Raw genomic sequence first — 72089 nt, 5'->3', positions numbered from 1 at the left:
TATTCTCCAGAATGGCTGGAGCAGTTCATAACTCTACCAATAATGTATTAGGGCCCCAGTTTTCCCACATTCCCTCCAAAATTTATTGTTATTTCTTTCTGTCATCTTAGCCAATCTAATAGGTGTGAGGTGGTACCTCAGAGTTCTTTTAATTTGACAGCAATTTTTAAAAATTGATTAAAAACCTTTAGGTTTTAATGGCTTGTGAATTCAACATGAGTACATAGGATGAGAAAAGAAAGTCACTGGGATATTCTGAAAGATATGGTGTGTCCATTTGATACCTAGAGTTATAGGAGTGACATTGCTGATTTACTCTCTCTAAGACAGTCCATATCTAGACTATTGTGCTAAGCTCTGCAATTACATTTTAGGAAGGACATTGATAATTATACAAAAGAGATATGGTGAACAAGTTCATGACTATGTGAATTAATTGAAAGAATTAGGAATCTTAAGCTTATAGAAAAAAAATACAAGAGCTATTCCTTACTATTTGAAAAGTTATGACAGGGGAAAAAAAGATTAAAATTTCTTTGACCTCACAGGGCCATTATCTGTCTACAATACTTTGAGCTAAGTCCCTACTAGACTAGGAAGAGATGCCAAATTCTGGTTCTCCAACTGTGCTTTGTAGATCATTAATGAAGCTATAGATTTCTTAGGATATAAATGTTCAAAATCAAAAAATATAAATGTTCATATCATTATATTTACTTTTGTTTTTAACATGAACTAATACTTGTAACATGCAATAAATATTAGACTTCATTTAATTAAACTGTCAAGAAAAATGCCACTTCTTCCAAGAATGCAAAGATCAGAAAGAAAGGTCCCAAATATATCCAAACTATTCATAGCAGCAATTTTTTTAATGCTGGCTAAAAACAGGAAACAAAATAATGCCCATCAATTGGGAATGACTAGCCAGGTTGCAGTATATGAAAGTAATAGAATATTATTGTGCAGTAAGAAAAGATAAAAATAAGGAACTTGAAGAAACATGGGAAGATATTTATGAATTGATAGACTAAAATCATTTGAACAAAACAGATAATGACTAGAATAATATAAATTAAAATATTGAAAATAAGGAAGCTAAGTTTTGAATAATTAATTTTGGTCCCTGAAAACAGATAAATAATTGTTTTTTCCTCCTCTCTGCAGTGTCAGAGAGCTATATAGGTTCAAATGTTGACAAGCATTTTGGTTGTTTTTTGTTTTGTTTTGTCTATTCTACCATCATTACAAAGGAAGATTCAATTCTAAGAAGATGGAGGGGGTAAAAATAAAAGGCATCACACAATCTTTTTAGTGCTTTTCTCTCCATTATTTCTAATTTTTCTTCTTCAGTAATTTTGGTGGCTTGTTATTTTACACAATGGCAAATAAGATATGTGGTAAATAGAACATTTATCTTCGCTGATCTAAAAGAACTCTTACTTTCCAAATTTGGAGTTCAATAATGTTTTTGGGAAATGATCAGTCAAAATTAGAACAAAACTCTTGGAATTTTTTCTGTAAATTCTGGTTATTAGGAATAGGAAGTTAGTAGGCAAGTCATTGCTACTGAAACTTGCTTTGACTTCTACATAAAATTTTCCATTACCTACCTTGATAAGAGAAGAATAGGCACAATTGAACCAATCATGATTTTTTCCATTTGATACCCAAAAGAAGTGGCTCAATGAAACAGCATAATAAGCACTGAATAAAACAAAATGACATATGATAGCATTTCTCAAATAATATAATGAAGAATCAACTGTCCAGTACCTGACTCCTGCACATAATAAGTGAAGATTTGGAGATCTGGAAAGAATTCTAAGCTTAATATCCTTAGTAGAACTCAGGTCTCCAAAAAACTCAGCCTCCTATTTAAGCTCTGTCTCCTGGCTCTGGGCACCTCAAATCATCTTTCATATTCTTGCCACATTCATGTCCCTTTTCATAGATATGATCCAACCATTCCTTCACTTTAAATGTATATAAATGTGATGCAATACTGATATCCCATAAGAAATGATCAATATAAAGAGTTTGGAGAAACAAAATAAGATTTATATGAAAGGATACAGAGTAAAAAAAAGCAAAATCAAAAAAGCCAATATCCATATCTACTACAATATAATGTGAAACAAATGCCTGAAAGTAAACTCTGAGTGATTAAAATAAACAAGATTGATTCTAAAGAAGACATGAGAAAATATACTTCTTCCTCTTCCTTGCAGAATTGTGACTGAGGGCACTGTTGTGTGGATCATTACAAATATTGTTAGACTTTGTAGATGTGTTTAGTTAATTTTCCCCAAATGGTTCTTTTTTCCCTTACTTCTCTTTCTTGTTTTTATTGTTATTGTTATAGAATGGCTCACTGGTTAGGGGAGGAATAGTTTCAGAAATGAAGAAAATATAAAAGATAGCAATCTTAGTACTCAGATAGGTATGTGATCTCATCACACTTGAAGTTCCCTCCAACAAGGCAAATGACATAAAAGTAAAACACATAGTTCCTACTTCTCCATCCTAGTTGGGGAAAAGAATACACATGAAAAAAACTACATAGCAATAAAAGACAGTACATAATTTTTTATTAAATTATAGAGAGCAAATTACAGGGATTAATAAGCACCATAGGAATTAAAGAATGAGATCAATGTCAGCTGAAGTGGAGCATATGAGACTGATGAGGTCCTAGGTCACTAGATGAAAGGAAATACATCATGAGGTAGAAGTACATTATTGACTGGCAAGCTAACGCCAAAGGGGAATTTAGCACCCTAAAAGGGTTAGCTAGTTATTACCAGGAGAAAGACAAGATGAGGGGAGATGAGAAAAAAGACACTATCCAAACATAACCCAAAAGGGATTCAGCAAAGATGGCATGGGTCATGGATAGACTTATGGGGGAAATTTAATCCCTGGGATTTGACACATAACTTGGCTTTCTGATTGGATACAATAAGGTAGGGTTGCCCAAGAACTCCATAGGGGATGATCCTGTAAGGTTGAGCTGATCCTCATCACTTCCCTATCCTGCTTGCCTCAGGCATCAGTCTTATCAGAAATCAGGCTTTCTGTGACAATTCCACCAGAATTGAGGACATCTGAGATTTGAGCTAACCTCTAAAAGATGAACTAGATTTAGAAAGACAAGAGAGAGAGAGAGAGAGAGAGAGAGAGAGAGAGAGAGAGAGAGAGAGAGAGAGAGAGAGAGAGAGAGAGAGAGAGAGAGAGAATATATTCCAGATGGATAAGATCAAGATAATCAAAGTCCCTAATGACTAGCACATTCAAGATATACCCACCATACCATTTTATCTGGAACTGAAGTTTTGTATCTGTGAAGAGTGGAAACAAAACCCTAGGAGACTTTGATGAACTTTGATGAAATTTAAGGAACCTTGATAACTGAATGATAACTGAAAACTGGAGCTGCAAATTGGATGAAACAAATTGAAACAAGGAGAAAGAGCTAGGATACCAGTCAGAGAAAATATTACTAAACTCTAACTGCCAAAAGAATACTATTATTTTGTCTCGGTAATCTTGATCTATTGCAGAAATTGATTTTACTTTGAAGCTTTATATGAGAGCAGTTGTGTTCAAGTGTTGTCTGGAAGTTTCCATTCTACCCTACATATTAAGAGATTTTTCAAACCACTTTTGCTGTTTAAAACCATCTCTCCCATTTCTCCAACATACTAGCTTGGAGCTTTTTTTGTAATGTAGTTTTTACTGCATGGTCAAGAATAGCCACAACTTTAACCTCTGTGGCTCGTTGTTTAGGTTTAGAAGCCTTAGAATGAGTATAAATAGCAATTGTTTTCTATTCTGGCCAAAAACTGACCATCTTCTCCAAGATATTTTTGTAATGGTAAATTGGGTCACCTTTTGTCTCAATTCTTACCCAGTCTTTAGTCGTTGAATGGGTATGGCCTCAGACAAAGTGAGACCTGGGAAAATCTTTAATTTAGAAAGGTCAAGGTCACCCACTGCATCCTGAGATTGCCACTTGTCTTGACCTTTGTCTTGCCACTGAATTTCAATGACTTTGGAGGAAAGAATAAGATTGATTGCTTGGTGCAGCTCTGCCCCATTCATGATTATTTCAGGATCAACTCAAGAAGATATTACCCTTATGATGTCATTTTTCCCTTCTTGATCAACAGAAGATAGTTTCCTAGATTCCCTTCAATAATGATAACCAAGTACAGACATACACTAATCCCTGATGATTACATACTAAATGTCATTTTCCCTCTTTATTTATTTATTTATTTATTTTTTTTGCTGAAGCAATTGGGATTAAGTGACTAGCCCAAGGTTACACAGCCAGGAAGTATTAAGTGTCTGAGGATGGATTTGAACTCAGATCCTCCTCACTTCAGGGCTGGTGCTCTATCCACTGTACTATGTAGCTGCCCCTCATTTCCCCTTCTTTATCAATAGTAGAGACTCCTTCCTCGATTCCCTTCAATAATGATAACCAACTACAGGCATACACTAATCCCTGGTGATTATATGCTCCATCCAATACTGAACTTTCTATGGCCTTCAGCAAGCCGACCACATCTATATTCCCTAGATCTGCCCCTCTTGCAGGTAACAGTATTCTATTCCATGTTTTAAGGTCTTGGTACACGTGGCTTCCTTCAGAAAGATTCTTGGTTGAGTCCCAGCTCCAGAAAATAGTCTCCTGTTCTTCATGAATTTCAATGGAATTCAATCACACAATCAATGGTATAACTATATATAATTCCTTACTCATAACCATCCAAGAATAAGAATAAAACTAAAAAAGTAACCAGTGTGGGTTGGAAACACACAGACCCTTCCCAAGAATACAGCATAAGTATTCATATTGGAAACTTCTCAATTTTTCCTCTACTCTCCATTTGTAGGAAGAAGAGAAAGATCAGCCATTCATAGAGATTAACCTAAACTTAATTCTGGAATTCTCAGCTGGATTCCACCCAGAAGCAGTTCCCTTTTGTTCTTTGGTAATTTCTCTAACTAAAGGTATTCTGGCTTCCTTATAATCAAAAAATTTAGAAATGTTTTCTATGTTTTCCTTTACAGAAAGTATGAAGGGAAGGATTTTTATGATCTGCTCAGATCTCTCAGTACTGATTGTCAGACCACTTGAAGAAAGGAAACAAAGATATCCCTTGCCTAATGCTATTCATCACCTCATTTCTTTTCTTTCATTGTTTTTTTTTCCCTTAAAATGCCCTACCTTTCCACTGCTCTGTCTCCTGTATTACTTCTCTAAATCATGACCCGCCATCCTACTCACTTCTATTTCTTTTTCTTCTCTTGGACAGTTCACAGAAAGAAGGAAAACAGCCCAACAAGGAAACATTCCTGATCCCTTCTCCTCTGTTGTCCTAATGGAGCAAAGAAGGATAGGGTTTAAACATACTATGGGTTTATATGTACAAGGGCTTATATGTACAGACTTATATGGAGCCAATTGATCCCAGAGCTAAATGCAATCTTGCATCCATTTTATGCCATACTGAGTTATCAGAGACCACAATCTGTTTCCCAATTCCCATTCCTTTCTGTGGTCTGTGACCTAGGGTCATTCAACCATGTTCATTAAATTTCTTCTTAGGGCTCCATTTATAGTCAACTGGGCCCTGTGTTCTGAAGGTTATTCAGAAAAGAACTTCTCAGAAAAAATCTTTTTTCTTTCAAAACACCCAACTCTTTTTTGTGCCTTACTAGGTCATAATGACCGAGGGATTGCTAGAAGTGATAGTATTTGATGTCCTATGTCTAAATCCTTCTTCTAGATGAGCCTCTCCAAAAATAGTAGACCCATCAGTGATGGGGGGAAACAACCTAATATAGTCTTGGGGACAATAATTCTTTTTTCTAAGAACAAAGTCTTGAATAATGAGAAATTGTAAATTATCCAATTCATCTTCAATTGAGAGAAATTTCTTCATGCTTTTTTTTACATTTGTCCTGGATCAATAGTATTAAAAGAAATATCACTTTGCCTTCAGTTCACAGTACTTTGAAGATATTAAGTTGCTTTATTTTTTAGATAAACTTTGTTTCTGTTTGCCATTTCACAAAATAATAATAATAATATTTTAGGTTTACCTTGGAGCTCAACAAATTAAGATGGATTGTTCCAGTTTTTGATTCACAATTTGATTTGATTCAAATGCCTGAGAACTATGTTTTTATTACATCTGTGGTTTATATTTGTAGTAATAATTTTGAAGTTCTTATCAAAGTGGTAATGAAAATTAACTCTTGATATTAGCTAAATGCTTCATTGAGAACACATTTGTTCCCTGAATATTTACTTTGATTGCTACCTTACTTGCCTTTATTACAAAAATAGAACCTCAAAGGAAAAGATCAGGCAATGGCAAGAAATGAGATATAGGGGAAAAAAAGTAGAAAAAGAAATTGTAGTGTCTCAGTGAAAGAAATGCTGGGTTTTGGTCCCAATCAACATCCAAGTAATAGCAGCTCCTATTCCATTGGGTAGCTCTAATATTCTAAGGTTAAGAATTGTTAGGGCACTTGACACTGACCTACAGCAAGGGATGTTCTAGACCAACTCTAATCTCTCACAGAAACTAATGGCTAAATTTTCAGTATGAGCATTTATACCTCAGAAATCTGCAAAAGCTTTAAGTTAGAGTTTACTTTATAGTTTTGCTGATTGTTTAGGCTGAAGGAAGTGATGAAGAAAATATTAATAATGCAAATTGAACTCAAAAATATATGCTAGCACATTTTTTCTAGAAAGGCAATTTTTAAACAATTACCAGCAGACTGAGATAACCCTTCTTAGCTCCAGATATATCATGCACTATCCACTAGTTTCTACTGACATCAATTTTATTCTAAATCCACCAATTTTATTCTAAATCTGCATATTATCAGGAACATTTTAGTGGCACTTGAACCATGTTAGAGAAGGAAAAGATCTTATACTATCAGCCAGATATACAAGACATTGTGGAAATATATAAATCACTGAATTCTCTCAAAATGAGGAGAAACTCACATTCCATTTTACATACAGAAAAGGAACTACTCTTATTGGATGAGGCACCTGTGTCTATCTCTTTAAGTGCTGAAAGTTAGAAAAGTGCTAAAAGCATTTTTAAGCATAAAATAAGCCACTGAACTTAGCACATATTTAACAAATGTAATTAGCATAAATGGAAGCTACCAGATGGTGGTCTTTACCTTTAACCAATTGCCACATTACCTTGTGATGTCATTAGTTTCTTCCAATGGAATATAACGTTACCTCAAAGAAACTGATCACTCCCACATACACCTAACTGTGCTAGCAAGGACTCATCATTTCACAGGATTTCTGTTCCACAAGTGCACATAAACAAGCCCAACTAAATTTTTCTCAAAAACATTGAAGGGTATATTTTGTGAAGCTGCCCCAAGTATATAAAACTAGTTTATTTATTACAGCTCTGATACTGAGTTTTAAATGAGTCATAAAAGTGTTGACAGCATAATGCTTCTACATAAATGCTTGACTAATTTTGTATCTTCTCTTGTGAAAATGATCCCTATAACGAGCATGCTCCACCACTAAAAATTCTCGAGTTCATTTCTACAGCCCAACCTCATGAATTGAATGATATCTAACCAAGTTTGTATACCTAAGTTTACAGAGCAAACTCACAAATACCCCATAAATGTGAGATAATCTATATACCCGTGAGCCCGAGTTCAAAACCTACTTCTGACATTTATACCTGTATGATTAGTCTGGGCTGGGCTTGATTCAGGCCAGTATTCCAGTAATTTGGATGCTCCATTGGAACAAAATGAAACACTCAGAAGTCCTTCAACAGTTAACAAAAAGTAATGGACTTAAGCATAGCTGGAGAAGAATATTCAAGTGGGAGAGACAATGAGAACCCTTTGAGTTGATTCAGCTGAGCAAAGCTCCTGTTACAATCTGCCAGTCAAGATTCTTATATGAGAGCTTCTCCAAAGTACTCCTGGCTGCTTTGTAATTAGGCAATGGAGAAATGAAGTCAACAATCTGTGCATCCTCAATTCCCTGAATAAACCAAATCCCAAGATGTCTTAATACCTTTTTAGGAAAAATTAAGCTAACCTGCATAAGGGGAGAAGTTAGGATAATGCTCCTACCACAGTGATCTTAAGCAAGTCACTTAACTTTTCAGTTTCATTTTATTCATCCATAAAATGAAGAAGTTAAATTTAAAAGCGGCTAAAAGATGACTTTTGAGATCCTTTATGTTCCATATCTATTATCCCATGATGTTTATTTACTAGAAATAGAATTTTGGGGAACATTTGTTTCCATCTCAGTGGTTATTTTCATGCCCCCACTTACCATATAGTCCTTTGTTTTATAACTCTCTAATGTACTTCATCATGCATGTTTATCATAATTATCTGCATTGGATTTCATCCCTATTTGCTGTTGAGTTGTTTTCAGTCAGGTCCACTCTTTGATCCCATTTTGGGGTTCTTAAAGGTATTGGAATGGTTTACCACTTCCTTCTTGGGCTTGTATTCTCAAGCCAGTATTCCAACATTTGGGATTTTACATTGGAACAAAATGAAACACCCATAGGTCATTTTACATTTTACAAAGTAAATCATTTTATAGATGAAGAAACTGAGGCAAATAGAATTAAGTGACTTGCCCAGGGTTACACAACTAGGAAGTGTCTGAGATCAGATATGAACTCAGGAAGATGAGTCTTCATGACTCCACTTCCAGCACTCCATGCATAACACTACCACGTACTTCTTAAGAAGTACCTTACCTACACTTTATCTCTCCTCCAGGGTCTGGTCTAGCAATCTAAACAAAATAGAAGCCTGTTATATATTTGTTGATTTGACTTTATGCATGAAAGAACAAGTTTCCTGAATTATTAAGGTGGTCACATACAACCAAAAGAACCTTTCTATTTGCTGCCTCTTTAAGAATCCCTTTTCTCTTATCATTTCTGGCTTTTACTGAAACCAGATGGCAAAACCAAGACTGGAACAGCCCTTGGTGTCCAGAAGGAGGTGAGTCTGGCCAAAGGATTGTCATTCCTGTCAAGAATGAGAGTAAAAAAGCATTTTTTGTATGGCTAATCATCAGTAGTATTTAGCATCTACATTTGCCATTTATGCAATGTGTCAGAATGAAGAGCCCATCCACACTCCAGATGAAGCCATATTGGCAAGAAATGTGTTTCAACATCCTTCAACTATGAGATGAGCAAATCTTCATGGTTGGTTCCAGAAGCAAATGACATTCCAGGATAAAGTACTTGACCTCAAGTTTTCTATTTATTGATATCTTTATTTATAAAACTGTACATACCTTCCCAGTAAGCTTATCTCAGGACACCAAGGAATTCACTAAAAACAATCCCTGCCCCAAAAAAAGAGAAAAATTAAATTAAGTAAATACTATTAAGGGAAAAAAAAATCAATCTGAAAGGCATCTTGTCTGGAAAGAAATCAATATTTAAAAATGTAAAATATCAGTCTTGAATTGGGTGGGTTCATTACACTGAAAACCCCTTCCATGTTGGAAAAAAAATTCATTCCTCTACTCCTGTAAGTACTCCTTATAGTAAGAAAGGCCAGAGTAGCACTGTGATTAAATTTATAAATAAGGGAAGTTAAATTATGAAACCACAAGGCTTAGAAAGGACAGAATTTATCCACTCTACTCCTATTATTTTGCATACTTAAGAAAGTGAGCTTGGAGAGTGAAGGTACCTACCTGAAATCATACAGCTAGTTAGAAAGACATAAGTTAGAATTGAAAGCCAGGTTTCCTAATTCATTTCACTGTTCTTCCCACCACACAATAGAGTTCTAGAAAAGGAATAGACTTAATACTTTTTTGTAATGTTAAGATTTAACATATCTTATTCAGAGGAATATTAATTTATGGGGAATTAGACAATAAGCAAATCATAAACACAGTATAAGGGTCCTAAAAGAGTTGCATCTCTGAGTCCCTGCCATATATGATCTTGGCCCAGGAACCTGAGTAAATGATATAATAAAACTAGATTTTAAAATATAACAAAAAATATTTTAAATAGAAGACTCCTGTGCTAAATCTTTTATTGTGTCAATTAGATATCACTACATATTACAATCAATCTTTAAGATACTCTGAGTTTAAGCTTAATATAATTGAAAATTTGCAAAAGCTATATCTTTATGACACCAATATTATTTATGATAATAATGAATGATAATATATCAATAAATACTATAATTTACAAATGTACAAAACATATTTAGGCCCAATTTGAGATACTATGCTTAATATTAAATACATGTTTCGGTTAATGTAAAGAAAGATATTTAGAAAATACAGATCTCATCATTTGAATTGGTGAAATTTGAAAAGAATGATGGGAATCCACAAAAAGTTTACTATTATGAATGTGGACTTTTTAATTAATTAGAATTTGTTCTTTGAAGGTATTTGAGATATTTGAACTACTGAGGAAGCAAGATTCATTGATTTTGTATTTCTCTTCCTTTTCATTTTTTAGTTTTCTGTCCTCCCTCTAATATTTTGGGAATCTACTCTCCTAAAGAAGCTCAAGATTTTCACAAATGACTCACACTTTACTTTCCTGATCTTCCATCTCCAAAACATGATAAATGATAGAGAATAGAGAAATGAAAGGAAAGGGATATACTTTTACATGTGAACCATGATTATTTGATGATATAGACTCTGGAAAATATTGTATTTTTTGTTCATTTCTTTGTTATTCTTCCACAGTTGTATTAAACTGGGTTGTCCTAAGACAAAATATAAGAACAATAATGTAGCATTTAAAATGAAAAACAAAAGTCACAAGAATGATCAATAGTGTGGGGGAACTGTTCTGCATACATTTCTTTCTAAGATGGTCTGTGCTATGATAAATGCCTTTTGATTGGTCAATTGTGGTCATCCTAGAAGCCAAACTCATTGGAAAAAGTCCTTTTCCACTCCCCAAATTGTTGTTAAGTCAACCAATCAGATAAAGGACAGCTTTTGAACAGATATAGCAGAAAGCATTCCATATAGTTAAAGGAACATGTGTTTCCTTTTATTATCTTTTGTTAAGTTAAATGAGAGATATTTCATTTTAGTCTGTTTTTCCATATAGGAGAGTAGTTGGTTGGTTTGTTTTCAGACTGTAGCATACTATAAATTATTTTTTATGGGCTTCAGAGATTTTTTAAAAATTAGTATTTGAAATATTTCTATTCATTAATTTAGGAGTCAGCTATCCTATTAAAAAAATGACTTTAGCTTATATGAGGACTCTGGTCTTTCATCTTCCAGATGATGGAAAAATACAGTTTCTTATTCTGAGTCTCTTCAGAAAAGAAAATTTAGAGATTCGTATCATTTTTCCTTCCTTAGTTATATAAAGAAAGTATTACATTATAGCTTTAAAAAACTAAAGATATCTAAAACTATAGTTTATATCATAAAACCATGTTCACAGATTTTCTTACTATTGACTTTAATTTTTATTGCCTCAGATAAAGTCATAGGACAGTGAATGATAGGGTTAAGAAAACTGGTGGGAGGGGGGGAGAGAAATCTATTTGAAAAAACTGTATTTAGAGTTGCTTTTGTCAGGAGTTTGGTGACATCTAGTGGAAATAGTGTGTAGCCAATTGTTCAAAATTTTTTCCAGAACATCCTCTTAAGAATGGAAATTTAGAGAACTGAAAAATATATTTAACAGGAATACAATGGGAAGGCCAACAGAAAGAAAGTATTTGTACTGTTGGAACTTATTTCTGTGAAAAAGAAATCAGACAGGATGAAAAAAGCTGACATCTAAACAAATGATGGTAAGATACTGGAACAAATTTAATTCTATTTATCAAGTATATATAAGGCATCTCCTTTATAAATCCCAAATGATAGATATCCCAATTCAAACTCTGAGGCCTTTAATAGAGAAATAACTTGCTAAAGGTAGAGGTAGTAAGTATCAAGAGTTCACATTTGAACCTAGATTTCACCTCCCCTCCCCTACAATCCCAATCTGGTGCTCTTTTCATTCTATGACGCACTTTCTCAGTCCTGAGAGAAAATTCAGCAGTTTGCTGGCTAGATTGCTGGATTCAGACTTAAGAAGACTGGGTTCAAATCCCTACTTCTAACATTTACCAAATTTGTCAGGATCATAGAGTCACTTAAAATCTCTGCAGGCAACTTCCTAAAACATCTACTGTTATAGATGGGGCCACAATAAGCCTTAGTGGGAAGATTTTCCACACCAACAAAAATTAAAGATCTTTGACAATTGAAATGATGAATTTGAAAATGTAGAATTTGTATGAAAACATAACTTAAATGAGGTTCTTTCCTATTATAATTTGAAAAGAAATCCTAATGTCAGCCCAAGAAATCTTACATTTGTGTTTATATATAGCTCTGTCTATGGAATTGGAAAGATGCCCAATCTTGGCTGTGTTTGGGGATTGTGAGCTCCAAGAGAGCCTAGGATTCAATTTACTTAGCGGAATGTATGGAAGCACCAATGTATAGTCATTTGGTAAACAGTCTCCTAATTCTAATCTACCCAAACAGCTATTTCTCATATTGGTTTTCTTTTAGGATAAAGTTCAAGTAACTACCAGATTCTAATATTAAGATGAATACCTCCACTGGAACAAAGAGAAAATTAACATCTTTAAACAGAATTCCACAGTGAGGCAAACTCAAAATTTAAGGAGAGAAGTGTAAACAGAATTTAAAAAGCAATAATAATCAGGGAATTTCAAATTCAAATTCAAAAGATAAATTTCAACTGATACTGAGGCTTGTCTAAATTGTAGTAATAATAATAATAGCATTTTGTACCCCTTTAAGGTTTGCAGAACATTTATATGACGCTAACATATATTAAGAACTGTCTTCCTTTGTAATTCTGTGTGTTTTATGAATTTACAAATATTATTTTGAGAAGGGATAGATAGGTTTCACCAGACTGCCAAAGGGTCCATGATAAAAAAAGAAAAAAGTTAAGAATTCCTTATCTAGATGATACACTATTAGAAGAAAATGATCTAATGAAAAATTCCTTGATGTAGAAACAAAATACTAAAAATGTTTTGGAAATCAAAGTGTCAATATGAGAATGATGTCATTTAAAAACTGCGCCAAACTTCTCTCCCTTCTTTGCAGAGGTGGAAGTCTATAAGAATGGTATGCTACAACTAATGTCAGACTTTTTTGATATACTATTTTTTTATGAAGAATGGCTTTCTGGACAGAGGGAGACAAGGAAGGATAAATTGGGAAGTATAAGTAATATAAAAACAAAATAGATAATTTATTAAAGGCTATGTCTTTAATTTAATTAATTCTTTGTAACAATCTATAAAATTCAATCTGAAATGGGGGAAAATTAAGAATTTTTTAACATGAATTCTACAACATAGCTGAATTACATTTGTCTTTTTGTTAAATAATAATGGTTTGTCACATTTCCAGAGAAATTTATGACTTACAAAGAGCATTTCTCCCAACAACCCTCTGAAGCAAATATTATTAGTCTCCCCATATATATTATTCTCGCTATTTTTAAAGATGAGAAAACAGAGAAAGTTAAAGTTCTGACCCAATCATCATGACAGGGAAGGAACTTGAATGCAGGTCTTGGATTCTAAGACCAATGCTCCTTCCTACCTAAATAAATTAAATCAACAAATATCTAATGAGACTGAATTATGTGATTTGCACCATAATGTATAATTATCCCACTCTCCCAATGGTTTTACCTGTATAGGCACTATCTAGAAATAACACTGTGAAGATCAAAGGCATTATTATTGCTAAACCAGAAATTATATCAGAAAAACAAATACATTCACAAGTTGTATGTATGTGCGTGTATGTGTGTATATATGTTTAAGTCTGTTGGGTTTTTGGTTTTGGTTTGGTTTTTTTCATTCTAAGAACCCATGGTAGTCCATGACTAATATTCTTAGGACCGACATGCATTTCTTTTATATGCTATAGACTCCTAGTTCAACAACTGACTTTAAGGTACTCTTTTATTTCATTCTGAAGAATATGTCGCTTGTGTGTGAGAGACAGGTGGCTGCAGGGTTGCCATGGCAATTGCCTGTCACTAATGATAGGAGAGTAATTACTGCAGCAAATTTCCACATTGCTGTTCAGCTCACAAGCCTGACTTGCCCCCTCTCCATAGGGGGCTTAACCCTTCCACCTTCCCCCACTCCTAAGATTCCATCATTTTTTATAGGCTCTGACTGGGGAGCCTCTAGCCTTAACTGCAATGAGCAAGGTAAACCTGCCTTCTCTGAGGTTGTGAGGGAAGATGATTCACAGAAAGGGTGAAAGCAACTCCACTGATGAGAGGCACATTTTTCTCTTCACAATAGTCTAAACTTGTTTTTGCCTTAATTAAAGTTTGCAGAAAATAAGCCCCAAGTATAACACATTCATGGATCAAGTTCAACAATTGTTTGTTTGAGTATCCACATGTGGTTAATTACTGGATGCTAAGAATGCAAGATACGGTATTTTTAAACTTATTTAGAAATCTACAAATCCAAGTGTTCAGTATTATTTACAAATCTTTCCAGGTCAGCTAGAGGTGTTCCAATGGCTGGAGCTATGTTTAATATCTAAGGGAAAATATATGCTATTAAAAAAAAACCTTCCTTTGTGTATTAATATTTAGTGTACCTAATGAGTTTAAAGGGGCCGTTAGGGACTTACCTTGGGTTCCTTTTTTAATGTCTTTATTCTTCGTGTTCCAAAGACTATGGCAGGTAAATTTGGTTAAAATACACATAGAGAGAGCTAGTTGCCACACAAGGTGAAAAGTATAAATGCTGAAAATCAACACAACAAACATTTGGGTTTCCATTTCTACTCATCACTAAACCTGGCTCAAAATACTTCTTTTCCTATATTAAGTTCCCTGTTGAAATGCAGCACTTAATTTCTTGGGCTCTGGGATGATTACTCCACAGGAGTTATTCTAATAAACAGGAAGTCTAGTGATGGTACTAGGATTTGTTGCATAATTATCTTTCTTGTCCGGTTTTCTCTTATGTTTACTATATAAGCCTGTAGAGAAGACAGGATTTTGCTTCCTAAAAATGGAACAATCTCCATGAAAACATGTCTCTTATTCCTTGGAGAATAAGATGCCAGGAAGTCTGTCATTATATCCCTAGAGTCTGGGCTGGTGCCTGGTGGCGGGCATTGCTCTGATGGAATTTTCCTCTATGGCAAGAGTAGCTGAGAGGGAAAATAACTCTCACTTCTTTGCTCACCTATATTTTTCAAATAAGTGATTATTAAATACAATAGAGAAACATCTTAATAATTTACTGATAATCCCAAGTAAAAGGAGAGGGGCTGAAATAGGAAATACTTCTCATTCTCTTGAAGGTAGCTATGGGGATTAGGGCAAATGAGGCACCCTAAACCTTCCATTGTAATGATCAGAGCTCTGAACAACCCTCCCAAACACTCAGATTGAGACTTTAACCCAAATCTGCCATTATACACTAAGACAAACAAATCTCTATTTGAGCCTTTTTGTCTTGGGTCTATGGCCTATAGGAAAAAATAAATCAGTTAAGTGAAGATTCACTTGCCTTTTAGAATAAGAATAAATATAATTTAGTTTAATAAATACTATAAAAAGTAAAATGCATAATTTACAGTCTTTTAAAAGTGAGGAAACTTGGAGAAACAAAAATTAGATGGGCAGGAAAGATAAGAACATGAAAGAGGAAAAGAAAAACTCAGTGAAAGGAATACATCCAAGAAAAGAAAACTGATGATGTAAAAAAAGAAAACAAGCACAAGGATCAGTAGCTTTGAAGTGAATAGTAGTTGAATTCAGTGTTTAAAGAGAAACCTACATGAAAACAGAAAATCCAGATTTAAATCCCAAGCTTGATGTATCTATGATCATGCTAGCCTTGTAGTACTCAAGTCTTAATATCCTTAATAATAGCACTGTAAATAATAATAATGATAGTGCAAACTACCCAGTAAGACTTGTTATTAGAAACTTATGTTTGTATTGTATTTTATTTATTTTGTTAAATAATTTCCCAATTAAATTTCCATCCAGTTCAGGCTGCACTGGAAGTTTGGGGGTAGCTTGTGGCCCAGTCAGAAAATTTGACATCTTTGTTCTAAAGTGAATTAAATTTTATTATACTAATTTCTTTCCTCCACGCCCTGCCTTCCCTTAACTTTATTATAAGAAGTAACTCAGTGGATAAGGATCATGGGATCATAGATTTTAATCTGTAAAGGACCTTAGAAATATCAGGTCTGATTTTCTCATTTTACAGAGATTAAATGATTTGCCCATGGTCACATAGCTAAAATATTGGGATTTCAACTTAGGTTTCCCTAACTTCAATTTAACACTTTGTTAAAATAAAAATAAATAATATTGATTAAAAAGTGAAATTTTTAAATGAACCAGAGGAATACCACTAGAGCTTCAGACAGAGATGATTGCCCACCTTGAACTAAAAATCGAACTAAACTGTCTTCCACCATTATTCCCATAGATCTGACTTATTTGGAAACCCTTCAATTAGATCCAATTGCATCTCTCCCAAGCAGAACGGAAGCAAGGAACCCCAACTCAAAGGAACTACTCTTCTCTTTCATCCTAGAGACTCTGATTAAATAAGGGCATCTTTTGTGCCTGTCTTAACTATCCATATGAAAGGCAAGGGGTGTCTAGTTTCAGAGACAGATCTTTCTGGTTCCTAGACTTGCTCTGAGAAATCTCGAATTCACCTCTACCACCCCAAGGTCTTAGGCAAATTGTTTAATCTATATGTCCTTGTTTCCTTGTCCATTTAAGGAAAAAATTGGATTAGCTATAAGAATGTAGATTTAGAGCTGGAAAGGATGCAAGAGGAGGTTATGGACCAACCTTTTCATTTTACCAATGAGGAAAGTGAGCTCCACTTGAGTAACTTACCCTGGATCTCTCAAGAAGGAGCAGAACTATGATCCAAGCCCAGAATCTAGACCCTTGAATCCAGCTATATTACAATGACTTATACAGTCCCTTCCACATCTAAATCTGTGATCCCTAAAATCAACAAGCAATTACTAGTCCCTTTTCTCTCATATGCCCCAGAGCAGAATCTATTAGGAAATATTTTGTTGCTGTTATTCAGTCATTTCAGTAATGTCAGACTCTTCGAGAGCCCCTTTGGCTTTTCTTAGCAAAGATACTGGAGTGTTTTACCATTTTTTGTCCAATTCATTTGACAGATGAGGAAACTGAGGCACATAGTGGCTTACCCAGTGTTATAAAGCTAGTAAGTGCCTGAGGCCAAATTAGAATTTAAGAAAAAGAGTCTTCTTGATTTCAAGCCCAACATTCTACTTTAGCATTTAGTTGCCCCTAAAATCTCTTTTATCCCAAATTTACCTCAAATCAGCACACTGACTTCTCTGTCCATTCATTATCCTCCAAACTACTCTCCCAGGAATTATGCATTAGACTAAGAACACTCCATTAAGAACTTGAAGATTGAAAAAAAAAAAAAACAAAATCTTTGAGTACTTTTAAAAAGTCCAAACTCCATTACATACACTTGATCTGTGTATCTGCTCACAAAAGACTTACCTGATCATGATTCTGGTCCTGGTCCTGGTCCTGCTCAATATGCCATTCCTTTACGGCATCTAGTACTCATACATGGTTAATCTTATTATTATGTATGTTGTGAAGCTTTGTAGATCTTAATAGATCACCAGCACCAGCCTAATATCAAGCTAAACATATTATGGGCTTCACCATTACCCTCATTTACAACTCTGATATTCTCTTCCATTGTTTTCATAAAATTTCCTTGTATTGTACATTCAATTCAAAAATGGTTTTCAAATAATTATTATATTTAGTCTAAATGTACCAAAAAGAATCTAAAAGAAAAACTGTTTGCAAATTAGGATTTGCATAATTTCTTTACTTCTTGCCTAAATTATCTTTACTTTAGCTAAAAGTAAGGTGGTATTTTGAATAAAACAAGTAATGATTTAAAAAAAATAATAAGGTGGTATTTTGTCTACTATTGACCTTCCACTTTAAAAAAAATAATTACCATGACATGGTAGAAACCTAAGCAATTGAATGCTTTAACATTTTTTTCAATAATTATTTTTATTTCCATGCTTATTGGTCTCAGGTGAACTTTCTAACAGCAGAAAGGTTAATTTATGGCTTTTGAAGCATGAGTCAGTAGACCTGGTGAATCACTTATTTTTTCTTCATAGACAGCCTTCACATTATCACAGATTTCATTAGAAACACATTCTACTCTTCTGGCTTTCAAAAAAAGAAGTATGCATATTTTTCTAGTATCCTTTATGTAACTATATATTTACATAAATATATACATTGCTTGTTGCCAATTAGTATGCATTTATGCAAGATGCCCAGTAACCTTGATGATGAGTGAAAGCACCATCAGCAAGTGAAAAGATTCCTGGGAAATGAAAGGAAATCTCAATAAGTATTTAACTTAGGAGTAGGTGGAAGAGACTCATTATTGGCCTGGCTTGTTGCCTTGTTCTGTTTGAAACCTTGATTAAAGAAATAACAAACAGGGAATGCTAATTAAACTGTTTGACCAATTTCAATAAACAAGCAGGTTTAATTTGGGGAGAGGAAAGAAGGATGGGAAGGAAGAAATCTTCCCCCACCTCCTCAATCCCCCACACCGTCCCTCAGCTCTGCTCTTCCTCTCACTGCGTCAGTTCTTTGATTTCCTGCTAGAAGAGATCACGTCCCAGAAGGACTCCGGATCAGCAGGGTAGCTTATTCTAGGGTAAAGAAAGAGAGAAAATGTGTAAACTTGGTGAAGCTCTCCACAAGCTCCAGCTTGAGAGCTTCACGGAGGCTACATGCCTGTGATTGCAGTCTGTCCAGCTCACGGACTGTCACCTAGTGCGACATGTTGTAAGTTGTGAAGAAATGTGTTTAAATATAAATAGTCTTGACTAGCTTGAGCAAGTAAAACTGCTCCTTTAGTTCAATGCACACACAGCTCAGGGGCCAGTGTCCTAAGCTTACCAGCTGTATCTCCACATCAGATGAAAGTCAGCAATAATCGTGTGTGTAATATTGTCTATTAGACGGTACATAAAGGCCTGCATTGTGTGTACATACTGTAGCTATACAGAAAACATTACAGAATGAGCCTGCTTTTAGCCCACTGCCTCATACAGTGGTAATTAAGGAGAACTGCCTTTTGATTTGAGACTATTTGCCAGTTCTGCAGGAAAAACAGAGTTTAGACCATCTTGTACCATTCTTTGTTGCCAAGCTTAATCTTCTGATTCACGAGAAACCATTACCCCCAGCACCTATGGAGAATTTAATTGTTTGGCTCCTACTCCTCCAACCATTGTAATTATGGAGGCGTAAGATATGTAGATTAACATTAAAGAAAAAAAAAACTTCAAGGGAAAAAAAATAAAAGGAGGTGGAGTTGTTTGTAAGACCTAGTATTGAATAACATCCAATATGGGAACAATGCCAGTGCTAAGCTTAAGAAGGAACTTCAGTGCCCAAGGGGAGGTCAAACCAGGGCCAGATAGTTTTAGGGTGTTCCATTCCATCACTGAAATATTTGAGATCTGCATATCATTCCTTAATCCATGATAATTTAGGTCTTATAGATGGGATAAAAATGAGAAATGAAGTGCTGTTGATTAGACCATGAATAGAGATAAAGAAAAGGATCTATCTAGGTGAAAGTGAATTGACAATACATTTATATATACATGTATACATATATACTTATCTACATACCTGGGTACCAAAAGGGTAATATCCATGGTCACAAGACCAGTAAGTGTCAAAGGGCAGTCTGAAAGATCTTTCTGACTAGAAAGCCAATTCTCTATCCATCATTCCATGGCACCACTCAAGGCCTGTGGAATTAAAAGGCAGCATGATGTAGTGAAAAGAGTGAGGAATTTGGTACCAAAGGGCCTGGGTTCATCATTCTGCTACTTACTAGCTATGTGATCTTCAATAAGTTTGAGCTTTGTAAAATGAGAGTTCTGGACTACTTTACCGCTAAGATACTTTTTAGCTCTAAATCTATTATCTATGAATTTGTAAGTTTGAAAATAAGGAAATCTGGAAACCAGTCTTCAGATTTGTTAACTACCCTAATAATATATAATTAGGTCATAGGTGAATGTCAATAGAAAATATCATGTATTTCAGAAAAGAATTTCTGACATAGGCCTCCAAAGTGATCATTGTTTAAGTTAAAACATTAAACATTGTTTATCAAAATACTATTGTGCCTTCATTTCTGAAAGGTAAAGCCACTTCATCACAGTTTTTTAGAAAAAACCTAAATATGCATGAAGAGAAAAAGATAAATTTGACTTTTATTCTGATATATGCCCCTAAGTAAACCTATAGAATATTGGCAGGGCTAGATGTGGGTATAAACCCTTTGAGAGCAGGACAGCCTCAATACATCACTGAAAAGTATTGAAGGGATGCACAAAACACTGATCTTTAAAAAAAAAAACTATAAAAAGTTTTGAGTTCCAAATTCTATCCATTTCTTCTTTCTTCCTCTTTTCCCTCCTCCTTGAGACAACAAGCAGATATAGGTTATACATGTACAATTATATAAAACATTTCTATATTAGTCATTTTGTACAAGATGACTTGAATAAAAGAGAAAAATAGAAGAAAGTGAAAAAACAGCACGCTCCAGTCTACATTTAATCAATATCAATTCTTTCTCTGGATGTGGATAGTAGGTTTCATCATTAGCCTTTTGGGATTGTCTTTGATCATTGTATTGCTGAGAATAGCTAAATTATATATAGTTCTTCATCAAACAATATTGTACTACTATATACAATGTTCTCCTGTTTCTGTTCATTTCACTATGCATCAGTTCATAGATGTCTTTCCAGGTTTTTTTAAAATTATCCTAATTGTACATTACATTCATTTTTTAAAAAACACATTTCTTTATGAATCATGTTGGGAGAGAAAAATCAGGACAAATGGGGAAAATTATGAGGAAAAAAACAAAAGAAAAAGAAAAAAGTGAACATAGTATATGTTGATTTATGTTCAGTCTCCATATTTCCCTTTTTGGATGCAGATGACATTTTCCTCCAGAGTTTATTGGGATTGACTTGGATCATTGAACTACTGAGAAGAATCAAGTCTTTCATTGCTGAGCAACATAAATTCTTTCTGTTACTGTGTACAATGTATTCCTGGTTCTGCTTGTTTCACTCAGCATCAGTTCATGTAAATTCTTCCAGGGCTTTCTAAAATCAGTTTGCTCATCATTTTAACAGAATAATAATATTCTATAACTATACAATAACTTATTCAGCCATTCCCCAACTGATGGCATATACTCATTTTCCAATTCTTTACCACCACAAAAAAAGAGCTGTTACAAACTTTTTTGCACATGTGATTTTTTTTTCCTTTTTTGTGATTTCCTTGGGATACAGAGTAGTGGCACTCCTGGGTCAAAGAGTATGGACTATGCCTTTGGGCAGAGTTCCAAATTGCTCTCCAGACTAGTTGGATCATTTCACAACTCCACCAAGAATGCATTAGTGTCCCAGTTTTCCCACATGCCCTCCAACATAGTGATGATATTATCTTATCCAACATTCCTCTTAGCCAATATGAGAACTGTTTTAATTTGCATTTTTCTAATCAATGGTGATTTAGAACATTTTTCATATGACTATAGATAGTTTTAATTTCTTCATCTGAATATTGTCTGTCCATACCAATATTGTCTATTGGGGAGTGTCTTATATTCATATAAATTTGACACAGTTCTTTATATATTTTAGAAATAAGGTCTTTATCAGAAACACTAGTTGTAAAAAAATTTTCCCACCTTTGTGCTTCCTTTTTAATCTAGGTTATGTTGCTTTTGTTTATGCAAAACCTTTTTAATTTCATGTAATCAAAGTTGACAATTTTGCATTTCATAATGTTTTCTAATTTTTCTTTGGCCATAAATTCCTTTTTTCTCCAAAGATCTGATACATAAACTAACCTTTGCTCTCCTAATTTGCTTATGGTATCACCCTTTATGTACAAATCATGCACCCATTTTGACCTTATTTCAATCTGAGGTGTGACATATAGATTTATGCTGAATTTCTGGTATATTATTTTCCAATTTTTCCAGCAATTTTTGTGAAAAGGTGAGCTCTTATCCCAGAAGCTGGAGTTTTGAAGTTTATCAAATACCAGATTACTACAGCCATTGATTATTGTGTCATATGTGTCTAATCTATTCCACTGATCCACCATTCTATTTCTTAGCCAGTACCTTATGTTTTTGAAGATTGCTGCTTTATTATAGAGTTTTAAGTCTGGTACTGCTAGGCCATCATTTTTGTTTTTTTTTTATTAATTCCCTTGATATTCATGATCTCTTGTTCTTCCAGATGAATTTTATTATTATTTTTTCTTGCTCTATAAAATAATTTTTGGTAGTTTGAATGGTATGCCGCTGAACAAGTGGACCAATTTGATTAGAACTGTCATTTTTATTACATTAGTTTGGCCTACCCATGAGCAACTGATACTTTTCCAATTGTTTAAATCTGATTTTATTTTTTGTGAAAAGTATTTTGTAATTGTGTTCATATAATTCCTGGATTTGTCTTGGCAGGTAGACACCAAATATTTTATTTTGTCTATAGTTATTTTAAATGGAATGTCTCTATCTCTTGCTGCTGGGCTTTGTTACTAATACAAAGAAATGTTTATGATTTATGTGGGTTTATTTTATATCCTTCAACTTTGTTAAAGCTGTTAATTGTTTCAAGTAGGTTTTTAAATGATTCTCTAAGCATACCATCATATCATATACAAAGAGTGAGAATTATCTCCTCATTGTCTCATTCTAATTCCTTTAATTTCTTATTGCTAAAGCCAACATTTTTAGTGTAATACTGAATAAATAGTGGTGATAATGAGCATCCTTGTTTCACTCCTCATCTTATTGGAAGCTTCTCCCCAATACAAATATTGCTTGCTGATGGTTTTAGATAGATACTGCTTATCATTTTAAGGAAAGCTTCCTTTATTCCTATGCCTAGTATTTTTTAATAAGAATGGGTGCTGTACGAGTGCAAGGGATAATGTTGTAAAAAATTACCCTGGCATGGATTCTGTCAATACAAAGTTATTATTAAATAAACTAAAATTAAAATTAAAAAAAAAAGAATGGGTGCTGTATTTTTGTCAAATTGATGACCATTTCTTATAGCACAATAATATTTCATTATATCACAGCTTGTTTACCTATTCCCCAATTGATGGGCATCCCTTTGATTTCAAATTCTTAGCCACCACAAAAAGTGTTACTATAGATATTTTTGTGCAATTAGGTCCTTTCCCCTTTTTTGGATATCTTAGGGAGAGAGACGTAGCAATAGTCATCTTTTTTTAATAGAAGAACATGAAGCATCACTTAGTTAATTACTAAGCAGTCTCTAGAGGCTGCTTACTCACCTTTAGAATCTTTGTCTCTCCCTTTCTAGCAGTTCTCTCCATATAAAAATCTATGAGCCATAGACCCTGTAATGGGAGGAGAGATGGATTGGGGTAGCCCATACCTTCACTATAATTATACAGTACAAGAAAAACATATTGAAGTTAACTACTGGCTTTTTTTTTTTGCAAAACCTATCAAATATCAAACAGTTTAGGCACACCAGAGAAGATATAATGCTATAATTGCATCTGTGAACATGAGTAACATTTAAACAATGTGCTCCAAAGGTCACAGTATATAATCTACAGCGGTTATAGTTCTCTGAATAGCCTAAGGAAGTTAATATGATAGGAAAAGTAACAAGGAAAATAGGCTTTCCTGCAACAGATGTTAACTATCAGTATCTAATGATTTCTTCTGAAAGTAAATTCCTACCTATCTATGGGGAATTGCTGGATAAGTTGGAGTTTGTAGATATACAAAAATATTATTAAGTAGTAAAAAAATCAATCAAGATAAGCAATTCAGAGAAACATGACAAAATTTATATGAATAGATAGACTGAAATAGAACTAAAAAGACATTATTCATAGAGATAATTGTAATGCAAAGGAAAGAATCACTAAAAGAATATGGAAATCTAGGTAATTAAAACTAGTAATGATCCCAAACAACAGACATGATACATGAGTTATCTTCCCTTGGCAAAGGAGTAAAAAACCATTAGTGTAATGTCTTTTGCATGGTTAAATGAAATCCCTTTATCAGGTGTTTTGTTTTGTTTTTACTCCCTGCCCAACAAGGAGCTTACAATCTAATAGGGGAGACAGAATGCAAACAAATATAGACAAGGCAACTACATACAGGATATATAGGAAATAATTAACAGAAGGAAGGGATTAGAATTAATAATAACTAGCACTTTATAGCTCTGGAGTGGCAGAATCAACCCAAATATGAATAAAACATTCTTCTAGTCTGACACAATATAGAAGGTCAAAAAGAAAAATCTATGATTTAGGCAGGTAATTGGCCCAAAGATCACATATATAAAACACCAGTTGTGGGATGAGATAGTGGTAACTGAAGCAGAAGCAGTCTTGAGCTCTTGAGCTTTAGATAGCAAGAACTGGAAGCTAAATCAAAAAGAGATTACAAAGGACCCCTGTAAAGTACTAGAAACAGGACCAGACCCTGTTTCACAATTCCATTGCCAATGTCCACTTCTGAATCATAGTTTAAAAATGGGGAGGAGTACTTTCAGTTATGAGGCAATGAAAGTTCTAATGCACAGTATTACTTCCAATCTTAAGAGATCAGGGAACCCAAATAATATTGTTTCTAGTCCCAAAGGAGTAAAGATCTTGAGGAATAATGTCAATTGTAATCCCAAGGGAACAAGGACCCTTCCTGGTTAAGCAGAAGAGTAGAGACCAGGAGAACAGTGACCATATCTTCCTCTCACTAGTACTATCTTGGAAGTATTGAAAAATTCAAACTCTCCAGAGTTATTTCTAAAAATAGCAATGTGAAAAAGCCTTAAATGCTTAAGATAATGTTCCTCCCAAACTTCTAGGATCCCATTAACATAAAGTTCCAAAGAGTGGGAAAATGAGCAGACAGTGAAAAAGAATTTATGACAACGAAGTGACAAGAAAGATCAAGCTACAAACTCAGACAAAAATAATAAAGTCAAAACTATTTTTAGCAAAGCCTCAAAGCAAAAACAATTTTTAAAAAAAGAATAAAACATGAAATATCTAATTGGAAAAACAACTGATATGGAAAATAGATTCAGGAAAAATAATTTAAGAATTATTGGATTATCTGAAAGCCATGATGAAAAAAAGAGCCTACACATTATCTTTCAAGAAATTGTCAAAGAAAACTGCCCCAACATTTTAGATCCAAAGGTTAAAATAGAAAAGGTAAAATACCAGACACCTTCTGGAAGAGATCTCAAAACAAAAACTCCCAGAAATACTATAGTCAAATTCCAGAGTTCCAGGTCTAAGAGAAAAATACATAAAGGAGCCAAAATGAAGCCATTTAGCAACTGCCACATTAAATGATATTCCAAAAGGGAAAAAAAAAAAAAAAAAAAAAAAAAAGCTAGTATTATTGATGAGGTTTAGGTTTGGGGGGTTCCCTTTAGTAGGGAACCAAATGATAAATCTTGATTTAGGGAACCAAAATGAGATTAGGATTTCTGGTGGTCAGGGAGTTAAATGATAAGGTCTAGAGGCAGGTTTAGGGTTCAGGGAACCAAATGGAGAGGTTTGGCTCCCCTGTATTCCCTTAGGATTTGTCACAAGGGCAGGGAGTTTTGGGGAACCCCCTTCTGGGGGCGCAAGGATTCTCTGTAAAGGAATTTACAAACCCAAAAACCTAGATTGATAAAAGAAGTTTAATTGTAGGGATTGGGAGTAAGGTTAGAAATACTGACAGAGACGCACGAAGTCTCATTAGGGAAATAGGCGAGGGCAAAGAGAGAATAGCACTTGAAAAGAATATTATCCAGTGGGCAGAGGCCTCCTTGGCATAGCCTAGCATGTTTAGAACCTCTGCAAAGAGAGGATTTTAGTTTGGCTCTCTTATCATAGGAGCTTTAGCTACAAGCTGAAGGGGGCTAGTGGGTGGAATCCCAAGTTGGCTCATCTACTAGCTGGGTTTCAGCTTGAGCTGGAATTTGAATAGATTTCAATGAGTTTCTTCAATTCAATAAGATTGGAATTCTTTTGCTCAGGAGATAACAGAATGAAACTGTCTTGTTTTCCTTGGGTGGGGTCCCTCACTGAGGCAGAACTGAAGGAGATTTTCTCCTTCAAGGAGTTTGGGGGTCCCTTCTTCATTACAACCAAGAAGAACCTAATCAGCAAAACTGGGTATAATGGATATTCAATGAAATAGAAGACTTTCAGGCATTCCTTATGAAAAGACCAGAGATGAACAGAAAATTTTGACTTTCAAATATAAGATTGAACAGAAGCATATAAAGATAAGCATGAAAGAAAAAAAAATCATAAGGGACTAAATAAGGCTAAACTACTTATCTTTCTATATTGAAAGGTTAGGCATATATCCTCTAAGAACTTTATGATTATGAAGGGAATAAAAAAGATTCTACATAGAAAAAGGGTGTGGGAATGAGTCAATTGTGTTGGGATATCAAAAAAAAAAAAAAAAAACCTCTGTTAGGTGAGAAGGAGAGAGAGCCTGAGAGAAGAGAGAGGAAGAAGGGGGTAAATAATCTCATATAAAAGAGATCATGAAAGGCATATAAAAGAGGTGCAAAGAAGCACCTTTTAACATTTAGGCAAAAAAAGAGAAAGAATAGATCAGTGAATTGGTCATGCAACTAGGGAAAAAAAAAAAGAATAAACTTTAAATCTCTAATTAAATACCAAATGGAAATGCTGAAAATCAAAGGAGAGATTAATAAAATTGAAAGTAAAATAAAATACCCATTTAACTAATAAATAAAACTGGAGTTTATTTTGTTTAAAAAAACAAAACGATGAAGTAGATAAATCCTTGGTTAATTTTTTAAAAGAAGAAAAGAATAAAACTAAATTATTATTATCAAAATTGAAAGATATGACTGCACCACCAATGAAGGTGAAATTAAAGTAATTATTAGGAACTATTTCACCCATTTATATGTCAGTAAATCTGACAATCTAGGTGAAATGGATAAATTTTTATAAAAATATAAACTTCACAGATTTACAGAAGCAAAAACAGAATGATTAAACAACCTTATTATAGAAAAAGAAATTAAACAAACCATTAAAGAACAATCTGAGAAAAAAAATCTGCAACACCAAATGGATTCACAAGTGAACTCTACTAAACATTTAAGAAACAATTACTCCCAAATCTATATGAAGTATTAAAAAAAAAAAAAAAAGTAAAGGAGTCCTACCAAATTCCTTTTAGATTCAAATATGGCTTTGATACCTAAATCAGGGAAAGCAAAAACAGGGAAGAAAAACTATAGACCAATTGCCTTAAAGTATATGAATGCAAAATTTTAAAATTAAAATTGTAATATCCTTGTTAGCAAAGACATTATAACACTATAGCACTACAACCATACATTATGATGAGGTAGAATTTATACCTTATTAATGGAAGTATTAGGAAAACCAGTATAATTGATTATATTAATAACAAAAAAAAACAACAAAAATCATATGAATATGCCAATAGATATGGAAAAGCATTTAACAAGATACAATAGTCATTTTATTTAAAAAACATTAAAAAGCATATAAATAATGGAATCTTTCTAAAATGATAATCAATTAATACCTATCTAAAACCAAGAGCAAGCAATGGGAATAAACTTGAAGACTTTTCAATAAGATCAGGAGTGAAGCAAGGATATCCACTATTATTCATATTGTACTAGAAATTCTAGCTATAGCAATGACAAGAAAAATAAATTGAAAAAATAAAAGTAGGCCATAAATAAACAAAACTCTTACTCTTTTGCAGATCATATGATGGTATAGTTAAAGAACTCAACAATAAAACTAGTTGAGACATTCAATAACCTTAACAAAGTTTCAGGACATAAAATAAACACACATAAAGCATTAGCATTTCTATATATTTCTAGCAGCAAGAGAGGGAAAGAGTAATTGAATTCAAAAATAACCACAGACAACATAAAATATGTGGGCATGTACTGGCTAGGCAAACCTAGGGATTATATGAAAATAATTGCAAAACACTTTTTCACACAAATAAAGATAGATTAAACAAAACAAGTAGAGAAATATTAATTCTTTGTGGGTGAGCTTAGCAAATATAATAAAAATGACAATTCTACCTAAATTAATTTATGTATTCAGTGCTATACCAAGGAATTATTTTACAGAGCTAGAAAAAAATAGTAACAAAATTCATATGAAAGAACAAAAGGTCAAGGGGAATGAATGGGAGAGAGGGGGAAATGTGAAGGAAGATAGCCTAGCAGTACCAGATATCAAATTCCATTACAAAGAAGTAATCATCCAAAAAAAAAAAAAAAAATCTGGTACTGGCTAGTGGTGAATCAGTGAAATAGATTAGTAAATACATTAAAATGACCATAGTAATCTAGTGTTTGATAAACCCAAAGATCCAACCTTGAGATGAGAACTCAATTTGGAAAAACTGGGAAAACTGGAAAGCAAGTTGGGAGAAATGAAGCATAGATCACTATTTCATACCACATGCTAAAATAAGGCCAAAATGGATAAGTAATTTAGACATAAAGAATGATATTGTAAAAGTAAATTAGGGAAGCATGAAAAAATGTACTTGTTAGATATATCAATAAGGGAAAAATTTATAACTAAACAAAAAAAGAGAGCTTTATAGGATATAAAATGGATAATTTTGATTAAATGAAATTAAGAAGCTTTAACACAAATAAAACTAATACAGCCAAAATTAGAAGGAAAATAAAAAACTGGGAGGACGGATATCATTCACAAGAAATTTCTCTGATAAAGGCCTCATTTCTCAGATTTTTTTACTAAAAGCTTTTTATTTTTAAAATACATGCAAAAACAGTTTTCAATATTCACCCTTGCAAAACCTTGTACTCCAGATTTTACTCCCTCCCTTCCCCCCACTTCCTCTCCCAGACAGCAAGTAATCCAACATATGCTAAACATGTGCAATTCTTCTATACATACTTCCATATTTATCATGCTGCACAAGAAAAATCAGATCAAAAAAGGGGGAAAAAATCATTTCTCAGACATTCAGGGAACTAAGCCAAATTGATTTTTTTAAAAAGCCATTCTCCAGTTGATAAATAATTTAAGGATGAACAAGTAATTTTCAGAAGAAATCAAAGCTCTCAATAGTCACATAAAAATTATTTAAATTACCACTGATTAGAAAAGTTAAAACAACTCTGATAAATCACCTCACACCTTTCAGATTGGCTAATATTACAGAAAATAAAAATGACAATTTCTTTTTTGCTGAATGGGATATTTTAAAAGTGGGACACTAGTAAAGTTGTGAACTATTCTATAGAATTATTTGGAATTAGATTCAAAGGGCTATAAAATTGTGCATACCGTTTGACCCAGGAATAAACCTACTAACTCTATATCCAAAGAAGATCAAATATTTTTTAGCAACTCTTTTAGTGATGATAAAGAATTAGAAATAGAAAGGATGCCCATCAATTGAGTAATGACTGAAAAAGTTGTCGTATGTGATTGTGATTTAATGCTATTTTGCTATAAGAAATGGCAAGCAGTATACTCACAGAAAAAAAAAACTAAAATGATTTGAACAAACTGATAAAAAGTGAAGAGAAAAGGATAACATTGTACACAATAACAGCAATATCATAAGGATGATCAACTGTGAAAATCTTAGTAATTTCTGATCAAGACAATGATCCAAGACAATTCCAAAAGACCTATGATGAAAAATGCTATTCACCTCCAGAAAAAGAAAGGATGAAATCTGAATGCAAATTGATTTTTTTTACTCTATTTTTTTTTAGTTTTATTTTGTTTGTTTTTGCTACAGGATTGATATGGAAATGTATCTTGCATGAGCTCATATATATATATAATTAATAGCAAATTGCCTTTCAAGAGCCAGGCAGAGAGAGAAGGAGAGAATATGGAACTCAAAACAAAACAAAATTTTTTTAATTATTATTACAATTTTTATATGTAATTAGGAAATAATGAAATAAATAAAAATGATTTTAAAAAATAAATGGAATGGATTACCTCAAGGTATAATGAGTTCTCTAACTGGAATTCTACCAAAAAAAGTCTTACAACCATATTGTAGATAAGAGTCATGATTTAGGTAAAAATTAAGGTTGAAATTTTGTCTAATACTGTTTCTACAATTCTGTGACTATTTATGGAATAGATACAATAATTAATTTTTTAGACCAATGGTCAGATAAAAAGTATAATGCTATGAGAACATTAAAATAATTTATTTTTCCTTTTCTGATTCTTTCAAGGCTCTCCTTAGGTGCCATCTCTTATTTGAAGCCTTCTCTTATCGTATATTCCTATCCAGTAACTCTCCTCAAAATTTCCTAGAGTACAGTTGTCAAATGCAGTTCCTGTATCAAGTTTTTGTTTGTTTATTTATCTGTTCTTTGTTTCAAAAGGAGATTCAGTTTAAATGAGGAAGGAGGAAGAAGGGTATTTCCAGAAATTTCGCTGTCTTTGCCCCTAACTAAACACCCTGCCCAATAATATACTTACTGTTCATATTGTATTTACCTCTCCTTCCCCATCCATCATCTAGTAGAATGTAAGCCTCTTAAGGATAGATATTATCATAATTATTCTTTGTGACCTTCCTACCTCAGTCAGTTTTGTAAGTATTAGGCATTTAATAAATGTTTGCTGGATTTGTTGGTTGAATTTAACACATTTGAAACCATTTAAATTAACCCAGTTTATTACAATGTGATTCAAATTATCAAGTTTTCTGAATGAAACTCCTATGATCTCCAGAAAACACCAGGCTAAGCTTTGAGGAAAGACACGAAGTTTAGAAAAAAACAAGATGAAAATGTCTATGGTTAATGGAACTTAAGGTCTATGTTTGAAATTGTGTTGGGGGAGCAATATATCAAGGAGGGGAAGATCCTGCTGAGTTTATTAAGAACATACCCATTTATAAGAATCTTGGAGCACTATGACATCTCCTGATGGATTATGTCCCACTGATAAGAGAAAGAAATAGTTCTCTTTTTTTTTTCCAAGCATGTTTCACCCAGCCAAAACCTCATTACTTTGGGAAATAAGGTGTCAGGCACTCTTGCATCTCCTCACTTTTCATTTAGCAGGGTGTAAAGCATCATTTGACACATTGCATGCAGCAATTATTCTTATAAAGTGCAGAGCTTAACAAAACAAATTGCAAATTGAATACAATTTAAACAATATCCTTTAGAAAACTTTTTACCCTCTAGAGACAAGAGTTAAAAAAAAGAATGAAGGAAGGGGAAAAAAGAAAAAGAGGAAGTAGCAAAGAATAAAAGGAAAGTCTTCATATCAGACCCATGGGTCAATGGGGTTGATGGTTCAAAATATGCGTATCTTGAGATCAATACTAAAGTTAAAGTTAAAGTTAAATTTAAAGTGTAAAAGTTTGGTCCTCCTTCTAAAATCAAAAATATAATGCCTGATTAATAAAAGATTCTTTAATCTCAAAAGAAGATCCTGGGAAGAGGAACCTAATGATTATTGTTTTTCTGCCCTCACCTTCCAGAATGCTGGAATTGAATTGAATGATATTGAATGACAAAAAAATTTAATATTCTTTTATTACCTTCTATTTTCCTTGTTCCAGACAACTTCTTCATAGAGAGTTTGACTTTAAAAGAGGTGACTATACATATATATATATATTCCCCGCCAAAAAAAATTCATCTTTAATTCAGTCTGCCTCTTCAAAAGAAGGCACCATTGTATTTAAAGAAATTCTTTTCTATGGTCCATTAAAAAAAAAAAAAAACTTTGTCTGTATTTTAGTCCATATACATAGCTTCTTCCACATACCTTTATTCTCGGTAAATTTATCTTCATGGCACCCCAACTACAGAAATAGGATGCAACAAAACCTCTTTTCCAATATACCATGCAAGTTGTGAATCATATATTTGTCAATCAAATCTTATCAATTAGAATGTCATAGGGTTATATAATACACACTTAATGGTCACTTCATTTCTCTATGCCTCAGTTATTTCTCCTGCAAACTAGGGATAATGAAACAGGACTATTGTAATCTTAAAGAGGTAGGAAACATGAATTATTATTATTTTTATTCATTAGAGAATAACAACTATTGATTTAAACTCTTCTGAAGTAACTGATAATGGTATCATCTAGAAACATTAATTTATTCATTGCTATCATTTCACTTAGAAATGATAGCATTTGTTGCTATTCTAGTTGGATACATAACATATTCTCTGCCTACTGGAACATGGAAATAAATAATTAATGAGATTTTACTATATTTTTTTCTCCATGAAAACAAAATTCAGTCCTATCTATTGGGCCTCAAATAGTATGGTAACTAGAGAAATCAATTCCCCCTTTTCAACAGTGTAACCCTAAATGTCTAATTCCTTTTTTTAAAGTTCCCACTTAACAGTTTATAATTTCCAGATAATATTTAGGAGAAGAGCATCACACTATTTTTTTTCAATTTGTTTTCCAGATGAACTCAATCATCAGTCTCCCCTTATTCCATAACCCAAAACACTGGTGGAATCATTATCATCCCTAATGTCACTGTAAAACTGATCATAATTAATGATCTCTGGTGCCTTGAGTATTAATCTTTTGGGCAGAAAGATTGAGTTTTTCTATCCCTGGGCATATTAAGATTCACCAGCATAGCATGCCTTATCTTGTGCACTAACAGCATTCCTGGAAAGATAGGCAAGGGAAAAAATAGACAAAGACTCCATCTCAATACACTTTGAGTATGCTTTTCATGAGAAATATTTGCAAATGAAACCCTGTAATGTTGCATTGAATTCCCATGAGAAGTGTTAGTCTCATTATATCTTCTGTCTGTATACAAGCTTCAACTGAGTTACTTGTATTGCTGTTTTCAGCAGGGACTCAAGAAAGAAAAAAGAATAGAAACTCAGGCAGAGTGACTAAATTATAACAAGGATAATGAACTCTAATGCAACAGGACAGCAAATTAGAAAGCTGGAGGAAGTTGATAGCCTATATAAAAAGAGCTTTATTCCTCATTTTTTGAGCCATTCTTTGGCACTGAGAAAAAGCAACAATATAGTTAATCTAGTTACTCTTCTAGAATCCTTTACTATGTTCTTCTTTAAAAAGAAAACCAATCTGATTTTTGTTCCTGAAGAGCAATTGTTAATTACATAAGGCATAGTTGGGGGAAGGAAAGGAAATTATGAAGGGAGAGAACACTCAAGATCCATTAATGCACATACAGGTGCTAGATGATAAAGCAATAAAAAATTAGAATCTCCATCTATGTTATAGACATATGTACATATACATATATGTGTGTATAAGACTTTCCAATTCCTCTATCATTTTTTTATTAGCCAAGTTAGCTAAAGAAAACAAAGGAAGGAAAGAAGGAAGGAAGGAAGGAAGGAAGGAAGGAAGGAAGGAAGGAAGGAAGGAAGGAAGGAAGGAAGGAAGGAAGGAAGGAAGGAAGGAAGGAAAGAAAGGAGGAAGGGAGGAAGGAAAGGCTTCAGGCTTTGGGGGAAAAAAGTATGTTAGGGCCTTTCCACCTCTCCACACCCCCAACTCCCCATTCCTTTTTAAGTGACTCTCAAATCAATTGAAGGAAAATTGGCTATCTATTGCTAGTTTCAATAAGGAACCATCTATATTACCTTTTAACTCTCAAAATGTCAGATTAGGAACAGGACACTGACTCCATGATCTGAGAAGTTTAATGTCTTGAAGTTCATTGTGAAAAGAAATTAATTACTGGGAGGGAATTTCCAAAGCATGATAAGTAAATATAAATGTAAATGCAAAGCATCTCTTAAAAGAGTTAGACTGATCTATTACTTAGGAAATAAAGAACACATTATTTTCTGAGTGACTTTAAAGAGTAGTCTGCAATTTAAAGCTGTGATATCCAATGTATTAATTTTAAGGCATATTCAGGCTAAAAATTTTATCAAATCAAATATGTACTTTCATTGATTTTTTTTTACTTTTTTTAGTTATTTTCTTGTTATTGCAAAGATGTTCTGAATTATTTATAAAATCCTTTTTTTTTTTTGTTCTAACCCTGCAAGCTAAACATGTTCCGTTTATTTTTAAATGAAGTGAAAATTAGCCAGGTGTGTTAGATAAGCTTTCTATACACAGGTCTAAATATTGACAAAGGGAGATGTGTCACTGGAAAAATCATCAGTCTGGCAATTATCACGTTAGCATGTTAAGTGGAAAAAGATGTGAAACTTCCAAATGTGTCAATACAGATTATTTCATTTCCACTAGCTATCAGCTATACTGTGAACATCAGTTCCTTAATGTACACTTGGTGGTGGTTTGGCTGAAGAATATCATCCCTATAAAATAAAATAAAATAAAATTTAAAAAATAAAAAAAGAATATCATCCCTAGACATGTGATGAAATCACAAGGTCTGGGATGTTCTTAACTGTTGCTTTAAATGGTCTCACAAAATGATAAAGGGTCCACATTACTCTAAATAATGAATAATATACTTTAACTTCTCAAGTATTGTTTTTTTTTAGATTCAAGATTTTTTTTTAAATCTTCAGGCTACTTAAGACCATCTTAATCTCTTCTTTCATTAAGTTTTGTGGGTGTTCCCCACACATCCCATCTGCCCCAACCATATATTCTTCTTTTAAAAAGAGCAGTTGCACTTACAAAGTCAGATCACATTACTATACTTATGCTACTGAGAAAATACAGTGCACCTCAGTAATAATTACCTTCATTGCACACTTACAATGATTTCTGAGCTCCTTTGGACTGCAATTCAGAATGTGGAAAGGTGCTATGTTAATCCATGGTGTTATCAAAGTATAGTCAGGCAGTTTAGAGTAGACTCTGGCAATATGGAAATGTTATCTTCCCACTGAGGAGCAACAGCTTGGGAGGACAGTGCTGGGTTTTATTTTTTTCCTTTCTAATTTGTCCCAGTTTAATGCCATCTACTTTTTCCTTCCTACTTCTTTCCCTCTCTCCCTCCCTCCCTTCTTCTCTCCCTCTTCCTCTCCTCCTTCCTCCCTTCTTCCCTCTTTCCCTTTCTTCTCTCTCCCTCCCTCCCTTCCCGCTCTCTCTCTCTCTTTCTCTTTCTCTTTCTCTCGCTCTCGCTTTCAATCTTGCTCTTGTTCTTTTTGTGTCCTTTTTGTCTCTCCGTCTTTCTGTGTCTCTGTCTCTCTCCCCAACTCTCTTTTCTGTGTTCCATGAGAATCTTATTTATTTTCTATATCTCTTAATTTTCAACTCTCCAAAGGGAGAGTCCTCCCAACTTGAATTAGATCCTTCTCCTCACTGATTGTACTTAGTTTTTTTTAGCGGGACTTTACTCCCCTAACTACTCAGACTCTAACTCAATTAGTATCTAGAATGTTATCCTTTCTGTTTTCCCACAAAGTTTGTACCCTATGACTTGGAATATGACTTGATTCCTCTATTCTTTTGGTTCAAATACAATGCTTCTTTACTTGAGTTTCTAAGTTAAAAAATCTGAGACTGGGAAATGTACTACCCTCATGTAAAGTATGTCTGTGATTCTGGATGATGTACCTCTTTTTGAATCAATAGAATCAAAACTTATTTACCTTTAACTGTCTCATTATTTCCTGGAACTTATGCCCAACAAGCACTGGACAAGATGAGAGAAATCAAAAGACCAAGAGAAAGATTTGAAGAAACAGTTGGGAAATAATTGGACACAAAATAGCATTTTAAATTAACCTTCACTCACAAGGTTATGAGATGGGCACATTGACGAAAGGTAATAAGTTTTTTAAAAGCTTTGCTTTTTTTAATTGGAGTTTTTCACTTTCTTCTCTTTTCTTAATTGGATTACTTTCTTTGAAGCATTTAGGTGGAATCATAGATAGAGAACTGGGTCTGGAATCAAAAAGGCCTGAGATCAAATCCAATGTCAGACACTGGCTCAGTTCCTTATATATAAAAAGAGGATGTTAATAACAAACCTTGCTTGTGTTTATTGTGAGAATAAAATGTGATGTTATTTATAAAGTGCTTTATAAATCTTAAACTGTTATGTAACACCAACTATCATCATCATCATCATCATTATCATTATTGTTACTTTTCTTTTATTTCCAAGGGCATAATAAAAATAAGATTGTTGGTGATGGTACTCTACTAAGATGTCAACAATTCTCTATTATCTTTCTCTTTTTTATGTTTCTACCTCTTCCTCTCCCTTCTCTTACTCCTATTCCCTTTCTATTTGCCCATCATACTTCCTATGCTTAATGCTTCTTCTGAAACCATTATATTTCTATGCCCATTCATTTCTTTAGAATCTTAGAATCGGAAGAGATCCCAAGAATAAATTGATCCATCCCATATCTTCTCAGGAATCACTTCTGTTGTGTCCCAGCATCCTTCACTTTAAGCCTTGGCTGTTGACAAACTGCTTTATAGGATTCTAGCACAGAAGCTGAAAGCCCTACTCAGGGGAAGTTACAGGATTAATGTTCTTCACCCAGCTTTTGGGGTTTTTAGCCTTACCTCAATATGTGAATGAGAGGCCCTATTCTCACATGCATTAGCTCATCACTTCCTGAAAATTCTGGGGACATTTTTACTTCTGGTTGCAGAGGTCCTCAAACTATGGCCCGCGGACCAGATGCAGCAGCTGAGGACATTTATCCCCCTCACCCAGGGCTATAAACTTTCTTTATTTAAAGGCCCACAAAACAAAGTTTTTGTTTTTACTATAGTCGGACCCTCCAACAGTCTGAGAGACAGTGAACTGGCCCCCTATTTAAAAAGTTTGAGGACCCCTGAAAGTCTCCCATCCTCCCCCAGAAAGAGGGAAAAGTAAACTATGAATATAATGTATAATATGAATTAGTTATAGAACAGGTCATTTACTTCCGCACAGAAAACAATGCTAAGCATAAGAAAATCAGAGGGTTCATTAAAAGAATGATTTCTATAGAATTCATTATTTTAACTTATTATCACCAGTACAATCAGTTCGGAAGCTAATACTCAAGCCTCTTGGAACACAAAACAGTTTTAGCAACACTGCTAATTAACTGTGCTTCACTTCACCTCCATTAACTATGTCCAAACAGCCTGCTTTATCACAAGCCTTTCACAACTTAATCCTAAACTACGTTTCTGTTTTATTGCATACTCACTAAATCCCTATTGTACAACAGAATCGGGCTTCTTATATCATTCTTTCCTCCATTCCTGGAATGTATTTCTCAACTCTTCTTCAGAACTCCCAAGCTCCTTCAACACTTCAAACAGTTATTGCTTTACTTAAGTGGGTCATTCAGCAATCCTCTACTAAAATGATTTTTATTTAATGTGAATTTTCCTGAGATTATAAGGAAGGAAGGGAGACAGGAAAGGAGCTGAGTAGTTGTGGAGGGAAGGGTTCAGCACAAGATTCAAGGACACCTGGTGTCTAAGGACAAAGAAGAAATATCAGAAGGAGGAACCCCTCAGGGACTGGATCAATCACATGAGGGCATGACCTGTTCTTCTGTTTTCACTTGGTAGATATTTTAAGAGGGGATAAAAAGATTAAATTCATTTTTGTTGGGAGTTGGGAGTCCCTCAACTCCAAGCCAGGAAACAGGAGTTGAAAGAGAGAATTCGCAGTACTGTACAGTAAAGTTAACAGAGATTTTTTTTTTTTTCAGAATGTGAACTTCCGTAAATCAAAAACTATATATCTAAGCTCTATCTTCTGCTTGAAGATTTTCTTGGTACCTTGCCCTATTCTTCCTTCTAATGTCTCTTCTCCATGAAAATATTACCATATAATTATTGTTAACTTTGGAAAAAAAGTCTCATTCTACATTCCCATTCTAAACCCAGCCACAATGGAGAATGCATTAGGTAGACCATGATTTTCAGAAAGAAAGGTGACTGTAATCCAGCTAAGGTCAATACTATCTCCTTAGAACTTATTTGGGGCAAGGACAATGGTAGTAAAAAATAATATATAAGAGGAGGCTGAAGTAGTCTTGGGGGGACCTAACCTCAAGGGTTAAGTCCCCAAAGAAACAGTCAGAAAAGAAGCAATAGGGGGATATAAAGAAAAAAAAGGTTTAAAAAGCTCCCAGAAATTTCAATTTAAACTTAGAACATAACATAAATAGAGAAGATACTAAAATTAGAAATGAAGATCATTACCTAAACATCCAAAACATAACAGGTTTCTCTAAGTAAATACTATAGAACAAAAAAATTTGAACCAACATCTGATAGTATAGATTCTTATGGATTCTCTAGAGCATGGAAGTATAGCAGAATATTCCAAAAAAGTTCAAGAGAGAAATTGGAATTTTGAGAGAAGACATTAAAAAAGAATAAATGGCAGGGTTTGTGGCCATATTACAGAAATAATTAACAGAATAGAAAAACTTGAATTCATGGCAATGTCTCTATTTTAATAATTCCATTGACAAACAGCAAATTGTTCAAGCAACCAAAGATCTTCAAATATTAAGGAAAGGGAATTCAAATAATAAGACCATAATAAGGAACTGCAGAAGAAAATAGAATAATATATCCCATGAAGCAAAAGAATTTGATGTAACCTACGAGATTTCTGAGCCTAATCATCAATTTTTTTAATGAATGCACAATAAAAGATAAGTTTTTGAAACATTCCTTCCTACCACCAAAACAAACAAACAAGACAGTAACAAGCTGATTATTCAACTTGCAAAGTCTCTCAAAGAGCTAGTAAATACATACAACCATCACTGAAAGAATTAGCAACAAAATGAATTAAGGTGATAGTTAATATTGCACTTATTAAGCACTTACTAAGTGTCAGGAACAGTACTAAGTGCTAGGGATACAATTATAAGAAAGTTAAATAATTCTTGCCCTGAAGGAGTTTAATGAAAGATTTCTGAACTAAAAAGTGGGGGAAAGAGGGGGAGGAAGAGTAGAGTACTTAGGACCAGGCAAAGTTACTTGACAAGATAATGAAAAAAAATTCACTTGTGGGCCATTGGGGGTAGGATAGCAATGGAATTAAGGTTTCCAAAAGAGTAGAAGTGGTCAGAGGAAAAGGTCATGGTCATGGTAAATAGTTTAGAAGTAGTATGGAAACCTGAAAGAGAAAGCTACCTTTAGGGTTAAAAGCAATACAAAAAGGGATTCTGTTCATAGATTTCTTTTTATAAGTACACAAAGGAATAAAGGTAAAAGAGAAATTTTAAGAAATCGGCAAAGAAATGATAGAGGAGCAGGACTAAAATACTACAAACTAAATTCCTGAAAATCCCAAATTCTTTCCATGTGCAAATAATGACTTTTATGGAAGCAAATTTTAGAAAGGAAGGGTGCATAAAAGAGAAAGAAGAATATATGATATATTCTAATCAGTGGCAGGGAAATAACTCCTGTAATCTCTCAGCAAGAGAAGAGCTATAAGAGAATGGGAGAAGTGGCTCTTGGAAACTAAATGGATCATTTGGGGAATAGCTGAATAAGTTGTAGTATATGAATGAAATGGAATATTATTGTTTTATAAGAAATGATGAATAGGTTGATTTCAGAAAATCCTAAAAAATCTTACATGAACTGATGACAAATAAAATGAGTAGAACCAAGAGAACATTATACACAGCAACAAGAGTTATGTGATGAACAAATGTGATGGACTTGGCTCTTTTCAACAATGAGGTGATTCAAGCACTTTCAATAGACTTGCCATGGAAAGAGCCATCCATGTCCAGAGAGAGAACTATGAAGACTGAATGTGGATCAAAGCATCATATTTTCATCTTTTGTTGTTGTTTTTGTTGTTGTTGTTGGTTTGCTTGTTTTATTCTTTCTTCTTTTGATCTGAATTTTATTGCACAGTATGACAAATGTGGAAATATGTTTAGAAGAACCGCATATATTTAACCTATTTTAGATTATCTACTTTCTAAGGGAAGAGTGCAGGGGAAAGGAAGGGAGAAAAATTTGGAACACAAGGTTTTTCAAGGATGAATGTTGAAAACTATCTTTGCATATATGCTGAAAAAAAGCTATTATTTTTCTTTAAAAAGAAAAGGTCTTAAAGGAAAGGAGTCCCCCAAAGAACATTCCAAGAGGCAGAAATATATTTTTAATAGAAGAGACTTCATATTCTATAGTGATTTGGTATCACTGATTTGGATGAAGTGTTTTGACTCTCTTGACAACAATTTATCTCAGAAGAAAGGAAATTAGAGGTTCTGGAGACAACTGGCACCCAAAAAGATGAGAGACAGGTACCCAAAGAGATTGCAAATAGGAAAGAAAATGGTAATGGGGAGAGAGAGTAGTTACAGGGAAAGAGAAAAGAATAAACATTTATATAACACTTAGTATATGCCAGATACTGTGCTAAGAACTTCACAAATAATCTCATTTAACTAAGGTTATAGTATTGGACCACATGATTTGGGACACAGGCAAATTTCTACCATGATGCAATTCTGCATCTTAGTATTTCCCTCTGGAACTGAAAGTTCTAAGAATGAGACACAACATTTAAAAAAATAGTAAGAGGGCAGGATCTAGAAAAGCAGTAATTTAGAAATTGATTAGAAGAGAATTTGAGATCTGGTATGTAAAAAGCATTAATGCCACAGTAACCATAAAGAAGTATAAGAAGGAGTAAAGGAGTAAAGAAGAAGGAGTAAACATATATACAGACTATAAATCAAAGCTGAATAGATTAAAAAGGAAAGGGAATAAATTAGATAAATACTTTTTTTTAGAAAAAAAATGCAGAATAGAATAAAAGTAGCAAACAAAGTAAGTTGGAAGACAGAGGAGGGATAATTTTGAACCAAAACCTAAACAGAGAGGAACAAATGAGGCAAAAAAGGGAAGGGATTAAATAATTAAATAAGTCAGTCAGTGAACAAATATTTATTAAGTACCTGCTATGTGTCAGATGCTGAGCTAAGTATTGTCTATATAATTAAAAAATGCAAAATAAAATTAGTACTGATCTCAAGATACGCATATTTTTTAAAAGGATACAATATGAAAAGAATTGTACACATAATATATAGATATATACCATGAGTAAACAGAAAATATAACAAAATCAATAAATTAAAGTAAAACTCCTAAATTAGGCAAAAAGTGACTAATGGCAGGAAGGATAAAGTATAAGGGGAAGGTAACTGTGGGAATAAGATTATCTTAAAGTAGATTAAACAAAACTAATTTAGAAGGACATAGAATTAACATAAAAGAGGAAAGAGAACTGCAACAAAAACAAATCCTAATTCAGAAAAAAAAAAAAGATACCAATTGAGGAAAATATGAACCTAATTCATAACTTTAAAAGTGAATAGATAGAATAATCCAATAGAATGAAAGAATAACAGATTGGATAAGAAAATAAAACTCTAAAATCATCAGCTTTTAAGATTAACCCTGCCTTTACCTGTTTTTGTGGAGCTAGTTTGCAAGCTATGGAGGTGGAAGACATGACTCCTCAATGAAGAGAAGGTTGAGTATGATACTGTGTACTTGTATAAGAGTTTAAGTAGTTTTATTCCAGAGCTTCTTCAGAAGACAGATAGAGAACACTCCAAGGAGATAGAAGAGAAAGATTTGAAAATGATAGTATCTAAAATCATAGGAAGTTTCTGAAATCACTTGAGAGTTCTAGAAATTGCTGGAATGAACCTCTTCTGGGAGAAATGTTTTTGTTTTTCTCCATTTTGAACTGAAATTTCATTTTGTTCATAGCTAAAAAGACTCAATTACTCTTAAATATTTTTTGGTCTTTCTTAATTTGTTAAATATCCCCAGCTTCTTCTTTGCTGTTTTTCTTGGATAAATAGCTTTACTCGTTATTCCTTATTTCTGCCTAATCTCTGTACCCCTAGACCAAAGATATGTGAAAAAAACAGATATAATGCTAGCTCATACCCCAACTGAGCAGTAGAGCAAAGAGCATTCAATCTTTCAGAAATTTGATTGCTATTCCCTTCCATATACCCATCTTCTGCCCCTCAATTATTGTTCTGGCTGGTGTAATGAATGGCATGGCATTGGTATGCTATGGAGGTTTAAAACAAATTATAGCCCTATTACCAAAGCAGGGTAGGATAAAGCGCAGAAGAACTATATACCAATGTCATTAATGAATATCAACTATTTTACATGTTAAAATTCTGTGAAACAGACTATGATTTATCAGATAAACTTTTCATTATGGTTGGATTTCTACTGAGATACTAAGATGGTTCAACATTAAATTCAAGTTGTTTTTTTTTTAAATCAACATGCTCATGTAAAATAATCCCTGATTTAAGGGATGCAAAAACAGCCTATGACAAAGCATACCATTCATTATGCTAAAAAAAAACAACAACAACAACAACAACAACAACAACTCCACAATATGATGCATATACACACATTTTTAAATCAGTTTTTAAAAATTAAAAATTTTAAAAATTATACCAAAAGTAAATGTCATATGCTATGAGGATATACTTAAAGCTTTCACAATAAATATAAAAATAAAGCAAGGATGGCCCACTCTCCCCACTATTATTTGATATATTTCTAAAAATAATAAGAAAAAAGAAAAAATTAACATTATAAGATAGGTAAAGAGATGATCAAACTACAAATTATAGTTGACTTAAAAAATCCTAAGGAATCATTAAATAGACTAATTGAGACAATAGCTGCAGCAACAAAATAAACCCAAAAAACCCACAACATTTCTATTAAAACCACAAAATCCAACAGAAAATAATAGGGAGATCCCATTCAAAATGCATAAAAGATATTTGAAGAGCTATCTATGAAAACACCTAAAATAGATTCAATTCAATTATCAGTCCTCCTTAAAGAATAAAAAATAATTTAAATAGAGAAATATTCAGTAGTCATAGTGAGGCCATACCAATACAATAAAAATGCTAATGTGACCAGAGATAATTTAAACTTTTAATGTTGTACTAATCAATCAACTAATGGAATACTTTACAGAATGTGACAAAATATTAGCAAAATTCAACTGAAGAAAGAAAACATCTAGAATGATAGAAATGAGGAAAGAATAATAGTTCTGGATTTCAAACTACAACATATAGCAACAGCTATCAATGTTATTCAGTATTGGTTTAAAATTAGAGAAGCAGATCAATAGAACAGACTAGACAAGAAAAAAATAGAACCAATGGAGTTCAATAATCAAAGATTCAATGAACTTAAAAAATATACTGTTTAGGAAAGAATTTTCTATTTCATATGGATTACAGGGAAAACTAGAAAACAGTCTGGCAGAAATGATCATATGTCATATTACATACTATATTCCACAATAAATTAAAATTTGATTATGAGCTTAATATTAAAGGTGGTATCATAAAATATTTAAGAGAAATAGATCCATACTTTTCATAACTCTGGTAAGAGATGTATTCTTAGCCAAATATGGGATTGAGACAGACTTGATGACAAGAAATTTAAATGCTTTTGCACAAACAAAATGAATACTCTTCTAAATGTATCTCTTCTAAAAGAGAACTTTTTGAATAGAGGGAAAATCTTGGCATCAAGTTTTTTAGATAAAGGTTTGGGTTTTAAGATACATAGATATCAATATAATAATAATAATAATACATGGATGATAATATGAGTATTAATAATAACATATGCATATATTAAAAGTATCTATGTAAAAATCTAACAGCCATTCCTCAATAAATAAGTGGTCTTCACAGAATTGCAGACTATTAACATCCATATGAAAGAAATCTCCAAATCACTAATAATAAAGGAAATGGATATCAAAACAAAAACTTTATGCCCCCAAATTTGACAAATATCACCAAATTTGTGAATTTTTTTTGGGGGGGGGGGAGTAGGGGCTGGAAAAAACGGATACTTAAATGCATTGTTAGTCGAGCTATAAATCTATACAACTGTTTTGGATAGCAATTTGGAATTATGCAAATAAAATAAAATGTCCATGTCCTATATCCCAGAGATTCTAGGACTAGATATTCATACTAAAGAGATCATTGATTAAAAAAAAAAAAAAAAAAGAATCCAAATGCACCAAAATATTTAAAGCAGAATTTTTTGAGGTAGTAAAGAACTGAAAACAAAGTGGAAGCCCATTGACTGGAGAATGGCTAAAGAAACTATGGTAAATGAATGTAATAGAATATTACTATACTATGAGAAATAATGAATACGATGAATCCAAAAAAAGCCTGGAAAGATTTACATGAAGTGATGCAGAGTAAAATAAGCAGAGCCAGGAAAACAATATATACAATGATAATAATGCAAATTGAAAGAACAATCACCACAAAACAGCTAAAAAGTGATGTTAAATTATAAAGAATAAGTTTGATTCTAAAGAAGAGATATCAAGACACCTCTTCCTATTCTTTTTCAGAAGGGTGTCCACAAAGGTGGAACACAGAATATAATGTCAACTTTTTAGTATATTATTCATTTGTGCTCATTTTCTTTTCATGTCTTCCTTCTTGTAATAGAGGATGGCTTTTGACTCAGGAGAGGAGGGAGCAATATAGAGGCAAATCTGGGTGAAGTTTAAAAAAATCCAAAAAAATCTATTTAAAAAAATAAAAAAGCATTCAACAAAGAATTTACATAAAACCAAAGAAATGGAAAGTCTTCAAGAAATTTCTATTTGGAGAAAATGTCCTTTGCCCATTCAAAGTATGGAAGAACAAATAAAACCTGTGTACTACAAGTTTGGAGGAGAAACATCTTCTCTCTCAAAAAAAAAAATTAACTTACAGGTCAAAGAAACAGATATTCTGTTTTTATTCAACAATGGGATGAATCTGTTAATTCTATCTTGAAAGAGGTCTCTAGCACCCTAGAAACTTTTTGTCCCACCAGAATATTTTGTTGGGTTTAACTACAGAGAAAATATAACTTCTGATGAATGTGATCTTTGGCAACTCTTGCCTGAAACACTAGGAAAAACAAGTTTCAACCACAAGATGAACATATTCCCCCCGAAATCACCAGATATCCTGTTCCTATTATTCAAATAAGGAATACTTCCTTATTTCTTTACTACCTCAAAAAATTCTGCTATAAATATTTTGGTGCATTTGGATTCTTTTTTTTTTTAATCAATGATCTCTTTAGTATGAATATTTGAATCCAAATAAGGAAAGTGACTGAATAGCCATATCCGATAGGCTCTTTTAACTGTAATATCATTTGGTTGTTTAAAGGCCTGTGTGTGTGTGTGTGTGTGTGTGTGTGTGTGTAATACATATATATGTGTGTGTGTGTGTGTGTGTGTGTGTATGTATTTATGTAGCCACATTTGTCCTTACCTTTGCTAGCCATCTGACAACTGCCATTTAACTGATGCTAACTACAATTTTAATCTTTTAACCTTGCCTCTTGACTTACTGACCTCCTGTCAAATGAACCAAAGAGGGAGAAATTACTCTCTAAGAAGACTTTAGACCCTTGGGTTTTGGAATTTCCCCATCAAAAGAAATCTGGCAAGTTTGCCAAAGATTTCTCTTTGAAAGAGAGTTTAGAGGGAGCTTTGGAAGTCAGGGAGAGAAACAGGGTTGGGAGTTGGGGGATGGGGTGGGAATGCTATTAGGAAATAAGTTTATGAAGAAGGTTTGTAGTCCTCTAAATAGTGGAAAACAAGGAAAATTTGTCTTCATTTTCTAGAAAGTTTACAAATGAAAACTGGAGGACTGAAAAAGCCAGTTTTCAAAAGAATTTGTTGCTAAACCTAATCCTTTAAAGGCGGGATTAGAGCAGTTCATGTTCAAGTATAAGAAAAAGGCAAAAGAGGTCACAGCTTCTGTAAATCTATTCTTTCGTTGATTACCATTCCTGGAGCCTATTATTTTTTCACACTATTTTTTTTTCAGAATTTCACTGAACCAAAAAGAATTGAGCTAGCAGTAAGGATTAAAGTGTGTTGGGGGGTGGGAGGTGGGGGGTTTCCTCCCTTTGTGTGTGTGTGTGTGAAATGTAAACCATGCCAGAATTAATCTTTTCATGTCCAAGAATCTGTGGAGTCATAGACATATATTTAATATTCAGGATTCAGTTCACTGTTTTTATCATAATGATTCTTATAAAGAATATTTCCAGTTTTGTACAATTACATAAGCTGGCAAGTGACCTTTTCCAAGAACCTATAGGCTTTGGTTCTCATAATTTTCTAGAAGAATGGTGAAGAAGAAGAAGAAGAAGAAGAAGAAGAAAGAGGAGGAGGAGGAGGAGAAGGAGGAGAAAGAGGAGGAGGAGGAGGAGGAAGAAGAGAAGGAGGAGGAGAAAGAAGAGGAGGAGGAGGAAGAAGAAGAAGAGGAAGAGGAGGAGGAGGAGGAAAAAGAAGAGGAGGAGGAGAAGGAGGAAGAAGAGGAGGAAGAGGAGGAGGAGGAGGAAGAAGAAGAGGAGGAGGAGAAGGAGGAGGAGGAAGAGGAGGAGGAGGAGGAAGAGGAGGAACAGAAGGAGGAGAAGGAGGAGGAGAACAAGAAGGGTGAAGGGTGAATTGTTGGGAGGAAGAAATAGTGAAAAATTAAAATAAATATTTGTATATATAAGAAATTATTTAAAATGACAATGACCTATCTGAAATTTTCAGCAGAATAGAAAATTAAAATAATAAATATTTGTACATATAATAAATTATTAATAGTGGCAATGCCTATCTGAAATTTTCAGCAGAATAATAACTGTTGCATAGTTTTTCTTATCATGTTCATTAAATATACAAAACAAAAAACTATTCCTGTCCCAAGACAGACCAATTATCATTTCTGCAGAGGCCCAGAATTGTATCTCTATGCCTCTCATGATTATTTTTAAACCTGCCAATCTTCCTGTTTTGGCTAGAAATGCTACAATATATAATTAATAAGACATACAGCTTTTCTGTAATAAAAGACTTTTCCTATTTGAGTGCCCCAATCTCAAATGAAAAGGTGACACTGGATCATTGGGGAGGGAGGGAAGAAGGGAGCCGCGATATCAGAGAAAAGTTCTCACCTGAGCTCTCCCCAAAACCCCTTCCCACAATTTTAAATAATGCCATAAAAAATCCTGAAGTAGAAGAATCCAAAAAAAGCACAGGGTAAAATAATTTTCCAGCCAAAGACTATTTAGAAGGTCAGCAGGAAAGGTTTGGGTGAGAGTAGAGCACAGTCCAGCATAGACCACACCAGCACAGATACAGACCCAGACGCAGCAATTCAGGAGCAAGCTTTGGAAGCCATTGAATCAGCAGTGGCAATAGTGACTTCTAGAACTCTTAGCCCATAGATGATAAAGGGTCACAAAACTAGTCAGAAGGAGATTACAACAGTCTTTTTGCCAGCACTGAAGCAGTATTCTATGGCTTTGTCCATAGTCCTTCAAGAGGGGAAATGGATATTGAATGAAATAGAGGACTTTCAAACATTCCTGATGAAAAGACCAGAGATGAATAGAAAATTTATAAATCCATTGTAGGGATTCCAAATACTACCCCAAATTCCAAAAACAGAAAATACAAAACTCAAGAGAAGCACAAAAATATAAATAGGATGTGGAAATCATAATGGATTTAATAAGGTTAAATTGTTTACATTCCAACACTGGAAGATTGATAGTTGTAATTCATAAGAACTTTTTTTCATTGTTAGGGCAATTAGAAAGAATATGAAGGAATACTATCTAAAAAATAATATTAAGGGGTAAGAGAGAAATGTACTGGGAGAAAGGGAAAGGGAAAAGAAGAGAATGAATGAAGCAAATTCTTATAAAATAGAGGCAAGAAAAAGCATCAATAGTTGAAAGGAAGAGGAAAGAGATGAGAGGGAGTGAATGAACCTTACTCTCATCAGAATTACAGGGAATAATATACACATTCAGTTAAATATAATCTATCTTACCCCACAGGAAAGTGGGAGGAAAAGGGGATAAGAGAAGTAGAGAGAGGGTGATAGAAAGAAGGAGAAGCAAAACATTTGAGGAGGAATAGGGCAAAAGAAGAAAGAAAATAGAATAAACAGGTTGGGGAAAATATAATAAAGACATATGAAATTAACAATAATAACTGTGAAAAAATTTGAGGCAAGTTTCTCTGGTAAAAGCCCTATTCAGACATATAGAGAACTGAGTCAAATTTTTAAAAATAAGAGCCATTCCCTAAATGATAAATGAGCAAAAGATATGAACAGTTTCAAATGAAATCATCAAAGCTATCTACAGCCATGTGGGAAAAAAAATTCTCTAACTCACTATTCAAGAAATGCAAATTAAGACAATTCTGAGGTATTGCCTCCTACCTATTAGATTGGTCTAGGACAGAAAAGAGAAAAATAAATAGTGGAGATGTAGGAAAATGAGACATTATTGTACTGTTGGTGGAGTTGTGAACTAATTCAACCATTCTGTAGTACAATTTGGAACTACTCAAAAACTCTAAAATCATTAAATCCTTTGACCTAGCAATACCATTACTATATCTATCAAAAGGGATAAGAAACAAAAAGGAAAAGGACCTATACGTACAAAAATATTTATAGCAACTCTTTGGAGAGGCAAAGAATTGGGGATGTCCATCAGTTGGAGAATGGCTAAATAAAATGTGGGTAGTGATTATGATAGAATACTATTGTGCTATAAGAAATGATGAGCAGGATACTTTCAGAAAAACCTGGAAAGATTTCCATGAGCTGATGCAAAATGATATATACTATATATATAAAGTAATAGTTAATATTATAAGATGATCAGTTGTGAATGGCTTAGCTATTCTCAGCAATGTGATCCAAGACAATTCTGAAGGACTTATGATGAAAAATGCCATCCATTCCCAGACACAGAAGTTATAGTGTCTGAATACAGATTGAAAAATACTTTTTAACTTTATTTTTCTTCAGGTTTTTTTTTTGGTCTATGTTTTCTTTCACAATATGGAAATGTTTTGCATGAGTTCATATGCATAACCTATAGAAATTCTTGCCTTCTCAATGTGGGGAGGAGGGAAGGAGGGAGAGAATTTGGAACTCAAAATTTAAAAACGAATTGCTTTTTACATGTAACTGAAGAAAAATAAAATACTAAATAAATTATTTATTTAAAAATTTTTAAAGTTGACATTGAAAGAAGGCAAAGGACTCTTGGTTGAATGCAAATTAATGTGACATAGGAAATAATGAAAATTTTGTGAACAAAAATACAAAAGTAAAAAAAGTCCTCTTTATAATCAACTCAATCTCATATGTTGCTTTGAGATCTTTGGGTGGAAAAAAAAAGCTCTATAAATGTACTTTTGATAGTTACTCTAGCTTCTTTTTGATCCCAGAGCATTCTGACTTTTAGCATTTCAAGATAGGTTTCCAAGAAAAAATGAAGAGGAAAAAATAGCAATGAAAATGCTAAAGTGGAGATAAACCAATGAGAATTTTCAATATATTCTGAGAAGAGGAATTAGGAAATAAAAGTAAAAAAAGCTAGGGAAAGGGACTTGAAAATGTGAAAGCTTTAGAACTGATGAGAAACAGAGAGGGAAGTAGAAATAGGACAAGCAAAACTAAAAAGAATGCTTGGTTTTAACTCAAAAGAACCTTAAGTCAACCTGGGTGCTTGACATATGCATGTCGAGAATATTAACTTTAGGTATACCCCAAGGTTCTGCTTTAAGGCTGTTCTCTTTTCATGTAGGAAAAATGGATTTGTAAATAGTAAGTGTCTGGGGCTGGACTTGAACTCAGACTTAAGTTCCATTGAGCCATCTATCTGTCCTCACAGTGGAGAGTAACATTAGAGGGGTGAGAGATAAGGAAGGAAGGAGCTCTTGGTGAATGGACTCAATACTTTTTTTAATTTGAGGAAATATTCTCAATTGAGAAGAGAGAGGAAGAGAAGCGTTTTGAAAGTTTGAGGAGAGACGAGTTAATTTAGAAATGCAACTGTTGTATGTTAAAGAATCAGGAAGGTTTAAAAGAATTGTGTTAGTGTACTGAGGGTCCAGTTTAAGCTAGCAGTTTTGTGATTCACTCTACTTCCATTCAGTAGCATGTATACAATAGTAAGAGTGGCAGATGGTAAAAGTAATCCAGAGCTGAGGTTTGGCAAGATGTCATAAGCAATAAAAAAAGAGAAAAACAAAAAATAGAAGATGTTTAGGGTTAAACTGGTTCAATCCAGAAATCAAGATTGGGAAGAGAAAAGAAAGAAGGAAGATAAGTAGTGATAGCATGAGAAAGTACTGAGGGATAGAAGGATTAGAGATTCCAATGGAAAAAAAAAGAGTCAGTTTAGAAAGAATAGAGCTAATAGACAACTATTAAATTTGTGAGCATTTACTCTTCAGAAAAATGCAAACAATACAAATCAGAACTTGCTTTTTGTTGTTTTGTCTAGGATTAAAAAAGTGATGGAGAAAGTGTCAATGCAGATTGACTTGTAAAATGTGTCATGTATACATCGTGTATACTTTTTTTTCCAGAAAGCTAGTAGGTAAACATTTACTAGCATACTTTTAAATGAGGGACAGGGCAAGATGGAAGGATAAAAATGCTTTGATCAGATAAAGGCATTTCAAAGTTCTTGAACATGGAATGGAACACTTGTTGATAGTGGTAAGATCAAGGGAGTGAATATCCCTTGGCTTTAGTATAGTTGAGGTAGATTAGAGGAATAGATTTTTAGGAATTAAGTTTATTAGGCAACTATTTTACTTTATGAACTACTATGAAGCTATAAACTGGAGTGGAAAGAGAGACTATGACTCAGGCACTGAATCCATTGGGAAAAAAAAGGAAAATAATGCAGAGCTCAGTCAATAACGACTACAAAAATCTGGTTGAATTGTAAATTTGGATTACATGATTCTCAAAGGGTAAGGCATTACTGAATGATAGTAATACAGGAAGAAACTGAAATGTCGATAGAGAACAAGCAATTTTTTTTACTACCTCACCATGAATAGTGAGTCAAGATCTGGTTGAAAATGGATTCAACCCTGGAAAGATAGCCAGGTATGCAGTACTATCCAAAAGAAATCAAGTCTCACTAAGTGCCAGAAGATAAAAGACGCAAGGGGGGGAAGTGGTACAACATGATTTCCCAAAAGCACAGATCTGATCATGTCAACTTCCCATGTTTCTTATATATTACTTCCTCCCTTGTATCCTTCACTCTAACTATACTGTCCCGTTTGCTGTCTTGCATATGATACTCTATTTCCCTTTGATTTGGACAAGTCACCTGTCTGGTTCAGTTTCCTCATCTGCAAAATAGGGATAACAATAGCATTTAACTTAGGATTTTTCTAAGGACCAAATTAGATGATATTTACTGTGTTTAGCACAATATTTGACACCTAGTAGGTGCATAATAAATGTGTATTTTCTTCCTTTCTTGACTGGAAAATATTTCCTCTCCATTGCTGAATCTTGGAATTTCTGGTTTTCTTCAATATTTAGCTTAAATAATATTTCTACAGGAGTTCTTTTCTGAATCTCTCCTTCTGTGCTCCCCCTTAAACTATCTTATAACAAATACAAATTCCTTCTTTCCTTTCTTTTCAGCAGCTATGCCCCTTGACTGGAATATACTCCTGCTTCATCTCTGCAAGAAATAGATTAGGACAAAGCAGAAGTACCACAGAGAATTTTATAGCAAATTTCTAGTGAAAATAAATATAAATTTGTAGGGTAGAAGAAAGATCACTACCCCTTTTACAACCCTGCAAAAAAAAATTACCATTGGATATCTGAATTCAACATAGCAAAAGATTTTTGGAGTCACTTGATTAAAATGATAGAAAAGAAAAACATTTCTATTTGTTATACAAAAATTAAGGGAAAAAAAAGAACAAAAAATCCTTAATTCTGGGCACAAGGATTTTAGGAGAATAGCAGAAAAGGCTAGAATAGCAAAATATACAATATGAGTGTAACACTGATCTAGTCTACTCTCCAAGGCCAGGTTGCTGGTTTTGTTGGTTTTAATTTAATTAAAAAGAACAAATTTACAGGTAAAGGATCAAGATTTTTTCTTGGAGCTACATAGCTTCAAACAGGGAAGGTTCCAAGGTCTCTCACTAGTTGACATAATAGAGTCACCAAATGAAGCCAGGAGATGCAACTGAAATTGATTCAGGCCTTCTTGAAAATATCTCCAGTTCCAGTTACATAGTTAATTTAAAATGTTTCCTTTTAATCATTTGGTTAACAGACCAGAACCTATTAGAGAATGTCTAAGCATGCTCCACAGTGTTTCCAAAGTATTTTCCTCATGACTTTCCCAGAATTAGACTTCCCATCTTTTCCATGTGGATAAGTTGCATTAGCCAAGTAAACTATGAAATCTGTACAAATAATAGACCTTGGTTACATAAAATTAGCATTATGGTGGAGGGATAAAGAAAAAAAAGAAAAAAGAAGAAAAAGGTGACTTCTTGCATTTATGCAAAACTAATACATGGTTGATTTTAAATGTTTTAAAGGAAATTTGTTTTGGTTCAGTAATAAGAGAAATTTTTGAAACTTTATAATTCATCTTGCAGGTTAAATCAAACAACATACTTTACTGAGAAATTATTAGATGGAAGGAATCATGTTAACAGATTTGAGGCAGGTAAAAAGTATAGGATAGTTTGCCCTCATTATTACTTATAATGAACCATCTCCTAGCCTGACAAGGGAGATGATGGACTTGAGACATTCATATAAAATTTAAGTTTTGGGGAAGGAAATACACTTTAAAATGTGAATGGCCCAAGAAACCAATGCTAAAGTCTATAAGAACTTTGATTTTTGTCCTTTTTTGTTTCTGAACAACTGACTCAGTTTCTCCTTTTATTCTATTATTTCAATTTTTTCTCCTCTGTATTACCTTATAATTAGTTAATTTTAGATTTTGTGAATGGAATGTCAGAAGATGCTGCTTCTAGACCCAGAAGAGAAATTCTAATTCATTTGAAATCACTATCACCTATTTCTAGTTTCCCTATTTATGTCAAATTGGCCAAGCAGGGAAAAAAATCAAATGAATATTAATATTTTCCCTTTTCATAAGCTTCTGCTACAGCCAGAAATGAACCCATTCTTCTCCTCTAGCTCACAAAGTCCAAGTGCTATGGAAATGAGAGAAACAAATCATTAAAAGGTGCCAAAAATGAATACTCAGAGGTGCCTTAATCTACTCTCTAAGTTATGGAGATTTTAGGCAACAATTTACCCTCTTCTTAAATTTTAAAAGTAGTTGCCATGGCAACTGCCAGACACAACATATGGTATGTCTGGTACCTCTGAGATAACAGAGCAATTTCTTGAAGAATTTACTTTACAATATGTTGTGAACTTTTGTACTTTTTACAGTGTTTCTGTGGGCAGTGTTACAAGGTGATGCTATTCATTGGCATCATCTACAGGTTTTAATGTTCATTTCAGAAATATTTTTTAGTCATTTGGAAAAAAGAAATTTTATTTTCTTTCCCATTTCTCTTAATCTCTTTTCTTGTATCTTTTCTTACACAGAAAAATCTAAAAGTAAAGGACAAACAAGATTCAATTTGGGGGCAAAGCAAAATTTTGAATGGGATAAGAATGGCGTATACTCTTTAGTGCTACATTTTCTATATGATTTTTAATGAAAGCTATTAATAGCAATATCAAATATCAAACTTAGCTAGAATCTAGGTGTGTGTGTGTGTGTGTGTGTGTGTGTGTTTTGCTTAAATAAATGTATCTTCTCAAAGGGTTTTTGTTTCATTTACCAATGTTAAAGTAGAGTTCCATAAAAATTTAATCATTCTCTCTAAAATAATGTCTGTTGCATAAAGTAAAATCCTACCTCTTTTGTTTACTTCCTTTCCAGTTTTGACCAGTAACCTAAAACAGATGTTCAAGGAATCCTAAGAAGAAACTTCATAAACGTTATGTAAATATTTTTGATTTTATAGGCCCTATAGACTTCCAAATGTATGAGCATTTTCATTTTCTTTTTTTATAGAGCAATTTTTAATTGACAATAGTGTCAACCAAAATCTAGGTCAACTATGCATAGTATCATCCCCAGTCAGATTTTTGCAGAATGTTAGAAGGTTTAATATAGTTTTTCGCCATGTTTTTCCAGTGTTTCAGAAAACACCAGTGAAAAATAGTAAGCTTTACAGCTCAGTAGTCTTCAGTGTCATTGGCAAAATATTATATAAGTAGTATAAAAGCTCACAACAGGAAGAAAACATGAAGGAGATACAGGCATTTGGATTCTATGCTCAAGCCTTAAAAAAACACATATAATTCCCTTAAATCTAGGACCAAAATTTTCTCATTTAAAAACAAAGCCAGACCACCTGCTAGAATTGTGCAAGAAGATATACAAAATGGAAGCTGCAGAAATATATAATATGTGCATTATTATTTTTCTTTCTTTTTTTGGTCCAGATCTGTAATTTCTTCTCTGACAGGAACTCCCAGAGAGAAAAATTCCTTTGCCAGACAGGTCGATAACCCATCAGTGCAGGGAATTCCAGGTGAGGAAACTCTTGTCTAGCAATGCAGGTAGGCAAGTGTGTGCAATTTACAGTCTTCAGAGATTTGCCCTAGAGGCAAAAAAGATTAAGTGAAATGTCTGTGGTTACAAGCTGTTATGTGTCACAGGCAGAAATTAAATTAGGTCTTCCTAACACAACATAAGCCTTGTTGTCTGACCATTACACAACACTGCCTTTCATGATTTCTTGATGTAGTCTTATTTTGTTGTTGCCAAGGAGATGAGGATGCTATAAATGGATGAAGCAGAAATCCCCCATAGTTTCATTCATCAACAACTAAAGGCACTTGTCCTGAATAGAAGGGGAGAAGATATGGTGGGGACTTGGCCTACAAGTTAGCCTCTCCCATTCAAAGGGATGTGGGGGCAGAAGAAGTTGAAAGTACAAAGGAGCTAGAGAGCAGAGGCCACAGAAATAAGTAAAACCATGAAATCCCTTCCTTGTGTAAGAAATGGAAAAAGTAGATGGAGAGAAGAATCTTCTTGATTCCAAGAAGACCTGAATTCAAAACAGACCTCATACACTTCTTAGCTAGGTGACTCCAGGCAACATGTAACCACTCTTTGCTCTCTGTAAAATGAGGAACAATAGCACTTATTCTATAGGGTTGTTGCGAGGATCAAATTAATTAACATATGTAAAGTGTTTTGTAAATCTTAACATACTATAAAGTTCTATTATTGCTGTTGAGTAATATTCCCCCAAAAGGTAATAACCATTCTCCTTAAACCTGAAAAACAACTCACAGAAAGATCCTATTAAATTTAATAAGTTAATATAATGAAAGTGAGATTTTTTTCTGCCCAGAGTCAAGATTTATGATGGCAGACATACCCAAGAAAGGAAGAAATGCTAACCTTTGCTTAATTTTAAGGCTTGTTGAACTTTATTTACAAGCTAAGCAAAGATTTCTAGAATAAAAAATGTTTCATCATTTCCTCATCTGGTCTCCTTTGGCTTTTTTAAAAGCCAAATTCCCAAAATTAATTGGGGAAAGAGCCAGAATGTCTCAAGTTATTACTTGACATAAGCAGTCAAAAGAGCAAATAATCATAGCTCAGGCAGAGGATTGTTGAATGGAGGGTGCATTTTGACCAGCTTTTTTCCCCCTATCCTTTGCTACATGTGATGTCACAGCCTCATATGTGGACTAAGTTGCTGTAAAGCTATCCTTGTTGGGAAGAGGCCTTCTAGACACGTTAGAAAATGGGATTTAAAAGTTGGCCTTTGGAGACTTATTCCAGAATATGATGGCAAAGAGAAGCTCAAACCTATGAGATAATGGAAATGCTCAGCAGAGATAATGTGCTCAACTGAGAGCAACACAGCCCTGAAGCATCAGAAGAATAAGTTACTCTGAGTGTCAGGGAGAGATCTCAGTGAAATTCTCTATAATTTTCACTGAGGGCACTATAAGAAAGGGAGCAAATACCAAAAGCCTTATTAAAACTTATCTGAATAAACCAGCAGACCTCAGAATCAGTTGAGTTATCCTCTGCACCCATAAATGGGAAAGGGACATTTAGTTGTAACAGAGCCAATTGATCACAGGCTTTGCTCAAATCAACTGCCACTAAGAATCAATGCTAAGTGAGCAATAGGTAATATTTCCCCATGCCCATATTTGATTTCCTCAATCACAGCTGCCCAGTCCAATAGCTACACATTGCAATGCACCAGTGCACAACTTGGCTGGTCTTTGTTTTTGAATTGAGTTCTCAGCTGGTGTTCCATTCTGCATAAATGATCCATTGCAAAGCTGTGGTTCTTTACACAGAACTTTTTAAATATAATTTGGAACCATCACAATTGTTATCAGTGGAAAGTGCCAATACAATTACTGGAGGAAAATTTAGAGAGATGTGAAACAAATAAACCAATAGTTTTGTACAAAAAAAAATTGTAGGCCTAATGACTTAAAAATATGACATATATAAAAACCTAAAATTCTGTCCAGCAATTTTCTTAAATGCTTCTTACTCCCACACAAATCATTTGGATGGCTCAGAAGCAAGGCAAGATGAGTTAGAGCAAATAAAGGCATCTTTACCTAAAGTGGAGGCTTTGACACAAAGTAACAAAAGCAACTATAATTCGATATGATGCATGATAGCCCTAACAACTTCTCATGCTTAGATTTTTGAAGAATATATTAGAGGAAACACTTTTTATTTATATTAATCAATTAACAATCATTAAGAATTTACTGTATGCCTTATATTGTGTCAAGTTCTGGGAACCCCCCCCCAAAAAAAAATCATGTTCCTTTAGTACCTAAATTATTTCTTAGCTGCTATAATTAAATGTCCTTGAAAGCTACATTAAATATCTGCATTCAGCAAGATACTCAAAAAACTGGGTTATCATTGAAAACAGAATTACAAATTTACAAAACATACCACTAAGATATGATTTGGCTTCATCCCTTGTCTACAAGAAGTTCAATATAGAATCCATCTTTAAGCTATTTTAAAGATCTGTGGGGCATAAAGTCCTTCATTAGTATGTTCCAGCCTTCAAGTATTCTCAAGGGCCACCTTTTGTCCACTCAGAATGCCATGTTAGATTAAACCAGTTATCTTCCTCAAAGGCTGGATAGTCAGGTATCAAGGTCCTAAACAACTGTTTTAAAATGTTCAGACATTAAAAAAGGAAAAAAAGAAAGTTAGGGAAAGAAATGACAAAAAGCAGTGAGCTTCAATCAAATGATAGTAATAATAACAATGTTTGCAAAATACTTAGCACAGGGCATGGTATACAATAGGCACTTACTAAATGTTTATTCCATCCCTCCCAAGTATGACTTCTCTTAATAACTTCTCTGTCCAAGATAGCACCTATTAATTACAGCAACATTCTAGGCGGTTCAAAGATTCAATAGATAGAGTTCCAGACATGGAATCAAGAAAATCTGAGTTCAAATCTAGCTTCAGACACTTACCAACTATGTGACACGGTACAAGTCACTAAATCTCTGCTTGCCTCATCTGTAAAATGGGGATAATAATAGCACCTACCTCCCAGGTTGTGAGCATCAAATTAAAGGAAGTGTAAAGTACTTAGCATAGTGCCTGGCACATTTCGAGAACTATATAAATGTTTTTGTTGTTTCAGTTGTGTCCGGCTCTTTGTAACCTCTTTTGAGGTTTTCTTGGCAAAGATACTGGATCTGGCATTTCCTTCTCCAGCTCATTTTACAGATGAGGATACAGGCAAACAGTTAAGTAATTTGTTCATAATCACACAGTTACTAACTCTCAGTCAAAATTTGAACTCAGAAAAAGCAGTCTTTCTGAGTTTAGGACTGACACTCTATCCACTGAACCACCTTATTGCCTCATATAAGTGTTAACTATTTATGATTATTATAATTAATCCCTAATCCTCTTTAATGTATGCATCAGGAATATTGTAGGACTAAATGACTTTTTTTCTTTTGGTACAGTAGACAGAACTTATCTTTAGGACAATCTTTCTTGTACTTGAAGATCATTTTTAAGTTATCATTTAGTTCATTCTGCATATTAAGCTCCTTTAAGACCCTTTTTTGTTAATTTTCTATATAGACCCTATTTTCATTCTTTACTTTTATTTTTTTATTTTTGACTGAGGCATTTGGGGTTAAGTGACTTGCCCAGGGTCACACAGTTGGGAAGTGTTAAATGTCTGAGATCATATTTGAACTCAGGTTCTCCTGACTTCAGGGTTGGTGCTCTATCCACTGTGCCACCTAGCTGCCCCCTAGTTTTCATTCTTTTACCATTTTCTTAAACCTCTCTCATTTCTCTTTTGTAAAATATAGACCAGACTGGACAAGATAACTAATAAAGGTCTATCTACACGCAGGTGGTCACAAATAAAAGGTTACTTTCAAATTTTTGTCATATCCGGTGATGAAAAGAGCCATCTACACCCAGAGAGCTAAAAAAGTGTAGATCACAACATAGAATTTTCACTCTTTTTGTTGTGGTTTGTTTGAATTTTATTTTCTTTCTCTTTTTTTTTTTTTTTTTTACTTTTTATCTGATTTTTCTTGTACAGCAGGATATTGTATAAATATGTATGTCTATATTGGAATTAACATATTTTTTACCTTATTTAACATATATTGGATTATATGCCATCTAGGGGAGTGGGTAGGGGAAAGGGGAGAAAATTTGGAACACAAGGTTTTACAAGGGTCAATGCTGAAAAATTATCCTTGCAAATGTTTTGAAAATAAAAACTTCAATAAAAAATAAAATGGGAAAGTTGGGGGGGGGAAAGTTTTTGTCATATGAATGTTGTTCCAGCCCAGTATTTTTTGTTGACTTGTTTAATCACAGCATCACACTGCTGACTTCTAATCATAGTAGGAATCAGCTATTATTTTGAAATTTTTTTTCTTCACCTAGCCAGCCTTTACTGATCTTATTTCCATGTTGTTTACTCCTAAAACTTGTGTGTGTGTGTGTGTGTGTGTGTGTGTGTGTGTGTGTGTGTGTGACAGAGAGAGGAGGGGGAGGAAAGAGAAAAAAGGGAGGGAGAAGAAGAGGGAGAGGGAGAGAAAAAAAGAGAAGAAAAATTCAACCAAAACAGTTATTTGGTTTAATGCTGTCTATCACTCCCCTACAGCTCCAAAAAGCTGTTTTGATTTTTGACTGAATGATTTTCTTTAATCTGACTTTGTTAGCTTTTAATCTGAAATACTCTGTTGCTTCCCGTATTATCTTGGTGACTATATACAGATGTGAATCATGGAGCACCACATTATCTTGAAAGAATCAAAATTTCAAATGACCTAAAAGAAGAACAATAGAAAGCTATGTGATAAGAATGGAATAGGCTGCAATATGTTACTAACAATGTCCTTCAAGCAAAATGTGGCCTATGATACACATCATTGTGGTTATATGATTTGTTATTGTTGTCTATAAACCAGGACAATTGATTTTATTGATTTAGGAAATTCCAATAAAGATTAATGCCTGTTCTGAAATTTATAATCTTAGTTAAATAATTTTGAAGTTAAAATAATTTAGGTTACAAAAAATTAAATGCCATCCCAGGGTCTCACAGTCTGTTTGTTTCACAGGTAAGATTTGAATTTCCCTAACTCCAAGACCACCTCTTCTCTCTATCACAACAGCAGTTTTTCAACAATTTATATAATGAGAAATAATCATTTTTCAAGGTTTCTCTAGTTTTCAAAAATTTCCTAAGGATAAAGTATATGGTCAAGAAATGTAAATAGAATGTCCTACTGAGTCAAACTAGAATTCACAGAACTACCAAAATCGTAGGCTAGATAGTCAAGCATCAGATGTCATAGCAAGAATTCAAAAGACACAGAAATCAAAAGAGAAAGTTATGGAAATAAACTATAAGAAAACAGTAGACTTTAATAAAATGATGTTAAATCTCATTCAATAAACATTTATTAAGTGTCTACTATGTGCCAGATACTGTGCATAAAAGATTTATGGAGGAAAATAAATTAAAAATGCACAGAATGAAAAACTGTGGGAAGATTGTTAATTTGTAATAGCAGAAGTAGCCATATTGATAAAAATCATGGAGTTAAAATATAGCCTAAAGGCTTCAAACAACTGCTTCTGGGATTTAGGAGGCCTCAGGATAACCAGCCCTTCCTGTTCTATATCCAGTGGCACAGATATGTATAGGTTTCATTATAATCCCATAATAGAGGAAGTAGGATCCCTACTTCTCATAATCATTAATTAATCACCCCAGATAATCCAAAACCACATATAAAAAGCAAATAATGCAGGGGCAATTCTATTATGGGCACTTATCTAGGATTTCCCCATTAAAAAGAGAAGAGAGCAATTATATTATATGTATCTGATATAGGACAAGTCGTTATAGTCCCACAAAGAAAGCAATAATGAATATCAGAAAATCATTGTATACATTAACAGGCACAATTTAAATAGGATTTAGAAACTCAATTTATTGATAAATTACAATCTTCTAGGATGCTGGGAATAAAGCATAATACTTTACAAAATAAAAAGAGATGTAATACACCTTGGCATTCTGCTAATTAGCCATTTCACCTCTACAAAGTACAATTTGATCAAACACCAGATATCATCTAATAGGATCTTCTTTTTTGGTAAACATACTCTCACTGATGCAGACTCTTCTCCCAGATGGCTCCGTGAATAGAGCAGTCCTAGACCTGGAGTCAGGAAAATTTAGGTTCAAATTTTGCTCAGATATTAGCAATTTGGTGCTGGTTAGGGTAAGCAAGTCACTTAATGTTTTATCTAATTCAGTTTCCCCAACTTTAAAATGGGAGTAAAAATAGCACCTAAAAAGCTTGCCATAAGGATCAAAAGAGATAATATGTATAACATGCTTAGCACACTTCCCAGCACTGGGTAGGTACTTTCTCTCCCCACTCCCCCTACCACTACCCTATTTCTGCTGCTCCAACCATAACTGGCCATTTAAGTTGATTTTGCAAACACTGCCTTGCTGGCTTTCCAAGACTTTATAACTATCTGAAACTCACATGGTTGCCTGAATTTGTCCATCCTGAGGTTGCTAATTAGTTACCTAGATGGAGAAGAAAACATAAGAAAAGAGATGCACTTCAACTCCAGGAAAAGTTGCCTAATTAAGACATTTTTCCTGCTTTATGGGACCAGATGGAACATAAAGATGTCTGCCATTCCCCCACCTGACTATATACTTACTTGCAAATAATCCTTATGCTTTCAAGTCAGAAAGGAAGAGGGATAGCTAAAGAGTAAAATGCCCATTTAGTACAAGCAGAGTTCCAATTGAGTAGCCAATTAAAAGACTATCACCATATACTACAGATTCCTGAGTCATGATGGTTGTCAGGAAGGATGTAGAGCCTACTGTGCTTCCTCTGAAAAGGGGGAAATCCAAGCATTTGACTAGAATGTTAAATAAGCATGCCCAAGCAATACTTCCCAAGGTATGATTGAAGAACACCTAAGAGCTTCTTAGGAGGTGCTGAAGATCAAAACTATTTTCATAATAATACTAAGATGTTTTAATTTACAATATAGTATCATAGAAATAACCCATATCAAAAATTAGATCCTCAATAATTCTAAGAGTTGTAAAGGGGTCCCAAGACCAAAAAGTTTGAAAAGTGCTGTCCTAAGAAATAGAAAAGCCTTCAGGAAATACTATATCAGAGTAATGAAGTTCTTGTAAAATGAGATGAATAAGTAGACAGAATCTATAACCTTTTTTTTAATTGAATTTCATCTTGTTTTAAAGAAGCTATTTCTCTAACCAAAGTTACTTATAATTTTATTTTTATCCTCTTATCTATAGGTAATATTATACAAATTCACATCATCTATACACCTAATGCATACAATTCTCAGAGCTCCTAGAGTTAATCCTTATGTTATACCATTCATTATGTCCTTCTGGGTTGAGAATGGGATTCCTTAGATCCATTTAATTTACTAAGTAATATTCTAGTGCTTTTTAAAATAAGTATGTAGTTCCCAAAGATGCCTAACTAGAATATAATTTAAATACTAGGAGAAACAGAAGAATAAATAAATCACTTAGTTATCCAGTAAGATCAGAGGTCTCTTACCAAGCATGTCTAAAAATTGGAATATATCAAAATAGATGAAAAGGAAATATTTGATATACTGATTATAATATGCTGGTTCAGAATAAATTAGCATTTTTCTGGACCAGTAAATTTAGTATGTGACAGGAACTGTTAGGTGCTATAGATATAAAATCGAAAATGAAATCATCTTTACCTTCAAGGAGCTTATGTTCTTTCAGGGAAGAAAATCTTTCTAGATATAACTTACAAAATAAATACAAAGTAATCAAGAGAGTAATTACTAGAATCTGGAAGGTCCAAGAAAGATCTAATGTAGGAAGCAAAACAATTTGATCTTTGTAAGAAACTAAATATCCTAAGAGACAACAGCAAAGATGGAGTGCATTCCATTTTTTATTTCCTTCACAAGCTGATTGTACAATATTTCAAAGTCCGATTCTTTTTGTACAGCAAAATAACGATTTGGACATGTATAATTATTTTATTTTATACTTTATACTTTAACTTATTTATACTTTATACTTTAACATATTTAACATGTATTGATCATCCTGCCATCCAGGGGAGGGGGTGGGAGGAAAAGAGGAAAAATTGGAACAAAAGGTTTGGCAATTGTCAATGCTGTAAAATTACCCATGCATATAACTTGTAAATAAAAAGCTATTAAAAATTAAAAAAAAAAAAAGGATGGAGTGCATTCTAGGGATGGGGGAGAATTGGAGCAAAGGAAGTATCATTTATTTTAAAAAGCAAGAAAATAGTTTGAACCATAGGAAGCATGAAGGAGAGCGAAGTTTAACAAGACTAAAAAAGTATGTTTGAACCAGGTAATTAAGGACTGAAAGGAGTTTGCATTTGACTCTAGACATAACAAAGAGACACTAGAGTTTATTCAATTCAAAAAACATTTATAAAGAACTTATTGCCAACACTGTGCTAAGCCCTGGGGATGCAAAAAAGTAGAAAAAAACAGTCCCTGACTTCAGGGACTTTGACTAATGGGGATGAGAATAATACAATCACTTAAGATTTAGGAAGATCATTTAGACTGCTATATTATAATGGATGGAGCAGAGGAATCAAATAATAGTCCAGAACCAGAACAAAGGGAAAGAACAAAGAAAAAGAAGATGAAAGTAGGTTTCATTCAGACATAACTGATTTTCTTTTCTTTGCTGATGTCACTGCCAGGGAGGTGCATACATGGGAAATGAAAATTTTTTAAAATTTTTCTGGACAATTGGAAATTTTTTTTGCACAAAAGAATACTTAGATATCTAAATATTTAGAAAAGGGAGAGGGTTCCAGGCAGAAAAGGATATATCCAGAGCAGAAGCAGTATGCTACTAGAAAGACCAGGCCCCAACACTAGACTACTACACAAATGTATTAGGGCCAGGTACTCCTAGGAGAATTCATATTCACTAGGCAAAAAAAAATGAATCTATTAAATTCATAGCATAACTCTTTTAATTTACTTTAGGCTATGTCATCAAGTACAAAGATAAACTACTCTTCACAAGGGCCACAAGTAATATTTCACAACTTCACATTGGCTTTTGAAGTCATGAATAACAAAAGGAAATGCCTTTGTCCTTACTGTTATAAATTGATATCACATTCCTTGAAAAACCTAAAATGTTGCCACAATTTAGAAATCTCAGGCTAATCAAAAGCAATGCAGAAATGTATATGTGTTACAGAAATAGATGGATCTTGACATCACAATATAGCAATGACCACATGACCAGCCCATCGTTTTTCTAACCATACATTTTCCTTATGATATCTTTACTCCTATACTTCAAATTTCCTCATTAATTTTATATTGTGGTCTGTTTGCATCTACCAGGTGCCTTCATTGCCCTCTGTGTAATATTCATTCTGGTCTTCAGAGGCTATTGTGGTTTATTTCTCAAAATCATAAAGCAACACTACTCAAATTGGTATGAGAAAGATAAGCTTTTGTTTCCAGGAAAATCTTGGGGCTTGTTAAAAGGGCTTCCCAATTTCCTACAGACAATTCAGCCTGCTTTCCTTGTCATATTTAATTTTAGACCCAATGCATTAATCCTTTTTGTTCTAATGTCCCAGATATGTACAATAATGAACAAACTGCATAGATTATCTCTTCATCTTGCATGCCATAATCTAAGTGATGAACATTCTATATTGTTATTTTTTCCTCATTTGATTATCAGACTCTTTTGAATGTTTATAGATAGGATTGCAATGTTCTAAGTCTTAATGCAAAGTTTGTATAAATGTATAAAAGATTTCACCATGCTTAGGAAACCCCTCTTCAACTTGAATTATACTTTGGGCCATAACAGTAGTGAACAACTTTGGCGAACATCCATCTTTCTGACATATATCATTTGATGTTTATCATAAAACACTGAACAAGGTTATATAATATTTTTCAAGAAATTGTTTTGTTGCATGTTTGGGATGAATACTGTTGAAAGAGAACCTTAAAGAGGAAAATTTTGATTTGCCATAGCAAATGCTTTTTTCACGTTCAAAAATAATATTTTGAGTAGTATTTTATATTTTCTATATCTTTCAATCAATTATGTAATAGTAAAGATATGGTCCATTGTAACATATTACTTTGGAAAATCTGCCTGTTTCTTCTTCATCAATGAATATTGATGAATATATAAACAAATTTCATAATAATTGTTTATAAGTAGGGAAAGGAGGCATATAAGTAACTATAATTACCTACATAATTATATAAAATAGTTGTTATATAACATAAGTATATAATTACTTATATTGCTATATAATTACTTTCAAGGGACTGAAGAAGCAATTATCGAGCTGAGACTATATTTTAAGACCTCCAATCTAATAGCCAATATTACTTTTCCTAGTTAGTATTTAGAAGGCAACCAAATGGCTCTGTTTATAGAGTATTAGGCCTGGACTCAGGAAGACTTGAAATCCAGCCTCAGACAATTTACTATTTGCATGACCCAAGGTAGTCACTTAAATCTCCATTTACCATAACTCTACTGGGGAAGGAAATGACAAATCACTATTATTTTTGCATGGACAATATTGGTGTTCTATATGGTCCATGGGGTCATAAAGAATCAGATCCAAATGAACAATTAGTGTTTAATTGATATTCTTTTGGTTGCCACAAATCACTTTATTGTAAAGGAGAACGACCCTGAAAGACTTCAGAACTTTGAGCAATGCAAGGACCAACTGTGACTCTGAAGAACTGAGTGAGAAATGTACATATTGCTTTTTCTAATCAGAGTTGTGGAATATAGGTATAGGATAAAGCACAGTATTATCAGACATGACCAGTGTTTTGATTGTTTTAATTAATATATTTCTTTCTTTAAAAAAAATGTAAACATTTCTTTCTTTCTCTCTTAAAAGAGAAAGATATTGTGAGGGGCTCAAGGAAAGCATTAATAAATGACAATAACAAAATAAAAATTTCTTTTAAATAATTAGGATCATCAAGTTAGAAAACAAGAAGAGACCTTAAAGATCATTTTATCCAAGATTTCTATTACAGATTAAGAAAACTGAGGCCAAGAAGAATGAAGTGATGACTGTCTCTGTTTAAAATTGCAGATTATTTTTCTAACTGAATTATTTGGAATTAATAGAACTCTTTTGAGGTACAACCAAATGGTCTGAAGAGTTTCCTGAAGATGTATATTAAGTGGTCTGAAAAATTTTTATCAAAAACTCTTTGTATCCAAAGCAATCCTTTGTAATCCAAAGCAAAGTCTATTTGGACTATTTGGCAAGTCAAATTACCAAATAGTCCAAACTTTGGACAGAAAATGCTATCTACATCCAGAAAAAGAACTAAGGACATTGAATGTAAATCAACACATGCTATGTTCACTTCTTTTTTCTGTTGTTGTTTTTTTTCCTGAGGCAATTCGGGTTAAATGACTTGTCCAGGGTCATATAGGAAGTGTTAAGTGTCTGAGGTCACATTTGAATTCAGGTCCTCTTGACTTCAGGGCTGTTGCTCTATCCACTACATTTTTTTCTGTTTGTTTTTTATCTCCCCCATGGTTTTTCCCTTTTTGCTCCAATTTTTCTCTTCCAAGATGATTCATAAATATGTTTATTAAAAATAAATAAATTTACTTGACAGAAAAAAAAAATCTTTGGAATTTTCATAAGAATACTGTAGTGATTGACCAGTGTCATTGATGATTCTAGGAGATTTTGTTAAATGGATGATTATGTTATGATCTTCCTTATCTTCATTATTATTATTTGTTATGAGCCAGAACTTGAAACAAGGTACTAAGTGGAATTGAGGAGACAGTGGTTAATTCTAGTTTAGCATTGATTTAATCCTACAACAAATAATAGTTTCCTAGTGATATAATGATTGGTTTATACTCAGTGTGGAGCATATAAGCTAGGAGCTATGATATTCGGAAAGAAAGCAAAGGACTGGCGGCAGGAGTTTAAGCTCTTGGAAAAAAAGAGAGAGATAGACCTCTAAGAAAGCTAACTGAGCTCCAGGAAAGGAGACAAGACCTGGAAAGAGATAATAAAGGATTTGGACTTTAACACCTGGCTGCACTTGTAGTGATTACTGAACTGAAATGCAGGCTGTTCCCAGAGACCTCCAGGAAACAGAAACAAAGAACATTACAATTATTATAAAAAAAAAAAAAAACCACAATTATGTTTTATTCCAATGAATATAATAGTAGATAGGATGCAAGAATTGTAAGCAAGAAACCTAGTTTTCAGAACTTTTCTGTACCCTTGCAGTCTGTGGGATCATAAGCATAATCGTTTTAACTTGCAGCACCTCAAGTTTCAGTTTCCTCATCTGTGAAAAGAGATAACAAATAATACATGACCTACTTCATGGAGCTCATATGAGAAAAACACTCTGTATACCTTTAAAGACTATATATATGTAAGCAATAATTATAATTTCTTTATTTGAAGAAATTTGAATTTTAACAAGACAATCAAAATGCTGAACCCAGCATTTTGTTATATCAGCATTTAAGGACCAATTTAATCAATGTAAGTTGCTTCATGGTCAGAACAAATGATCTTAAAGAAACTAACTGTAAATGTATCTTTAAAGGACGAATTCTTCATATTGTAACTGATTTATCTATTGCATAAAGTCTTGTTTTAATGCTCAAGCCTCTTTTATTTGAAGAGTTAAAGATATCTAAACACTGAAGAATCATTGGAATGCAAAGAACTTTTAAAACTTTAAGTATTATCAAAGGTTTGCTAAATTATTAATAATAAAGAAAAATTATGTTTTTCTTGTTCCTTGGAATCCAAGTAGAAGTAATCTAGGGATAAATCATTATTCTGATTTATTTATTTTATCTTTATTTTAAATGTCTACATACTATTTCATAGGTGAATAAAATCAGTCCTTTTTGTCATGAATAAAAGTAAAAAGATAAAAACTCATCTTCTTTTGGCTTCCGGAAGCTGTCCTCAGTACAACTCTAGCAGAATATAAAATGATAGATATTATATGTACTTGCATGATTTTGTTCCAATACCATTTTGATTTCTTTTGCTAGGTCTTTAGATATTTTGAAAGTTTTTCCCCCATCAAACTTGCAGATTGTAAGTGTTTTATATGACAAGTTCTATTAAGACATTGGTATTCAATTGATATAGATCCATATTACTTTTGGATAACTGAAAAAAATTCGGTCTGTGAAAGAGTTATAATATTGTTTATTGATTGAGTTCCCAAGAATATTTTGGGGGTTCTCTATTTGTAGTATGGAGATTGGTCATATGTCCATGAAAGAAAATAAATTTCTTGTGTACCTAGCCACAAATATCATGTCCTCTTTTGGTAGGTGTTAAATGTTTACAGCCTTCAATGATTTTGGTAGGTATTTGGTAGGTCTTAATGTTTATAGCTTTCAATGATATGTTACATAATTTGTAGTATTTTTTTTTGCATAATCTACACTGATCAATTTGGAATCCTTAAGAACAATCCTGCAGTTTCCAGTGACAAAGACTAAGTCCTAAATTATCATTCCAAAAAAAAAAAATCTCCAGTTACATAAACAGGTTGACTTGATCCAGCCATTTGTTCAATGCTTTTTTGTCAACATGTTGTTAGCTGATTTCATGTGGATGCCACCCATGGATAGCCTTTTGATTACATGCTCGATCTTGTTTCAAAGACTCCATTAAGAGATAAACCACTCCAGGTTACATTCAACAAATCCAATGACATGCACGTGTTATTAGCCCTTACTGTTGTTCAGTGAAGTGATGTCTGCTTATTCCAAAACTGTAGTTTTTCATCCTGTTTCTTTTTTTTTTTTTTTCGGTTGAGGATATACTCATTTTTTTAGGTGCCATGAGGTAATGGGTCCTGGCTTTAATTAATACTGTGCAGTTTTTGATAGGATATTTATCAAATTTATAATAGTCCATTACAGCCCTTAATAGCCCATTACAGTTCTAAAAGCTTCCATTAAGACTGGTATTGTATAGATGTTAATTGCTTTAAATGTGTTTGTCTCATTAAGCTTTGATTTGAGGATGTCAGAAAGTCTTTCTCAGCCAGTTTTCTCCTTGATATCTTTATGTTCAAGGTGTCTTGCTTGAAGAAGCAGGTATTTATAAATATCTTCTTCATACAATGGTTCAGTTTGACTTCTGAATCCAAGCTCAAAGCCTTTGGGCTTTTCTGCAAGCTCCTTGAAGGTAGAGATTGTTTCATTCTTAATATTTGTATCCCATGTTCTTGGCACAGCTCCTGGCCTATAGTATATACTTACTAGATACTTGTTGATTGATATTTCTTTGGCATATGGTAATAAATTTATACTCATTTCAACATTTTCCTATCATTAGAAATTCCCCAAAATGATGGTAATTTTTATTGTTTAAGGTAATTTTTATTAGAGCTGCGTAGCTTAATGTCATCCATGTAGATATCTTTCATACAAAAAAATACAATTCAAATTACATTGATTTATTAATGAGGTGTTTTGATTTTACTCTCTCTTTAATTTGGAAGTCAGATTTTTAGTTACTTAGCAGACATGATAATGGATTTAAGGCTAGGCAGAACCATAATGGTTTTAAATGATGTCCTTGAAAAAAAATGGTTTTTATTATTATACTATGTCTCTATTTAATTCCCTCTATGAATGCAGATTTGCTGTGTTTTAGAAGATAGCTAGTGGTATGACTGATATATGATAGAATTATTTACAAATAATTTCATTTAGAAGTGAGCATGTTATTCTTATTTTCCTTCATTTTGGGTTCCATGTCTTGATTTTGTTTATAGGAACTTAGATTTAGAACTAGAAGAAAATTTGCAGGCCATCTAGTCCAACTCCCACATTCTACAGGCAAGGAAACTGAGGTCCAGAGCTGTTTTATGCCCAGTATCCCAAAGGTAGTCAAGGATAGGTAGTATCAGAATTCGAATTCAGGTCCTCTGACTTTGAATGTATTGAACTTCCTACTCTGCCACTCTGAAATAATCTTTCCTGCCTTCCTTCCCTAATGAGGACATAGTGAGGTAGAACCTGCAATGCAGTCACTATTTCAAAATTTACAGATTCCCATCATGGTGGTGGTGTTTTGTTTTTTTTTAAGAACCACAAAGGTTAGCACACTGCCAATCTATTTCCTTCTAATTCTGCTTGACGCTGTGTGAAATGTGCTGTATTGTGAAACACAAATATCAAAGTTGAAAAAAATTAAATTATATGCCTACATACATGTGAATTATGTAATTGTTAGCATAGTGGATTATTATAGAATATTACTAACTCCTTATTGAGTTACAATAAACTTTTTTCCCAGGGTTATGTAAAACACACATGGAATTAGCTCATTTTTAGTTTCTTTTCCCCCCACAGCATAAAAATCATTTTTCTTCATATAAGATGTCACTATCTCTCCAGCAGGTTAATCCCAGGAGGTTTAGCAACTGCAATTACTACATTTAAATATTCCACATATCTGTCAAGACTTAAAAGAATTCTGTGGTGTCAGTTTAAATATAAATATATATAATTCTAGTTAATCACCACTTCAAGTCAATTTTGAAAACCACATAACTCGAGGCTACGGCAGATTCCAGCATTACAGTGTGTGTGTGTGTGTGTGTGTGTGTGTGTGTGTGTGTGTGTGTTACAATTTGTTATGTTGCAACTCTCTCTATTGATTTATTGGTTAAGAAAATGTCCATACTGAGTCTGCCAAGCATAAGTGTTCCTTTTGTACAGAAAATACATAGTTTCTCACTGAGGTAAACTTGTCAAGATCATTTCATCTAATCGTTGGAGGGGGAAGAAAAAACCACCACACCAGAAAAATAGCTTTGCGCTTTACATGAAGCCCTAAGTGAGGCTGGAAATCTCATATAAATACAGTATTTCAAGTAAATGCTAACAAAACATAGCATAAGCTTTTCATTTATTTCCTTTGCTGCTACAGAAAACCTTTCTATTTACCAGTGACCATTCCAACGGTCAATACCTTCCATTTTTCTTTTGCTTTTTAATATAAGTGCAGATTTTGGGCATTTTGTAATAATACCCTATAAACAGCCACAATGACCCTACAATGAAAATCAAGAATTCGGATGGTGGAGTAATGCCAGCTACATAATTTTGCACCAAGATGGGTCACAGGGTTGCTGTATTTACCTTTAAGTTAGATTTGCTCATGTGTCTGTATTTATTTATCCTACTTGAATAGCCCTTACAGGGAAGATAAAAGTGTAATTATTTTTACAACAATGAAAGATTCAGGGTGCCAGAACTAATATCCCAGTGCCCAGCAACCATAACTAGCACCAGTGAATAGCACTTCAAGGCTTTTAATCTCCATGACAACCTACCTTGCATTCTTCAATAAAATACCACTTTGCATGCATACAAACATACTCTTTATGCACACAGTCTCTTGTTAATAAATATCACCTGCACTGTACACCAAAAAGAAAAAAAAAACAACCCACAATCCTTCTCTCTAAATGCCTCTGACTTCTCCATGTAAAATTAATTAAAGGTGCTCAGGAGGAGCTTAATTTATATCCTTGCACCTATAGCACACCTACACAATATGCCACCAAGACTTTCTGAAACAGATATTGAAACTGATCCCTCCTTCAATCTGAAATACTATGGAGTCCCTATCCCACTCCCCTCATGGGTATTGGACCAATAATACTTTCTTGTGGTGAGTCTGTAATTTTACTTTAGACTTAGGTATTGCTGGTGTTGTCTTATTAGGGGTGGGGGGGGTAATATTCTAAGAAGTCTGTATCTTTTCACCCAATAATCTAACAATAATGCTCCATTACTCAGTAGTTGAGTGTAGCTTTTGTGAATTATCCAGTCTCCTCCTTCTGTGCCTGGCTTTCGGTCCTGTTGCTTTATGTTAACTCATCCAATTGTGGATGAACAGGAACAAACTTAAAAACCATTCCTTGATGTCATCTTCCATTGTGTTTGGTCAGAAGGACTTGAAGGTAATAGTAAAAGTACAATTTGGAATTACTTGTTGATTTTTTCCATTCCTTTCCTCTATTCGAAAGAATAATAGAGAATTTACTTTCTTTATTTCAGTGATTGAAGGATTTGTGATTTCAAAAAGCATTCATTAAGTGCTTACCGTATGTCAGGAACTGTGTTAAATACTGGGAATACAA

The sequence above is a fragment of the Antechinus flavipes genome, chromosome 2, assembly GCF_016432865.1.
Source record: "Antechinus flavipes isolate AdamAnt ecotype Samford, QLD, Australia chromosome 2, AdamAnt_v2, whole genome shotgun sequence".
NCBI lineage: Eukaryota > Metazoa > Chordata > Mammalia > Dasyuromorphia > Dasyuridae > Antechinus > Antechinus flavipes.
This window is presented reverse-complemented; position numbering follows the sequence as displayed.